Source organism: Castor canadensis, chromosome 12 (genome assembly GCF_047511655.1).
Source record: "Castor canadensis chromosome 12, mCasCan1.hap1v2, whole genome shotgun sequence".
NCBI classification, from domain to species: domain Eukaryota; kingdom Metazoa; phylum Chordata; class Mammalia; order Rodentia; family Castoridae; genus Castor; species Castor canadensis.
Window position 1 is genome coordinate 6227881 of NC_133397.1, and position 72089 is coordinate 6299969.

Consider the following 72089-nt stretch of genomic DNA (forward strand, 5'->3'; position numbering starts at 1 on the left):
AATCAGGAAGTTAGCATATTAAGGTGTAAAATCCTTTACAAGCATACACAAACAGAGGTGCCCTCAGTGCTTTGGCGAGCTCAGGAGCCAAATGCCACCTCAGCCTCTCTGGAGCCCCAAAGGGAACAGCAAAGGAACAGCACACAGCCTGTGAACAGCATTAGCAAACATCAGGTTCGTTTTTTCCCTTTCTATTTGCTTTTTTTTCTCTTTAAGTTTCTCATTTTGGATAGACAAAATGATAAAAGAACATAGAACACAGTCTTGCCTTGGACCCATCAAGAGGGAAGGATTAAGGCAAGGTAAATTAGGGTCAGCAAAGGTGGTGGAGTTTAGTGTGTTTGGACAAGGCCAGGGAGCACGTGGGGGAAGCAGCGTGAGGCATCCCACCTGGAGGAGGAGGCAAGGCTCCAGCCCCCGTGCCATAAGCCTGGCTCCACGAAGTCTAGCCAACATCTGGGATGGATATCAGGAGACACAGGCGGCCTCGCTGGCGCGCCGGCTACCTTTGTACTTTTCGTTGCAAATTGAAAAGCAAAACAGACATCAAGGATATATTTATATAACTGTCTTCAAGTTGCATTTTTACTCCCATCTGCTGCACATGATAAGTTTCAAGTGTTTTCTAATAAAAAAAAAAAAAAAAAAAAAAAAAACCAGAGGGCAGGCAGAGTGGAAGGAAGCATGGGTGTGCGCGAGTGTGCCTGAATGCATGCTCCTTATTTGGTGCGGAGAGGGATCTTGGTCGTGCTTCATTTAAAGCAGAAGTTAAACATGCAGTGTCAGAAGGCGCCATTGTTTGAAGATGTTCTGATATTTTGCACGTCATGTTTATTCAAAAATTTGCATCGGAGCACATTTTAAAAAAAAAGTGACTATCTTTCTTAAGTCCTTCAACCCCTTGCTTTGGTGAAGAAAGTTAGGGAGAGAAAAAAGCACATATTTTTGTTGTTAAGTCTTTGGAGAGAAGAGAAATGTGGAGGCGTGAGATGGCAGAGTGAGATATTTAGGGAAAAAATACAGCACAAGATAGAAATACATCAGGCAGATCCAAGATAATTTAGGTTTGTCTACGTTTAGGTAAGTATGTGAATCCAGATGTGAGACTATCGGTTATTCATGAACAAAGCTGGAACCACCTTCAACCAACTTTACTGAAGAGTCGAACAGCAATCCTGTTAAGCCAGATTGAGACAAGCCTTTGTCTTTTATTTTTCAGTTAATAGGTAAAGAGATGAAAGAACTAAGATACCAGATCTGTAGTTTTTCTTTTACCACTAGGCCATGTTTCAGCCTGAAAAGCAAAAAATGAATTATAGGACAACCACCCAGATGATGTAGGATTTAATAAAACAAGGCAAGCATTAGTTCTACACATCTGAATGCATGAGGGAAAAGTGAGGTCTCCATGGCTCAGTGAGCTGAATAGTTTTCTCTTTGTCACTTTGAGGACAGTCTGTGTCAAATACTATCAGAGGCGAGGCAGAGTATCCAGGTCATCTTTTGATTGCTTGCTCCCAAATCTGTTTTTCTTTTGACAATTTTCTCTTTGTCCAAAGGCTGATGCACAAACGCCATGGAGGTCCACATTCACCTGCTGGGCAGAAAGCCAGCAGAAATAAGCACTTTAGTTATCAAAAGTCAGCTGACTACAGCCCCAGGATGCTGTGGGAAGAGTAAAACCTTGAAACAAGACGGACACGAGGCCAAACCTGGGCTCCACCACTCGCTGTCCTGCAACCTTGGGCAAGTTACGTAAGCTTTGTGAACATCAATTACCTCACCTGGAAAATGAACGAAGTGATAAGTTTCCCGCAAGGTAGTTAGAAGAAGTGACAGGTTAATATTTGTCCCTGCTCATCCCAGTGTGTGCTTTCAGCCTCAGCGCCTTCTTCACAGAAGAATTGCATACAATTGACATATCACCCCCGATAAGTCCATGTGCTATCGTGATCTTACCTGCTATGTGCCTGACACTGGGACAGACGATTCTCATTAGACTGCAGCACATTCTCTTCTGGAAATAGGTGAGGGGTACCTGGGCTTCTGGGGTCCTTCAGGAAACATTCCTCTTCCTCCACATCTTGTCATTTTTACCTTCTTATGGCAGAGACCTGCCAGGGACTGAAGGTGGCACCTAGAGTAATGACAAGAGTTTGCAGGATTAACATGCATCTTATCACCTGGCACAAAGTGCTTTCGTGTGGGGACTGTGCTCTGAAGGTCACATGTCATTCTTTTTCTAAAATAACGCACGCATTAAGTAGGAACCTGTAAGAAAATCCCTTTGAGATAGAGTGTGGAGTTCTATACCCACTGTCCTCATTGTAAAGAGAGAGAAAACACCCAGACCATAAAACACAACTGTCTTGTCATGCTTGTCTTTCTCTTCAATGTAACACCACCAGCATAAAGAAGCCCAGGCCTTCACAGGGTTAATTAGAGCCCTGGTCACTCTGGACCCCAGTTCTTTGCATCTGTCACTCAAAAGCCCAGAAACCAGCACTGGTCAGAGGCACTGGGCAGATGAGAGCACATAGGACGTCACTCAGATCTTTCCGTGGAGACTACGCAGAGCCTCCTGCGGGAGCCTGTTCATTTCCGAGCATCTTCTTTAAGTAGAAGAGAGCTAACTGGTAAAGATGGAGGGCAAACTGGGCGTGGTGGTGCACATCTGTAATCTCATCAGCAGAAAGGCACAGGTGAGAGGATCATGAATTTGATGACAGCCTGGGTGACACAGCGAGGCCCTATCTCAAAAGAAAGAGAGGCAGAGACAGAAAGAGAGAGATGCAGAGAGGGAGAGGCAGAGAGACAGAGATGGAGAGAGACAGAGAGAAAGAGACAGAGAGAGAGAGAGAGAGAGAGAGAGGGAAGAAAGAGAGAGAGAGAGCAAACAGCTTATCCCAGTGCCAGGGATGGAAGCAAATCCTCTGCCCAAACTGCCCTGCTGTGCACAAAGATGCCTCTGCCTCCTCTTCTGTGTGACGGGGCCACGGCAGCACCCAGCTCAGGGACTTGTAAGGATGAAGGGAGATAAAGCATGTGAGGCACTGGCACAGTGCCTGCCCCTGAGGGATGACTCAGAAACCATGAATCGCCATGTGACTATCATGGGTGCCATGCAGTGCCTGCTGCAAGAATGTGGAGGCAGAGGCCAAGGCCCACAGCCAGGAGAGGCTGCCCCAGTGCTTCTCAGCTCGCTTCAGAAGCACACACGGATCAACACCCAGGCTCTCCCACAACCATGATGATGTTCAATGATTCTGGATAACATTTAAGAAGCTAACTTTGTTTTATGAGAACAAAAATGATTAATAAATAGGTGAAACCAGTAATTCTTAGGATTCTGAAATTTAGAAAAAATGATGTCTATAAAAAGTATGTATATATTTTATAGCAAAATTAAAATGTATTAAATATATTTACATGTATACACTGTTAGATAAAATTTATAGGAGACCATTGGTTTGAAGGAACTCCTGCACTAGGCTCAACAGACAGAACCAATTTGGAGTGACTCTCGTGGAGTTCCAGCCACCAAGCCACTGATCTGACCTTCCAAGCATCAAGAGAGAGAGATTGGCCAAATCCTCCAATAGGCCAGTTTAAGCTCCCTGGTAGTACTGTCCCCTCCATTTTCATCTTTGTAAGGAAAGTAAGTTTGCGATATCAGGTCTGCTTTATGTTCTCTATTTCCTCTTCCTGTCTACAAAGCCAACCCCCTCTGCCCTGCTCATCAGAACCAGGACTCCTCCCAGCTTTCAGATAAGCTGTTACCCAGTTCTAGAACTGCAAACAAAATCCAGTTAGTATCTTTAAGTTAGTTGTAATTTTCTCTTTTGGCATATCTCTCTCTCTCTCTCTCTCTCTCTCTCTCTCTCACGCATCTCTCTCTCTCTCTCTTTCTCTCTCTCTCTCTCACACACACACACACACACACACACACACACACACACACACATTTCCCATTATCAGACCTGGGTCTTAGTATATTTTCTGGTGTTTTTTTAGCTGTGGAAGGTTACAGTTACCTCAAACTTTATAACTTAAAAAAATATTTGTCCCCCTATGGTTCAGCAAACACATTAGTGTCTGGCCATGAACTTTGGTTGTTTCTCACTGACAAAATTTCCAGTTTTGCTCAATGTCCAAAAGAACATTGGGAAGAGTTTGGACTCTTAGCTCAACCATGTTTGTCCAAAGAGGTCAGTATCAAGCCTAAAAGACTTTTTGATCCAGAAAAGAGCAGTCATGTCTTCGGTCATTCTGAGATAGTCATGGAAAATTACAACACAGATGTCAGTATTAGATCTCTCTTCTGTTGCCCAATGCTCCACAAAGCTAGAGAACAAAACCAGATGGTGGAAAAGGAAAAGGCTCATGTGATCAATGAAGAAAGAGGCAATGCTGTAGTTGCGTCCTGCCAAAGGCAGCAGTGCCCAGCAGCTGAAGATCTAGCAACTGAAGGAAAGTGCCCAGCACTGGGCTGGACAGCAAGGCCGGAGTCTGCCTGAGCTCTGCCTTCTCCCACTCCTGGACTGTTAGCTTCACCTCCCTCTGCCTCAGTCTCTTCACCTGTAAAGTCAGAACAAAAACAGTTGCTCTTTAGTAGTGTTGCTGGGAAGATTAAATGTTTAGGACAGTGTCTGGCACAAAGTATATTTAATACACTCTGCAAATAATAAAAAGACTGAAAGGAATTGTTTCCATCACTTACAATGTGAAGACGGAAAACATGTAGTAGCATAAAAATGGCTGGGAGGGACTGTGAGGGGAGCTGGGGGAACTACTTAATGGGTATTGGGGGGTTCCTTTGGGGTGTTTTGGAGCTAGGTAGAAGTGGTTTTTGTGTAACACTGTGAGTGTAGTAAATGACATTGAGTTATACAATTTTAAAATGGCCAAAAGCTAGTGTGAAGTTATGTGAATTTTGAATTTTACCTCAATTATTTTCAGAAGAAGGAAGGAAGGTGTTATAGCTATAGGCCAATGGAAAAAAGAGGAATCCCAGCACTCAAGGATGACCCTAAACTGGTCTTCAGTTCCAAGTGTGGCCTGGCCATCACTGGGTGTCCCTCTGCCTGTGACAGCTATTGTTGGCCCAGATCTTGCCAGACCAACTCAAGACTTCTTCGCCGCAACTCCTCCGGGACCCTCAGATTATAAACAATCAATTAGAGAAAAGAGGCTCCCGGACCTGACTCCCCAGCTATAAGGGAAGACTTGTGCACCAAAACAAGTGGCCGTTTGAGGACCCCTTGAAAAGCAAAGCCTTTGGGATAGAATTCCTGAGGGTTCTTTCCTCTAGTGAGGTCCTGTTCCTCTTCATATTCCAATTAAATAATCCTGGAGGGGATGGGCACATTCCAGCTGTTATTAGAAGACAGACAGAAGAGCTGTTACCGGCTCTGGCTCCAAAAAGCAGCAGAAGCAGCCCCTGCCCATCCCTCTCTCCCACCTTCATCCTTTTCTCCAGTCATCAGGGGGTACAGCAGAGGCTCCTGCATCTGGAAGCAAGAGGGGAGCCCACAGGTCTGGGACTACAGCATGCATCCAACAGGCTAGCCTGAGCTTACAAGTGTGTGTTACAGTTCTGAGCCACAGCTGAGCCTTTGAAGCAGCATGTGCTTCCACCTGGTTTCCCAGAATCACTCACCTCAGGGAGCAATGCAGAGCAGGCTCCTGCCCAGGCTCCTCCGGCTAGCCCCAGCCAAGCATGAGAGGCAGACAGACATCCTTAGAACCCTCACCGTCACTAAAGCAGCTTCCTTTGTAAACTTTGTCCAAAATGTCTCCCTCTATTTTGGTACTGTTTTCCAAAATCACTTTTGGTTTTATCATACTCATTCATTCAGTCAGTATTTACCAAGGCGTTCATCACTAGCATGCAGGAGTATGAGGATGAATTAAAAGTGGTCATTGACCAGTTTGGGAGGGGCAGGAGCTGTGTGGGAAGTGAAATATGCATTACAAGGTGACAATTGCCATTCTGGAGCTGCCCAGGCCACAGAGAGAGCTGCCTCCTGAGCCTTAATACTTGAGAGAAAGAAGGGAGAGAGACAGAACAGGAATTTCCTAAAGGGATTTCCAAAATTAAGTGAATTGAAAAAGATGCATTTTAAGAGATTTAAATTATTGTCCCATTGCCAAATCATACTCGCTCTGTACGTGGGTGTGCGTGTGCGTGTACACGGTATTGGGATAGAACCCAGGGCCTTGGACATGCTAAGCTCCATCCCTGGCCGTTGGTCATTTTGAGACAAGGTCTCACTATATAGCTTGAACTCTTTATGTAGCACAGGTTGGCCTCAAACTTACAGTCCTCCTGTTTCTGCCTCCTGACTGCTGGGATTGCAGGAATGAGCCTCCATACTCAGCTTTGTATTCATTTTTGAAGGGAGCTTAAATACTCATGGAAGAAAATTAAGAGTATGAAAGAGAGTAGAAAGAAGAAAGGAGGGGAAAAAATATGAAGAAAATAATTTGTGGGTTTGTTCTAATATATACAGAGGTGTCACCAAGCAGACACAGGACAGAATTGCCTTGTTACAAATTTAAGTAAGGTAAAAAGTGACAGAAAAACTAACTTTTGGAATTCAACCATCTAGTTCCAGTTAAGGGCAAGACACTCAGCTTGTATGTGTGTTTATAAATGGATTTGACTTTAACTCATAATGATCTCCTTCCAAAACACTGTCCTATTTTGATAATGCATAAGGTTTTAGAAAAGCAACAAAGCCACCAGAATGACAAAGAGTCTAACAATGAAGACACTATAAGGTAAATGAGAGGATGGAGATGTTTAGGTTGAGGAGAAGAAAATGCAGAGCTGGCTCAACAGCTGTCCACTAACGTCAAACAGAAACTGCTTAATGAGCACCTAGTGCTCCCCATGAAGACACACGATGGGACTTCTTCTTGAAAGACTAAGCTTTATGTTCACCCAAAGGAAATCAGAAAGAAGTTGGGAGCCACCTCCCAACTAGGAGAAGCACGTTCAACTCTGAACTCTGCAAATTGGACAGTCATTCTAACAGGAAATGGTATAGCCTCAAATCTCATCAGAACTATAAGGTAAGAAGCAAGCTCTATTTTCAGATGATGAGCTGATGTCTATAAGGAGCCAGGATTGTTTCAGATAGGTATGGAGTTAGCCCCATCTAGGACACATGGAAAGACCTCCAAGATATATCACAAAAATTCCTTTAAGGTCTGGAAATCCTTAAAATGCATCAACTAGGTTAAGAGCCTGTCTTGCCTCCATCTCCACATTTCAACTGACCCATAGCTCAATCAGAAATCTCCCTCCTGCCATCCATAGACCTTGCAGATAAAGATTCCAACCTCAGTCAAAATGCCATATGGACTGGACCATGGAAAAAGTTCTTACTTCAGAAGAACAATTGTCTGCTGCAGAACAAAGTAATGCCATTCCTGCGAAATCTATAAACTCAAAACAGGGACGCAGAACTAGAGGTTGCCAATAACTTTAAGTTCATTTATCTATATTTGGCAAAAATTGTGCTGCAGCTGGAGATGAAACGCTGAGCTAGATAACTGCAGAGACGTGAGCTCCAAAACAGCAATTACTAAGCCGCGCTGCCTCATGTAAGAGTTCACTTTTATTTATTATATTTAAAGCAACGCTCTAACTCCATACAGTACAGACAGCATCGTCTACTTGGGCAAGAGCTACTCCTGAGAGTGTCTCCACCTTGTAATTTGTCCACAAAGGTGTTTTAAGGGAGGCAATAGGTCTCTCTTGTGGCTACATTAGCACAGCTTCCATGGAAGACTTGTCACCAAATGCACCTCTCTTTTGTCCATAATTGGAAGAAACTATTTTCATTTTCAACTCAAACTTGGCTTATCACATACTGTGCACAACTCTGATGATGCCTTCTCTCTTTTTTTTTATCAGTGGAGATATTGATAATTATAATTGGCAAGCTGAAGAAGAGGACTATAAATATCTCATCAGCTGCCACCAAGTGGAGAACTGGGGGGAGAAAAAGAGGTGGAAACTATGCCTCTGAAGGGCTGCTGGAGGAAGATGTATCCTCACAGCCATTGTCTCTCCAGCCAACATCTGTTTCTTATAGTGGGTGATGATTTTCATAGAATCACAGAAATTAGATAGAAAAGACCTATTAGGTCATCCAACACAGCTCTCTGCCAGTAAAGGAGGACTCTCCACAAAGAAGACTATCTCTTTGTTCTCTGCAAAGCTGCAACACTCACAAATGGCTTCCCAACTGGAGATGGCTGTAAGTGGACTCCAGAGATAAAGGAGTTGAAGCATTATCAAAAACCTACCTACTAAAAACCTACATAAAAGACAATCGTCTTTTATGTGTTTACAAGACATGGAAGGCAGAATGTCAGTAATTTGCAGAGCCTAGAACAAATTCCACCAGGAACGTTCAAACCCAATTCAGAGGAAATTCAGATTTAAAAAGAAAAAGAGGAATAAAGGGCTGGCCGGGCAGTTATTGAAGTTATTTTGTAATCCAGTTCTAAAATTCTTTCCAAAAGTTGAATTCCCTGGGACTTGATACACTTTTTCGTGTGTGTGACCATCAGTTTTCCTAAATGATGACAGGCTAGTTCATCTTTTGACTAAATTAATTTCTGTTTCTGAAGAAAGTTTGTATCACATGGGTTTATACTGCCTTTGCTCTCTGGATATTTGCCTGACGTTCATATCCTACCCCTTATCTTGGTCCAGTCACACCAGAAGAGACACAGCTGCTTTGTGTAGAGTTGGTGTCTCTCTCTGATTTATGTTCTTTTCTTTGGTGGAGTTTTTAACTTGAGAAAATCTCCAGTGTTTGGCCTATAACTTATGTTTCTTAATCAGTAGGAACCAGACCTTATTTTTCTTCTATCGCTATCCCCTCTTGTGTTAGATGATGACTCACCTAACCACCTTTACAGGTAGCCATGCCAGTCTGCCCCATCACATGTGGCTGGGTAGATGCCAACTCAAAATTTGGTTTAGCTTTGCCTAAAAGCAGTTCTTCTGAATCAAGTGAAGAACACAAGTCATTTGGGGTGCAAATTATCAATCTCACTTCTTCTACTCACTGTCAACATCTTATGGATGATTGAGTCATACGAGGGTCTGAAATATTGTATGACACATATTTGATCTTTCCAAAGGAAAAACCACCATGTCATCTTTTGCTTGAAAATATGATGATAAGCCAAGGATTGTTGGTAATGTTACTTGCTGTTACTAATGTCACCAAAAGATAATATATTTTATGGTGACAGCCAAAGACAGTTAAGTGCTCTTATTCTACTTATATTATTCTATATAATGGTCATAGTTACTCTACAATCAATGGTGTTTGAGCATCCATTATACCCAGAGTGCTGAGCTGGAAGTACGCACAGGAATTTGAGTGTGACACAGACTCTGTCTCTGAGAAGTTCATAGAACGATGAGAGAGACAGAGAAAAGTACCCAGACTATCCGCTGAGTTTAGAAAGCCAAGTTCAAGAGAAGCACAGAGGAAGGAGGACGGAACAGTTAGTCTTACCTTCTAGGAATTTGCTTATCAGCATGGGTTTTCAGTGATGTGTCTTTGGGGAAAAATGTCCTGTAAAATGAAGATAAATGAATATTGATAAAATTATGCTAGCTTCCAATTAGTGATTATATAACTGAAACCAAAAGAGCCGGTTATGGTGTCAGAAATGTGTTCCTATTAGTCTTAAGTCAGGACTTACCTTCAACCAGACACTAGGGTCTGTTCCGTCACATGTCATCTGAGTCACCTTGGCCAAGTCATTCATTCATCCTAATGTATTTTTGTAGTAACCATGTAAGCCAGTCACTTAATATCCATGAGCACCAATTTCTATAAAACATGCATGAACGTATCTATTTTGTTGTGAGGACAAATAACCCAATATGTCTGACCTGTGAAGACCTATTATGCTGAGTGATTATCTACCAAATCTGCAATCTCAACTGGTTTCTTAATTACTTATGCATGACCATGCATTGCTGAAGACATTAAATGTGTGTCTTTCTAAGCCTCTTTTTCCATCATTGTCAGTCATTTTTTCATTCCCTTCACAGTTATTTAGCATGTACCTACTGTGTGCTGACACCGGACAGAGTATTTCCAGTAATAATATGAAGAGTCTCTGCACTGAGTTCTATTTACAAAGAGCTTAATTTTAGCAGAGGTGCTTGTAATTATCTTCTTGATACTTTGGATTGGTTACCTGTCTTATTCTGCTAAATTTCTTATAGAAAATCAGTGAGAATAAGCCATGTGGTCCCTATATGGGCATTGATATAAACATGTTTTCTCTTCTCATCTGTGCAGAAACCTGCTGCCAGTGCCGTGCTAGGAGTAGGCTGGGCTCTTTTAGAGTAGCCTTGACACCATACACCCAACCCATATGGAAGGAGCAATGTGCTTGCTGCTTCTGGAAGACTTAAGGGATTTGCCATCCCAAATCAATGCTGGGACCTGGGAGACCATGCACGGCAGGTCCTACATTTCAGGCTGGTGTTATCTTTTCTCTCTGCAGAAAATGCCCTCAAGAACTGTGGTGCATGCCCTGGCAACGTTTGTGCTTTTCATTTCCAACTTCTTTGGCTTGCAAGTTGTGCTTCCTGCTATTTCCTCATCCTTGATTTCCAGAGTGGAAATCTCAACTCACTTCTTTTTTACTGGGAAATTATTGCAAAGATCTGGTCTCAGTGGATAGTCCCCAGAACTGAACTCTGGATGAGGTTTTAGACATCCCATCTTCCCATCCCAGGGAATGAGACTGGAAACTGAGCCATTTTGTCAGTGACTTTCTTTGCTTACTGTTCTCTTTTCTTTCCATGACATATTTCTCATATTTATGCTATTTTCTAACCAATTTTGAGTTCCTAAAGACAAAAAACCACGTGCAATCAACCTTCTAACATCCTTTTAACCTCAGAAGCTATCACAGATCTGGAAAATGCCCACTCAATGGTTTTGCATTGATCCAGCTGCCCTCCTACTACTTCGTAGGTGCTGGTGAGCTGGGAATAACTCAGCCATCAGAGAACCATATTGACAATCTTGAAATGTCCAGTACCATTTTCAGATCAACAACGAAAACCAGCCATGAACAAATGTATATCTATTTCCCAGCTTGAAATAGATGCAATTCCAGAAGATGTGCATTTCTCTGGTTCTTAACTATAAAGATTTGCCAATCTCTACCTAATGAACCCTCTACTTGGTAATTCTGGATAACCTGCTCAACACCTCAAAGCCTCAGTTCCTTCTTCTCTAAAATGAGATGGGTCAGTGTCCCAGGGTCCTTTCAGATCCAAAATTCTTTTGTTGTATTTGTTTCAATGATCCCTAAAAACATTTGACTGATTGGAGAAGATGAGCTGAAAAGCAAGCTTACAGTTTCTTTCCAGAAAAAGTCCTAAAAATTTATTTTCAGCAAGGGACCATACTAAGTGCTAGGACCTCTAAGAGGAAGCATAATAATACTTTGTCAGCAAGCAACTGGAGCTCCTTCTCTGGATGGTGTCACAAAATCATCTTCCAATTCAGTAAAAGATATGGGCAACAGCAGAGGTGGCTCTTCAGCAATTGCACTACTGCTGTCTGGCGAGCAAAGCCAAGTGTGCGTAATTGCATAAGGAGTTCATTTTGGATGAACGTTGCTGAGATTTAGATGGGTGGGTCTCCCTTCCCTCACCTAATGCTGCTTCCGTCCCCACTCCCAGTACACAAACACCCTCTCCATCACACCAAACCTCGTGATGCTTCCTCTTTGTGGGTCAGGGGTATTATTTGAGCTGTTCACAGTGCCTGGAAGGCTTTTGTCCTCTACTTTCCCTGGGAACTACTGCTGATCCCCCCTACCACCACCTCCACGCCCATCATCCACAGTCTCTCAACTGCCTTCCTCAGCTTTGACTGTGCTGCTCCTTCCCTTTGTGGTGTCCCCACAGCCCAGCCAAAACATCCTTTGCAGCCAGCCACATGTCAATAGTCATTCTTCCAGTGGTGAATCCCCTCCCTCGCCTCTGGGTTTCCCTAGAACAGTGCCCCCCCCCCAGCTCATTACCCAGCCTCTGTGCCAGCCTTAGTACAGACAGCAAGTACACCTGCTGAGAAAGCCTTTGCTCCTCACCAGTGCCACAGCCAAATGTTACCAATCTATCGGTTGCCTTTTCCCCGGTAATCCCATTGTTGAATAAGAAAATCTCCCTGTGCAAAGCCAGTCTCACATTTAGGATACTGACATCACCTTAAGGCGACCCCTCTTACAATACTAGAAGGAAATACGTCAGTGTCTTGACCATGAGCAGCACGTGAAGATATCTGACAGAAGCATGCAGGAGGCCAGGGAGATCTCAGTCACCGTTATGATGATGCCTCTTTATCCATCTCTTCTCCGGGGTGCTTTATAATGGACTGTGTCACGCCTGCCCCTCCCATAGGACTGTCCTCTCCTTGAGGGCAAGAAGGGTGACATCCCAATTGTGTCCCTCCAAAGGCCTTACACCCTGCAGAGAGCACATGTACACTTCAAATATGGAGGTGAACATCACTGACCACCGCTCTATGAGCTCCCTAAGTAATGGCTCACTGTGACCTAATAAGGAAGTGAGTGTGGTAGTCAGTCTTCTCCAGAAACAGAGCATATATTTGTGTGGTTATGTGGAAGAGAATGAGAGGAGAGAGAGAGAGAGAGAGAGAGAGAGAGAGAGAGAGAGAGAGAGAGAGAGAGGAACCTTAAGTAATTGGCTCATGTGGCTATAAACACTGCTCATACAGGTCCTGCAGGGCAGGCCCACAGGCTGGAGACCTAAGGATGTCCTGAAGTTGCAGCTGAAGTCCAAAGGAGTCTGGAGGTAGAATCCCCTCTTCCATGGGGGGCTTGGGCTCTTTCTCTAACACCTTCATTGGTTGGACGAGGTCCACCCACACTGGGGAAGGTTATCTGCTTTATTCACAGTCTACTGATCTAAATGTTCATTTCATCTAAAAAACACCTTCATACCAACATCCAGATTGGTGGGTAACCAAATATCTAGGTAGCTTGGCCTAGTCAAGTTCACGGATAAAATTAACCCTTAAAGAGAAATGCTACTTCTACCTTTGTTTTTTAGAGAAGGAAAAGAAAGTACAGATTTTTTAAGTTAGTGTACCCAAGTCATAATTCAGATTTGAAAGGATCAGTCATCTTAAAAGAACTATGTTCTTAAATCCCCAAGCTATGTCACCTTCCCTTGAATTATTGCCTGGTATTCAATATTTTACCAACTGTAATGGGAAACAGTTGAAAATGGACCACGTCTTGCTGACATTGTCAAATGGAGGCCATTATAAGACAAATGTACATTGGTCCAGAAACGCAATTCCAGGAAGCAGAGCCCAAAAGGACAGTTGTATGCTTAATTTGGTTACATGATACCAACCTGAACATCAACCCTAACCAATTCCCCCCACCCTGCATGGTGATGGGAAGGCACTGCTCTTGTGGGATCCTAGGACATCTGTTTGTTTTGATTTGGGGTGTGTGTGTGTGTGTGTGTGTGCGCACGCGAACATGTATGCGTGTGTCTGCATGTATATTTCTTGAGGAATCTGCTTCTGGCTCTTTGAGGGTGCTGGGATGATTTTCTCTTTCACCATCTGTGCTGCTTCCTACTGCATAGGACTGGACGCTAAGAGCCCCTACACCATTCTCAAAAAAGCGTCAAATTTGCAGTGTGGTTAAGAACACTAATTTCAAATCCTGCTTCCATCACTTCTTAGCTAAATACCTTTGGACAAGTTATTTAATCTCTCCCATCTACACAGGGCCAACTGGGATGCCTCCCGGAGACAGTCACCATGGGAACTCAGAAGGATGATGCATGAAGGAAGTGCAGCCCAGCCCCTACAGCAGAGGTGTGCTCAATGGACGTAAGCCATTATTTTGAATGATGATTAAGGTTTTAACTTTAGGCTTCCTTACCAAAAACAATTTGAACAGGAAAAAATACCTAACCAAAGCTAATCCCCTCATTAAGAGTGTGCACATGCCATGTGCAAACGTCCAAATGTTTGCTCTAGAGACGCTTCCTAGCTTCACCCTCCTGGCTGTCCCATGGACAGATTTTCATGACATGCCTTGCCCCAGGTAAGAGCCCCAAAGTGAAGCCTGCCAGGTTTCTTTCCAAACATTCACCTGAAGTGGTCTATTCTTCCAGGAGGAAAGTGTGGCTCCAGCAAGGGTCACAGCCGTGACATCTGCCAGAGTCGGTTACCATTGCCCTCATCCGGGTACAGGCAATTGGACCTCAATTGCCCCACATTTGCTCCAAGGGGGAAACTTGGTAAGTGAGCTTCCACAGGGCACTCACTTGACTCAGTCCCCTGTATGAAATTAAGTGTTTCTGTCTTCAGGACTCTGACATCACTTGAATGTATGAACACTGGCCTGAAGCTTAATACAATTTCAGCCATCATAATTTTCAACTTGTGCTCTGGCCACAGTTCCTCTGCTTAACACAAAACAGTCCTGGACCAGATGAAAGCAATTTTCCCACACAGCACCTTCATGTTATTTTCTAGTCTCTGACTAAAAGACCGCACCTCTCACCTTGCAACTCTCTTAGAACAAGGAATGCACGGCCCTCTCAGGAAATGATGCACATTCCCCAAATCCCCCATAGGCCAAAGGAGGCCTCCCTATTCCTGCCCCACCCTGCACACACAGGAAGTGTGGAAAGGTATCGAGGGCAGAGATGGTCAATTGGGACATGTTGCTGAGGGATGGACCCCAGCATCCAACCAATTTCATCGAGCACAAACTAAACCTAAGAAAACCCAGTTCTGTGCCTGGCTTATTCTGTGTACCAGACAACCCTGTCAGCACTCATGGGTCCTACATTTCTTCGGGGACGCACCATTAATCACTTTAACTGCTGTGGGGATGCATGCCTCCGAAACAGACAAGACATGGGGCTGGACTCCTTGTGTCAGGTCAGTCGAGGCTGCCCTCGAACCTGAGACTATAATTGAAATCTGAATCTTACTTCTGAGGGAACTTGGTAAAAGGGATCCAGAAATGCTTTGTAAACTGAGCTGAAAGATCTGGGGACTGGCCAGACGTGGGAGAGGCCTGTTGGATTCCTGAAACGGAAGGCCTTGTTAAATGGCTGAGTCTCACAAAACGAGGACAGAGGCCCTGGGAAAAGTCAGACCCCTTGGGCCTGATTTGCTATGATAATGAGTTTTAATTTTATCTCACAAGGCAAGAGAAGTCACTGAAATGAGTTCAAGCAAAAGGGTGAGAAGATCAGACCATACAGAGGAAAAGGGGGAGGCCAGAGAAGATGAGGTTCTGTTCAAGCAAACACATGTCCACCCATGTTCACAGCAGCACTACTTACAACAACTGAACTATGAACAGAACTGAAACACCCATTAAAGGATGGATTTTAAAAAAAGGTGGCACAGCCATGCAGGGGAATATTCCTCAGACGTAAGAAGGAACACACTACCAACACAGTTTTGTTTCTTGAGACAGGGTCTTGGTATGTAAAGGAGGCTGGCCTCAAACTCAGGATCCCCCTGCCTCAGCCTCCTGACTACTGGGATTACAGGTGTGCACCACCACCCATGCCTGGCAGAATGTGACTCTATTTCTACGAAGTGTTCAGAGTAGGCAAATTCATAGAGACAGAAAAGTCAGTGGTTGCCAGGGGCTGAGGAGAAAAAAGAATGGGAAGTGACTGTTTGGCATACAGAGACTGTATGGAAGGATGAAAGCTTCTGAAATGATGAGAGGTTTTTATATAACACAGTGAACTAAATGCATCACTGAACCCTACCTCTTATAATAGCTAAAATGGTAAACTTTATGGTTTGTTTACTTTATCAGAATCATAAAAATGAGCACAATCATAAAATCAGTGAGACAATGACAAGTTGGTGGTGCAGTCACACAGGAGGAGCAGAGTTCAGCCTACCTGAGGGCTGGGCCTGGAGGAGTCTGGACCATTGGGCAGACAACCAGGAGACACAACTTGTAAATGGGGTAAATTCAGGAGTTGGGGTTGCAGCATAGGACAGCAGGAAGCTCTGTGACAAGCTGGCCACAGTGTCCAGACATCAGCAATAGGGAGGGTGGCCTTCCTGCAAGAATAGCACACAGCACAGGCTAAGTGGGAACAGAAGGGGGAGTGCCTCCTGATGGACGGAGCCCAACTGCCTAGACACAGACGATTGCTAGGTCAGACCATGTTTCCTGCATCAGATTTTCTAAAAAGTCAAAGATTTGTAAGTGGGATTTCCCAATGTTCCAAGGTAGCAATTCATTCAAAAGCTCTAAAACATACATAGGCCATATCAAGACATCTTACAGGGTCTGCCACATTTTAGCTTCTAACTTAACACGTTCTAAAATTAAAAATGACATTAAACCAGTCCCCCTGCCTTCAAAAGAAGGTTTACAACTAAAATGTGGAAGATGAGCAATGTATTTTTTAATCAAGATAAGTGGCAAACAAGGTATAGCAATCAATGTCAGATGAGTGGGTAGTTGGTGCTGTGTGAGTGCTGAGGGAGGAGAGAAGATTGAGTTGACAGCGTCAAGGAAGCTTCCCAGAGGGGAGGATGGAATACGGCAGAGAGCAAGCACACGGAGAATCACGCAGAACCTCACACACGTGGTATGCAAGAGGGATGCTGCACTGGGCCAGGTGTTCCAGGATTGACCCTAAGCAACAAAGCAAGAGTGAGTGACTGAACCAGGTCAGGCTAGTCTGTGCAGGATCCTAGAGGCCAATCCCATTGCCTGTTTGTTTTCACCTCACTGCTGGGGGTAGAACACCTGCCCCAGGATTATGGAAAAGGCCACACGAGTGTGTGACACCACACTGGACAGATGGGATTCATAGCGGTTTACTAGTCACATGTGCCATGCAGGTCCACAGGGGCCAGCAGCCACATGGGAGGCAGGCTTTATGGTAGCAATAGGGTGGGGGAGCCCTGCTTCCCAGGAAAAGATGTGGTCTGCAGGCTGGCAGGAGGGAAACCTGTTAGGTAGAGTGGGGTGTTTGGTAAGGTGCAGCTGGACAGGCTTTCAGGACACCCACTAGGTCAGGAGACCTTCCCAAGTCACTGGGGTTCTGTGAGGCTCAAAGCTATCAGGGCAGCACTTGATATTTCAAGCCTTCCAATCGCACTCTCAGAACCAGCTTCTAAACCCAAATGCAATGAGGCCACTCCCTGCCTGAGGTACTTCCACTCCAGCAGGTCTTCAGGGAAGCACCCCTCAGTTCAGGCAGTCGGTTGAACTCTGCCATTCTCCTGGCCAGCACCTTCTGCACTGACTGCCTGAGCCAGTTCAGTCCAGCCCTCGGGAGGCCAGGGATCTGTTTTTCTCTTTTCCCCTACTCCATACCTCTCAGCACACTTGACCTTCAGTTGGTTCCCTTGGAAGGTAGAGCTGTTGTGATTGCAACCTCTTGAAGAACACAGAGCTGCAATGTTTGCAGAATCCATTCACACCTCTCACAGCATTTCTTCTACACAGCAATCCTTCAAGTAGACATTACTAACTCCATCTCACAGAGGAGAAAATTGAGTGCAGAGAGGTTAATTACTTGCTTAAGAGCCAACTGTAAACAAACAGCACACCAAAACTTGGAATACATGCCTTGGCCTGCAAGTCCTGTGTTGTTTCCCCAATCCCAATTCCTTTGTCCTAGAAAGATGATCTCCACATCCCCGCCCCAGTTTCACCCCAGTGATCTGAAAGTTCCATCTCCCTTCAGTCAGAGGGACTGAAACAGTGCTTCAAATATTCCTGAAAAGCCATCTCCTGTCTGATAACAGATCTCCAGCATTTGACCATACCTTCTCTAGGTTCTTAATTGGAAAATGTCACAGACTGTTTCCCAGTTGTTTTCTTTGTCAGATCTCCAAGCTAGAAGTAAATCTTCCTGAGTTCAGGGGTCATAAGCGGTTGTGTGCCTGGGCATGTGTGGATAAGGTATGGGGTGTGCTTATGTGCACTCACGTGCACACCGGCCCCTTGAATCCCCACTATGTGTCCTATAGCAAAGCACATCACAGTCCTGTGAAAAAATGCTGTAGCATGGAAAGAAAATTAATATGAACTCACTTGAATTTCACAAATGACACTTCTTCAAGCCACTAAGGCCCTGGGGAAGAGCCAGCTATCCTAACTCGACAATGATGGGTGCCTGTAAGCAAGTCACCACCTTCAGGGAAAGTTAACAAAACATGGCTCTGCCTTAGACTATGATCCTAATCCATCTCAGAGCACCACTGGGATGTGGTGTACAACTGGAAGTCAATCCACACTCGCCCTCAAGTGTTATGACAACCACTCCTACCCCAGTTCTCATGAAGGTGAGGGGGAGTTAGTTCTACCTGCATCCCCCCTGCCTCCAAATGCAGCCATATTTTGAGGAAAGTTAACCCTGCAACATATGAGTTTTGATTCAGCTTTAATCCATGACACCTACCTTCCTTGTACGTAATCACAGCCCCCAGATCCTAATGAGGTCTACGTTGTTGTGGTAATGAATTATCACAGCACTTAACTCCTTCTTCTGACCCTCTTCAGCTTCCTCTAAATACATATTACTTTGCCACTGTACCTTCACTCCCAGGATCCTGTGAGTTCTCTGGGAATAGCTCCCTGGGTCCCCACAGCAGGACATCTTGGCATAGTGGCCCCTCAGTGCCCATCTCTGTGATGGTGACATTCACAAGCTCAGTGGTGCTTTGTCACTCGAAGCCTTCTCCCTCCTGGGACCACAACAATCCCCAGAGAGCAAGTGCCTTCTGCAAGGCATCCATAGAGCTGAAAATCTTGTGGTTACCATGGTTAATATTTCTGACTTGATTGGCACCACCAGTAATTGAACCACAGTCTCTGGAGTACAAAACGCGCTATTCATTAGCTGCTATTGTGTTGGACCATTGCTTCCAACCACATTCTTTTTCTGCTTACAAAAAAAAGAAAAGAAAGAAAGAAAAAGAAAGGCAGAAAGAAAAGGCAGTCATGAATACAAGGCTATGTTGCCGTACGAGATGCTGCAGTTTTGCTTCGAGGGTGAAATTGTTCTGGACGGATTGTAATGTTTTGCCAGCTCTGGCCCCATCAAGAATGGTGAGATGTAAAGTGAGAAATCTTAATTTTGGTGGCACAGTCACACAGAATCAGAGCTGGAAATCAAAACTAGCCGAGTCCCAGTGTTTGTGTCATGAAGGCAACTGCTCATTTGTTTACCATACTGTCACCATGCTCAGAGCCATCTCCAAATCCAAGTCCCCTCTGCATCTATTTATACCCTCACCCTCCGGAAGATTTTGGGACTCTTTTGTGAGCTTGCAGAAGTTTTCATTTGATGAATTAATACAAAAGTGCATCTATTTGTAAAAAAAAAAAAAAAAACCCTTGGATTTTTATCTGTTTTCTATTTTTAATAATTGCGACAAATGTTTTGTTTGTTTTTAAGCCACACAAGTTTCAGTTTTCTTCATTAGAATTCTGCTTTTCCTCTTCTACCCTTTTCTTTCTCACTTACCTCACTCACAGTTCCTGGAGATATCAGACAGTATGTCTGTGCAAACAATGTTTTAAATAACAAAGAAAATGCAGAAATAAGGACAGGTGGGTTTAGAAGTTTTGTTTTGATTTTATTAACATTCCAGAATTCAATCGTAACACTGTTTTGGCTTGCTCCTTTCTGATTCAGTTGACAGAATTTGGAGTACTTCAAAAGTTCACAGTGGCCATCCTTAGACATCACCGGTGCTCTGGGTCACAGCATGACTGCCAAGAAAACAGCCACATTTGAAGGACTAGAACTCCTTTCCAGCCTCCCTTTCCTCGAAATATTTGAGGGGTCATCGATTCTTTCTTCTCTATATTCTGCCTTAGCCTAGTGGGCATTTATCAATTTACCATTTTGCAACTTCCTACAGAGCATTCCTGCCTCCCCATGCAGACCCTACACCTCAGCCTAGAGGTCAGACCCCCACCCTTCTCAGATCTCCTTCTCTGCTGACTTATATTTGTTTCCTGAAAAAGGTTTTGATATTAAAATTCCCCCCAACTCCAAGAGACGGAGTTGAAAAATTCAAAAATCCAATGACCACACTACCCCAAGTCTGTTTTTGACAGCGTGATGTAAGCACATGCAGGGTTGAGCTCTTTGTGCCACCTGCGCTCTGGTTCCTGGAGGCCCCCACTGCCTATGGCCCATGCCCTGGTGATGGTGCCCAGTCCTGACATTGGTTAGTCCTGCCTCCAGCTCTTTGATAGCCTCCCACATTCTGCCTCCTTCCCAGCCCAGCTACCCCTGACTTCCTTCCTTTCCTGTGACAGACAGTGATCTCCAATTTCATGACCTCACACCCCTGCACCTCTCAAGCTGACACACCGCATTAGATGTTTCTGCTTCTTACCTTCATCTTCCTGCACCTAGTCCTGTGTCGAGCATAATGAAGCCACCTGCACTAATTGTCCAGGGACACCTGCAGGACGGTCCCAGATTCTGAGCAGATGTGCAGAGACGGCTATTGATTTCTAGACCCCTGGCCAGCTAACTCTCCTGTCTCACTCCTGAGTGAAGTTCCAGGAGTACACAGGGCTCCTCCACACCAGGCCCACTCCACATCTCTTCTCCCAACACCTCATGACCTAACTCTACCTTAATTTTGACTTCCAAGCCTCTTTCTTTGGGTATCTCTTTTCTAGAAAGCCTTGTTACCAGGGTCATATTACCAGGTCCATCTCAAATGTCACCTCTGAGAACACCTAAATGGAGCGTGAGCAGTCCACAGGTCCTTGGCCCTCCTGCAGCCCTGCTTCTCCTGGTTGTGCCCCTCTCTCTGTACCAAGGTTACGACACACCATTTTGTTTTCCTCCTAAGAATTTTCCTTATATCATACATCTGACCCTCCTGCTCTTCAGTTTCTCAAGCACTCAATTCAAATCTTCAGGGGGAATCTTGGAACCAACATGAAGCAAGTTTGGCTCAAAACAACATCCCTCAGCCCAACACCACTCCCTTGGATGTAAAAAGTAATATGCATCAAATTGTCAAGCATAGATCTGGAAAAGAGTGGAAAAATCCCCTTCTAACAGGAAACGTGCCTTCATTCAAAAATGACAATGAAGGATTTTGAGCCCAATTAGATATTTTGGATAGGTTAGATTCTGAGATCAGTTTTCCTAAGAGTTTAGCAGTGGAAAAGGCCTGGAAAATGTCACAGTAAAAATTCTTTGAGCTCTTTCTGTGTATTCTCTAACTCAACTGTCCACGTGAGCCCCAAAGTGAGCAAAATCCTCCAGTCAGGTGCTCAAAATATTTCCTTTATCAAGGAAAACAGATGTGTAGCTATTATAATTTAACTAACTTCAGCAGATAATCTTAACTCATTAGACTAGATCTTACCAAAGTCCAGATAAACTTTGATTTAAGAAATTATTTAACTATGTGCTAGCTCCAAAATAATACTCTGTGGTAATTCAGGCTGGGGCTCACTCTAGCATCTGCTGATGCGCCAGAGTTATTTTTCCCCCAGTTGACTGCCTTAAGGAATAGGTCAGCTCCCCTATCCAACCCTCCCTACCTAACCCTCCCTACACAACCCTCCCTACACAACCCTCCCCCACCCAACCCTCCCCTTTCAAGGGGTGTTTCAACCACTATATGCTCACTCTGAGCATTTTCAGTATCTCCTAGTAACTTAAGATTTTATTCAAAGTCAAATTTTAATGTAATGCTCATTTTAAAATTAAAACTATATATAAGTAAAATTTATAATGCATAATAAAATGAATTACTAGCTGGGGATTATTTGATCCACTATTCTTTTAGTACAGTTGTCCCTTTATCTGCAGCTCTGCTTTCTGAAGTTTTACTTACTGGAAGTACAGGACAATAAGATGTTTTGAGAGAGAGAGAGAGAGAGAGAGAGAGAGACCACAGTCACATCACTGTTACTAAAGCACATTCTTATAGCTATAACGTGGTATTGTAACTGTTGCTAATCTCTTACTGAGCTTGATCTATAAATAAAACTTTATCAGGAATGTATGTGTAGGAAATCATGGCAAACGCAGGGCTCCTTACTACCCGTGGTTTTAAGCAATCACTGTGGGTGTGGGAACACACGTTCCCCAGTAGATAAAGAGTGTGACAGAGAGTGTGTCATGGTCAGTTTGCACTGTGAGAAAGGAAAGCAACATTGCCTGGGAGCCAGCAGACTGCAGACACTGAGCAAGGCATTTCTCCTTCCTTACCTCGCCCGAGCCTCACCATCACCCGTGGGGTGGGTGTTCTTCTAAAGGAGCACAGGACTCTTGAGGATCTGGGTATCATGCTTGTACCCAAATCTCTGCCAGCTGTGTTTTGGAGGTCTGCATTGCCCAAATATCCTGTGAGAGGCACGGAAGCCAGTAGACCGCTGAGAAGAGGGAGTGGCTGGTGTTTCCTGTTCAAGGGAATCTCAGAGCGCACACCATAAATTATTCTCTACTCAGTGTTCTTTACTCACACTGAGCCTGAGCCAAGTCTCCAGCCTGGTGCCGTGGCAGAGCCCGGTCTCAGAGCCCACCAGACAGTCACAGAGACAGGGCCCCCAGAATCACCACCACATGGGGCTTGCCCTCACCTGCACGGTGCTCTCCACCTGAGGGATAGACAGTACCAGAAGGCCAAGGACCGTATTTGGTTTTTGGTTGTTTTTTATTTTAATAAACACATACTCAGTTTGCAGAAACCAAATGGTACCTAAGTGACTAACCAACAACCTCTCGAGGGCCTCTATTCTTCACACCTCTTTTTTCACAACTATTCTCTCCATAAATCCTTAGAAAGGATTTTTCCACTTTTCCAGAAAGAATAACTGTACACAATTCTAAATAGACAAAGGCCTCTTCTATCTTGACCCTTTCTCATCTGGAGCCCAAGATGGGACCTCCTGGGATCTGATGGCCCTTACAACTCTTTAGCAGCCCTTGCAGAACCCCCAGGGTGCAGCCAGCCTCACCCCACACTAGTGGCCAGAGACCTTCACCTTTCCTTCTCCTTGGCCAATATTCCCAGTACACAAATAGCTGCATTGCAAGAATAGAGTGACAGTCTCTTCCTTGGCTTGACATACCAAACAACTGGCAAAGATGAATTCTCGAGACAGCTTTTTAAAGGCTGTCTGCAAATGCACCAAGATTAAATGTGTGTCCTTGGCCTGGTGGAGTTGGTGTGTCTTGCAAAGAACAGCCCCAAGGCCAAAAATGTGGCAGCTTGAACTAAGCACCACCAGGAGGTCTAGACAGCAAGTGTCCTAACTTCAGAAGCACAGGCCATCAGAGAAGTCACAAGTGCTTCTTTGTGCTCTATTGTGCACACAAGTGAGTGAGATGTATTTATGAATTCAAGACAGCTTAGTCATTCTTTAAAATCAGCATTAAAAATCCAAAGCAGAAATCTTCACATAGTTTCTCCTTATAAGTTACAAGGTTTCCTGTAATGATGTGAATGAAATAGAATTTACAAAGTGAGAATGGTTCCACTGGGCTCAATTAGAAGACGATGACACTCTGGTTGTCGTTCAATAGCCTTCATACACAGACACAGCCTTCCTCCACTTTTGGGTTTCTGGTTCCAAGAATTCTTGTTGGTAACTACTGCTGTGTCCATTAGACTGCAGGCACGGCTGCTTTCTCTGCCTACATTCACTTCTAGCTATGTTATGGGTGCGATTTTTAAAAAGACCCAGTGAGCTAGGAGAACGGTTTCCTTCCCACACTGTGCTGTGGCAGTAGTACATCTGCTAACTCTTTCCAGCTTTGGGTGGGAGTGGGTGAACACAATGCTTATTGCTGGCCAGATTCTGTGGACTTTTTTTTAGCATAGCAAATTGATCTAACACATATCTTCTGGTCGTTGCCCAATGTTTCTGGAGGTAGAAAGTGCAAAGGGAATTTTCACATGAAAAAAATCACCATTGCAAATATGCAAAAAAAAATTATACAGCCAATAAAATGAGGTTTATTAAATGAGGTGTATTGATTTATACTTAAAATAATGGGAGTCGTTCTTATAACAGTAAAAATACAAAACACCCTGGAAATAGACAAAGTTGAGACTACATCATATAAATAGAACTAGATAATGCTTACATGTGAGACTACGTATGCAATTGTATGTGACTAACCTATCCACTGGTCTACCGCCATACACAAATGGTGACTATGTCTAGGACAGAGATCAGGGTGACTTTCACTTTTAAAAATGTGTTCTCATAGTTTCTGAATTGTTACAAGATCATCTTATTTTTCTAAACAAAAACATTTGTTAAAAATCACACTTCAGATAAAGTATATTTATGGCAGCCATCACCTTGGCAGTGCAGGAACAAACTACTACTGTCTGGTTCTCTAATTCTGAGGATATTTTATCCTTTCTATCATCCCACACAGTTCTCAGCAATGGACTTTCCACGAGGTGTAGGAAAGCCTTTCTACCCCCATAACTTAGGAGCTCAATATGACACTACGAAGTGCAGAGCAAGACCACCACAGAACGTCCTTACTAAATCCTGGGGTAGTGTAAGCAGCCACTACAAATGAATTGATGCTCGGTTTTCTTGTTGCCCCAACAATTGGTGAAAAGCAAAAAGCTGGGTCCAATCAACAAAAAAGCTTACAGGGAGCCACTCCAGAGCTGGCAGTAAGTAAGAGGAAGCCACAGAAGAAGACAGCAGGGACCAGTTGGTGCCAGGACCATCTCACTGCATGGCACCAACACATTTTTGCCTGTGACTTTTTTTTTTCTTTCTCTTTTGCTGGTACTGGGAGGTTGACCTAAGGGCTATGCACTTGCTAAGCAGATGCTCTACCACTTGCGCCATGTCCCCAGCCCTTTTTTACTCTAGTTTTCTTTTTTAATTTTTATTTATTTATTTACTGGCAGTAGCAGAGTCTGTCCTCAGGGCTGCACGCTTGCTAGGCAGGTGCTCTACTGCTTCCCAGATAGCCAGGGTGACAGGTGCCCACCACTGCACTCAGCCATTTGCTGAGCACGAATGGCTTGTGGCATGAATGTCCGACATCCTGGGGCAGCGGGCTAAGCTGCACTGGTTAGCTGCCGCTGGTTCCCAGTCACCCAAATAACATGAAGTAATATCCTTGGCCTGTTTGTGCTGTCGTTGTCTTGTTTTTCGTTCCTGGAGAAGTGGACTATGTTCAACGTGCATGATAGAAAGCATCCCAAATGTGTCCCAGTAGACTCTGATGTAACCCTGCCCATGTCCCCATCTGGGTAGCATAGGCAGAGATCCTGTTCTCTTCTCTCTGCGTCTGCTTTGATTCACCATCAGCTGTAAGTGAGGAAATTAGAGCAGAGAGAAGAAACAATGAACACACTGTAATCTTTACAATACACCAACAGTAATATTGTGACAAACAGTTCAGCAGTGTAATTCAGCCCTCCGAACTCTCAAGAACAGTAGAGAACAAGGTCTGTATTTCCAGAGCTAAGGAACAATGGAGGACACGGGGCCATGAGTTCCATAAATTCTCAACAATTACGCATCAAGTGAACAAAAGACAGAAAAACCAATGAATGTATACACAAGTGAAAGCACACAGTACTTGAGAAAATCCAGGGAATCATTTCTGATACAGTTTTCAACAAAGCTCTATGTACACCTGCTGCAAATTGTTGGTTGTTTTTTAATCAATATCTTTATTTCAAATCGTGAAGCATAAATAAACTCAGCGAACCACAGGATACAGCAGCAATAGTGTCTTATGTCAGGAGAGCCCCTTGAAAAGTCAAAAGAAATTTCCCCAAGTACATTTCATTAAATAGTGGAGTGACACTTTGATTAGGTTGCTGGAAGACTGTGAATTTAAAATGCCAGCACATTGCAGAAACACAACAGCATCTTACTAACTCAGCCACCTTTGACATGCATGCTTTCTTCCCAGGACAGCCTAGCCAGGTGCACACAGCATTGAGAAGGGTAGTTATAATGGTATACAAAAAAAATGGAATAATTGTAGGATTTTTTTGTATTTTAAGTTCTCTGTTAAAGTAGGGAAAATTAGATTGCAAGAGCTAAAACAAGCAATGTAGCATGAATGCTATAAAGCAATGATTTCAAACAAGCTCTGAGCTATATTTTGAATATGAAGTATCATTTGAAGTATTTACATATTAACTCTCCTTATCAAATTACACAAATGTAGGAAAAGATAAATTAGATGCAGTTCTAGAATCAAGCATGACAACAACAGAATGCAACTGCAAAACTCCTCTTTTATATATACATTGGAAAGTACTCTAAATGCATTTGAAATTCAGGTTTTTATTAATTTCATCTAAAACACTATAAAGATGTAGGTGAAGTTTTTTAAAACAAAATGTGTGTATTTAAGGATACCCCAAGTCAAGAAAACAATGGCTTTGTTTAAATTAAAAATGTATTTGAAGACTAAGCTTCCTTCAGCTATGCCATTACAATTCAGCCTGACATTTATATTCATAATATAGAGTTCTAAAAAATACCTTAAACTGTGCTAAATGTGAAGCCATAAATCACAGATAGGTTAACTCCAGCAGCAGCAAGCTAACTTCAAATATCTCCAGTTCCCATCTTGTCATAGACATGGCTCCCAACTGAGGTGGGTATTGATACAGAGGACCCCAGTAAACTCTGGGAAAGAGGACTTTCTCCCCAACCTTATGGCTGTTGTATTCAGTTTTCTCTCTTTTTTAAAAATAAATTATCCTATCCAGCCATGATGGCACATCTGTAGTCCCAACTACTCAGGAGGCTGAAGCAGGAGGATCACTTGAGTTCAGGAGTTCAGGGCCAACCTGGGCAACATAACTAGAACTGCCTCTAAAAAAAAGTATATTATCCTGATTATAAAAATAATTCTTGTTCTTTAGGACCACATTGTATACAATTTTACATTTAGTTAATCTCTAAATTTAACACTAAATTGTACCTTTAGCAGTATCTCATGATATTAAAAGTTCTCTGAGGAAATAAATCATAATGTGTTTGGTTTCTTAATCTTGGAAACTTAACTGGTTACCAACCTTTTGACATAATAATTAAGATTGCTATGAATGATAAATATTATGGCATAGTATTAAACAATTGGACACAATTCAATCTAATTGAATGTAACTGGTTTAAACAGCAAAATTATTTTAATAAATCTAGTTCTATCTTCACCCTCTTTCATCGTCCAAAAACCTAGTAAGAATGGTTTTTGACACCTTCCCTGGAGTCACCCAGCAAGTCACTGGAAAGCACAAAGCATGGGATGGACCCCTGGATTTTACTCAGATTCATTCAAACGCATTAGTTAATGTGTTAAAATCCACCCGTCTCTTGCAGCATCCAACTCAAACTTTTCTTTCTTGTACATGAGAATTTAATAGACATCCTCAGACAGTTTACTGAAAGCCAGGTGCTGACAAGAACATCCTTCTCCCAGTCTGATGGTCTGGCACCACCATCGAAAACAATGACCTATATCAAGCCCACAGATACAGGCTAATTTAATGGCCGCTGTTTAAATTTATAGGGATAGTCATTTATAAGTCATATACCACCAGCACAGATAGACCACTTCATACTCTAATTTTAAAAAGGAAAAAAATAATAGAAAAAAGACTGACATCAACATAGCAGCAGCTCAACGAAGAGGAGTATATTTTCTTGCAAGTCAGCATTTCTCCTGGGCTTAGCTCAGAATTCCAGAATGCTTTGCCTTGGTGGCACCTCCATGTCTGCGTGTGCTTCTGCCATGGAGAGCAGGGAAGAGTGGGCTCAGAGATGCCCTCCAGCAAGAGACTCCACGTAGGACTGACAGGGATCAGTGAGCCCTTCCTCGGTCATTAGCAAAGCCAATCACAAGCCCTCAGGCTCACCAGTGAGGCAGAGCACAATCCTCCTTTGTGTCCAAATGCTGGAGAACCCAACATTGAGAAAAGCATTTGTGCCTACCACACAGATCTAGAACCCTAACAGGGCTCCCCTTAAGTGGGAAGTTGGCCTCCCCATCTCAGCACTATCTCAGCTGTCTGGCTTCTCAAACAGTTCCAACCATGGTTCAAAGACAGGTATCCCAGTGTTGGACTGGCCTTGATAGAATAGATCAAGTCCCAGAAATAAGGGGTTAGTTAGGCTTTATCTTGGTTGCATAGCAATGGATGCAGTGGGAGGTGTTCCCACAGTATAATAGAATTCAAACCCCAGCTCTGCATCACAATGAGCTGGATGGTGTTGGAAGGTGGGCACCTCTGGCAGGCAGAATGGAGTCAAGGTCACTTACACTGTGAAATGTAAGCATCCTTCCTGTCTCAATGGTTCCCGTACACAATATTCTCTAAGGACCACATAGAGCGCCTCAAACAGTGCTAATGAGTAGGGGCCTAACCACAGCGATGACAACTCGTAGATCACACTACTCAAAGTCTGTGATGTACATTACTCTTCAATATTCACATCAGCACCTTGAGGTACGTGCTATTGTTTGCTGCATTTCAGATGAGGAAACCGAGGCAGAAGGAAGTAAAAGAGCTTATCCAACATCCAGTTGCTAGGAAATAGTGGAAACAAAACTCAGACCATGACCCTTGGACTCCAGAAACCCTGCTCCCTTTCACTGTGTGCTTTCACTGTGCCAAGATGCTCTACATATGTTGCAGGTCACTCTCTGCAAACACCGAAGGGTCACTGTTTCCATTAGACAGACAGGTCTTGCCCAAGGCCACTGCTCATCAACACCCAGAAGATCATTTGCACACAGCCAATGGTGTTCTGCTCTGCCAAGCTGCCGCTGTCTTTCCTGACCTCACACCTACAGAGCAAGTTCTTTTTGCCAGTTATACTTCTGCCAATGATGACAATCTGTTTCCTCCCATGCAGCCTCCCCCTCTACTTCATTTCACTCTCCGGCCTGTCCTTGAGAGCCGGCAGCCCCGGGATTAGGATCACGAATGCTTTGACATTGCCTTGACCACCTCTTTGTCTGTGGTGGGCTTTTAGCTCTTCCCAGAGAAGTTCTTCAACTCAGATATTCTCCTCTAGAGAGACTTGATCTCCTGAAAGCCAATTTTCAGACTTCCTGTTACGAACTGGACTCCACTCTAGCTTGCCCTTGACATTTCCTAGCAGGCTTGAAACCAAGCTCAAATGAGTAAAGCCTGCCTTCTCTCAAGTGGGGTCTGCTTCCAGGGAGTTGGAGAGAATCATTTGTCCGTCTTCTCTGTGGGCAGCTGCAACAGTGGCCCAGCCAGAGGGAACTTGTCAGAGTTCCCATGGCAGAGGAAGATGATTGCAAGGACCAAGCCAATAGTACGACTTCGATGCGCCTCACAGTCACCCATTGACTTTCAACCCAAGTCTTACCTAATATGTCTTTTTTTTTTTTTTTGGAAGCTTTTGATGAATATTCAGTATAGCTAGAAGCTAAGCAGTGGAAGTGAATTTCTAACTGTTTGCTTGAGGACTATAATTTAATGGGGCATTATGATTTATTAAATCTGAGGACAGTGGCATCGCATCTTATTAATCAAAAAATAGAAAAGATCTATGCAGCCATTTTTCTCTACTGTCATAGTAGTTTATTGGATGGTTACCTCTAGAGTAGAATGGGTGTTACCATTTTAGCTTCCAGATTCAAATATCCTAAAAATAAGTAAAATCCCAGTACCTTCAAATCCAAAACCCCTAAAATCCAACACCAGCAAACCCAGGCCTAGTTTCTAAATGTTTCCTTTCCAATATCACATCCACCTAGAATTTGAAGTTCTCTAAAAGAAGCTTCTATTTTCATGATCCTATAAACAGTAGGAAGTATGTATTGGGGTTCAAATATGCAGCAACTACACAGGGTTGGATGCTTTACATGTACACACATGTACATGTATGTATACACATGGTGTGTGTTCTAATCAGAACAGTTCCTACAATGAAAGTATCTCTCTCTCTTTTTCCCTCTCTCTCTTTCTCTCCCCCCCTCTTTATCTGTCTCCCCCATTCTCTCTCAGGCAGTAGTGGGATTTGAACTCAGAGCCTGTGCTTGATAGACAAGTGCTCTATCATTTGAGCCAAGGTTCCAGCCCTTTTTGCTTTGATTAATTTTGAGATAGGGTTTCACTTTTATGTCAGGGATGGCCTGGACCCCAATAGTCTCATATCTGGGATGGTGAACTTGCACCACAGTGTGCAGCTTTTTATTGGTTCAGATGGGATCTCTTGAACTTTTGGCTGGGGCTGGCCTTGAACCACAATCCTCCTAATCTCAGCCTCCCCAAAAGCTAGAATCACAGGTGTGAGCCACTGTGCCCAGCTATCATCTCGATTTTTAATCATGAGAAAACTAAAGTTCAGATAGAGACCCAAGGTCATCTGGTTGACCGTGTGGAAAGCAGGCTTCACACTGAAGCTCCTGTGAGGTTCCTCCATGGTAGACAAAAGGGCAACTGTCTCCCAAGATGCTGGAAATATCCACTCCCGTTGGCGACTTCTGCCAACAACATTGATTAATAACCAAAATGGTGAACCTCTAGAAAAGAACAGTAAACCAGGCAAGGGAGCCGGCTGTCTCCTCCCACTAAGGCCGGTTGGGGGGGGTGTGGTTCTTCTGTGTTCTCCATTGCAAAGCAAGAGTTCTAAGGTTTCTACAGGGAACAACTGACAAGAAGGACATTTTTAGTCAACATAACCATCTGTGAATGTTTACAGAATCATTTACCCTTAAAACAGAACTTCTGAGATTTTTTTTTTTTAATTCAAAATGCAGTTTTGAATTCTGGATATTCTAAATTCATCCACTTCTTCTGTTACAGACTTAGCAGGAGTCCCTGGTGAGCTGATTGCAGAGCATTCTGGGAAAAATACTCTTGTCTTTCTCCCAGGGGGCTTTGTCCCCACTCCCTCCATGTCCTTGCCCCATGGGCCTCAGCCTGGCAAAAGTGCAGGCCACACATCTGGAAGGAAGGGGAGCATGTTTTGGGTGATGCTGAACTCCAAATGGTCACCACCTGAGTATGGACCGTTCATCTCTGCTCGCCATTCCCACTGCCCACAGTCCTGGGCAGGGCTTCCCATCCCCCCACCGGCTCTACAAACAGGTGTGAGACAGCTGCAGACCCAGATTCTGCACCGTGAGTGAGAGGGAGCTCCCTACCTTCCTCAAGTGCCCCCAGCCTCTGCAGCAGGTGGCCCTGACGACGCCATCTATGCATCCTCCACGTAACTTGGGAAAGGCCTGGACTCTGTGACACAGAACTTGCCACAAAAGCAGCTGCTGTCCCGTCTCGTCTGCTGCAGGGACTGCCTTCCTGAGCTCATTCTAGAAGCCTAAGTAGCAAGCAGAAAGAGAAGGAAAAGGGACCAGCACAACTCCCAAAGGGAAATGACTGTGGACACGAAAAGGAAGAAGCATCAGTTTGACCTAAGTCCACCTGACCTAGGGCATACCTGCCCAACACCTGTGTGGCACTTGTTCAGTCCTCATGTTCTGTGTTCCCCATCTGTGGCACGACAGCTGGACAGAGGACTCTCAGATCCCATCCAGCTCTGCCACTGCCGTCTTTGAAATCCCAAGACAATGGCTTTGGAAGGACGCGGTGCCAGTGTGTGTCGTCACCTCATCTGTCAGCAATGAGAGGCTGGAAGGGTGTGAAGCCGAGGTGTCCTTGAAGCATGTCCAGGGCAGTGACACGTGGCCGGGAGGTCAAGCGAAGCTTTCGTCTAGACACAGTCTCAATTGTAGGTAAAATTTGGTATGTGGAAAAGGTAACCTTTCCAATCAATAGGGAATAATTCTTCAACGAGTAAATGACATCAGACCAGTTATTTGGCAAATGGAAGAAGAAATTGGGGTCTTTAACTTCCTTTGTATTTCAAAATGTTTGCAACAATCACAGATAAAAAGCAAAACAAAAATGCACTAGAAGAAAATACGAGTGGTAGGTTACAAGGTTAGGAGAAACCTTCCAAAATACCTGAATAGTAGAAAAAACACATACAGGGAAAATTATATATTCAATTCCAAATACAACTTTCTGACTTCTTTCTTTTGTCTGTACTGAGGTTTGAATCCAGGACCTGGCACTTGCTAGGTAGGTGTTCCATCACTTAAGCCATACCTCCAAACTTTTTTCACTTTAATTAGGTTTTAGATAAGGTCTTCCCTTTTTGCCTGGAGCTGGGCTACAACAGAAATCCTTGTACCTATGCCTCCTGCACAGCTGGGATTACAGATGTGTCATACCACACCCTGCCTGTTGGCTGAGATGAGGTATCACTAACTTTTTTGCCTGGGCTGGTCTCAAACTGCAATCCTCCCAATCTTCACCTCCAAAGTAATTGGGGAACAGGTATGAGATACCATCCCTAATGTTTTGGGGGAGTTTTTTTTGAGAGAGGGTCTCAGTATGTAGTTCAGGCTGGCCTGGAATCCACTAGGTAGCCCAGACTGGCTTCAAATTTGTGATTCTGCTTCAGTCTCTCAAGTGCTGGGATTTTAGTCCTGTACCAGATGCTTAGGCTCAGCTGAATACCATTTTTATATAAGTATTTTATATAAGTTTTATATTATATGCTTTATATAATTATGCATGTAAGTATTTTTATACAACAGTAAATTAGCAAACATTTCTTGGTGGCAGTACTAGGTTTTGAACTCAGGGCTTCATACTTCCTAGGTAGATACTCTACCTCTTGAGACAGAAATTCAGCCCTTTTTCCTCTGGTTATTTTGAAGCTAGGGTCTCGCTTTCTGCCCAAGCCATCCTGGAACAAGAGCCCCCTATTTTACGCTTCCCACAGTTGCTAGAACAGCAGGTACACACCACCACATCCAGCTTTTTTCCATTGAGTTAGGGTCTCACAAACCTTCTTGTCCAGGCTGGCCTGGAACTGCAATTCTCCCAATTTCAGCCTCCCACATAACTCAGAATGACAGGGGCATGCCGCAGCACCCAGCTATTGGTTGAGGTGGGGGTTCATGAACATTTTTCGTCTTGAGCCACAACCCACCTGACGTCAGCCTCCCAAGGAGCTAGGATTATAGGTGTAAGACACGAGCCCAGCTACAACAGCAAACATTTAAGACAAAAGGCAAGCTAGAAAAATGTGTTCCGGAGTCTGCTACATTAACACGGAGTTGCCACTCACACTACACAAAGACCTAAGTGTCCACATCGGACAGTTTCAGGACCTGTTCACCACATTCTCTGTGAAGTTTGTGAAGGCCTGAAGACAGGAGGGGAAAAAAAGAAAAGTATTTCTCAAAGGTCAATGCACTTGGACCACATTTAGTGAGAAAGATGAGGCTGTGCTCAGGCAAGGCCCAAGAGGACTGCAGCAAGGTGATGGAGCCCACATGCTATCATGAAAATCCACGGCAATGGGGGAAGGGCTGAAGGACAGAGACAGAGAGGCCACGGAGAAGGGGCTGGGTACAGGGAGAACACAGGGTACAGTTAGAAGGCTCAAGTCAGGGAGATTTCCATGCTGGACCAGACAAGAGGATTTCATGCAGAGGAAAGCCAACCCATGGGTCTGCGAGGGTGGGTGCCAATGCCCAGCTGCAGCCCCTGCATGCTCTTCCCAGCCCGTGGTACCCCAGGCAGGAGTTGGAGGTACTCTAGGAGCTCAGATGAGATGTCTCCAGGTAGGTGGGGATGAAGAGGAAACCTTGCCTCTGTAAAAGGTGAGGCAAGACATGGGGGAAGGCAAGAAGGGAGATGCAGAACATGGGCAAGAAGTGACTAGGAGAAGTGTAAAACCTCCACCCCCTAATATTCCCAAAAGATATTGTAAGGGACCAGTAAAAGGGATGAGAGTGAATTCAACCCTTAAGCAAAACTTAAAGGACAAGATGGCTCTTAGCGAACTGGAAGACTTATCGATACTGAAGGCAGATAGACACCTAGTTTTCACAGAACAAAATTGAAATGCACTAATAATGAAAGTGAAGATATTCTTAGCCAATTTTATCACCAAAATCCAGGTATGTTTTGAGAAGAGTAGAAAGACCTTATAATACATGGGGCATTAAGTAAAAACTTCTAGAACATAAGACCTTAGTTGTGAAGCTAACTAACCTCAAACCAATGTCTATCCATATTCACTTTAATAACACTTAAAAACAAGCCTCAAGGGACTTCTGCCCTGGGGAAGGTAAAGTAGATGTGAGTTTTGCTGTTTCTCCATTGAATGCAGCTAAAATGTAGGACAGTATGTATTAAACAAACGTAAGGGGACACTGACAGGAGAAGAGAAGGAGGTAGACCAGCTAGGGACCTGCGGAACAAGGGACCTTTGGGGTTTCATTTTGTTCTGTGACTTCTACTCTTAGACCTGAAGAAGCTGATAATGAAGAAGTGCCATAAGAGCCAACAAAAAGAGCCCCAGGGGAACCTGCCCTCCCCAGCCAGAGGTCCAGGAAGACAGAAAATCTTTAGACACTACCTGTCCTATTCCAGACAGACTCCATGGAGGAAATTAATGCCCCAACCAACCCTAGCCTCATCCCAGAAAGGCCAAATGTGGAGGCCACAGCTCCATGCCTGCCAGGCTGTGATCAGACACACTCAGACCTTCACCTGCTGGGCAGTAATGAGCCTGAACTCCTCATGCCAACAGAGACAATAAGAAGTGACTGGACTTCCACTCCACCCCACAATGAGGAAGTGACTCCTCTTCCCACAGGGTCACAGCAAAGGAAGGCTAGAAGACAGTCAGGAATTGTAGCGATACTCGGTGATCCAGAGGCCACCAGGAGCCGGGTGTGAGTAGTGAGACCGTCCACCCCTCCATCCTGGGTGCCAGTAGAGAGTGGCAGGTCCGCCCACACTCGCGTTAGTGGGACCCCCCACACTCCTATGGGGGCTGAGTAGAGGTCTTACCTTCTGTCCCCAGCTGATAGGAATGAGAACGTATCACCCTCCCCTTTCCTGGAGGAGCATAATAGAGGACTCCAGATAAAATAGAACATTTAAGTGAGACCCACGTCTTACAATATTCAAACTGTCCAGATGTCCTCCCAACATGACTTATACAGAGAAATAGGAAGATCTCAAACTGAGGAAAATGCCACTAGATTCCAACACCAAGATGACAGAGAAGCTGGAATTATGTGACAAAGATTTCAGTCATCATAAAATGCTTCAGAAACAGTTGTGAGCATGCATGAAGCAAACTGGAAAACAGAACTCCTCTGCAAACAAACAGAAGACATCAAAGGCAGCCAATGGAATGTTTGAATTAGAAAATGCAGTAACCAAGCTTTTGAACCTGGAAGGATGGGCTCAACTGCAGAAGGCAGGGAAGAGGGAAAACTTGAAAATCACACAATAAAAACTACCCAATCTGAAAATTGAAGAAATAGCCTGAAAAATGAGAGCAGATCCTCAGGGAGTTAAGGGACCACAATATAAGATCTAATTCTCCCATCATCAAGACCCCAAATGTAAAGAAAGTGTGGACTTAGAGAGGACTTGAAATGATGACCAAAACTTCTCAAATTTGGCAAAAGAAACAAGATTTTAATAAACTGAGAAAACCCTGAACAGGATAAAATGCAAAAGCAATCCAAACAAAGACACACAGTGGTTTAACATCCAAAAACCACAAAAAAATTGAAACTAGCAAGATATAAACAATATCTTATGTAGAGGAGAAAAATAATTTGGATGACAGTGACCACCGTTAAAAAAAAACAAGGCCAAAAGGAAGTGGCACAGTATTTCTTAACCTCTGGAAAAAAGTGTTAAACTCAGAATTCTATACCCAACATTCAGGATATTCTAGATAGAGGAAAAAATGAAAAGAACTTTTCATAGAGCAGTTAATCTAAAAAGGATGCATGAAGGGAGTTCTCAGAACCAAAAAGAAATGGTGAAAGAATGAATCTTGGAAAATCAAGGTGGAAGGAAGGAAGGAAGGGAGAGAGGGAGGGAGGGAAGATGGGAGGGATGGAGGGAAAGAGGGTGGAGAGGAGGACAGAAGGAGAGGATGAAGGACGGAAGGAATGGAAATATGGGCAAATATTACATATTATATATGTTTTCCTCCTCTTGTTGAATTTTCTAATTCAAATTAACAATTGAAGCAAAAAATTATAATATTTAATGTCATTTTAAATTTATGTGACAGAAATATTAAGACAATTATATTATTAATGGGGAAAGGCAATGGTAGGCAAAGAGGGTTGGTTAGATTTTCTTCACTCAAACTGTTTAAATGTTGATAGCATACACACACACACATTTAGCCCCTCCACCACCACCAGAAAGAAATATCAGCAAGGTTATAGATGAAATCCACAAAACACCAATTAACAGAATCTAACTGACATTTTTTAAACACCCACACTCATCACTTCCCACCCCCAAAAAGCAGCATTTACATTTTTTCAAATATCTAAAGAACATAAAACAAGATAGACTGTATCATGACCCATAAAAAACCCCATAAACTTTGTAAAGTGAAATCACACGTTGTGTATTCTCTGCCCACAATAGAATCAAATCAGAAACCAATACAAAACAACATGAGGAAAGTGTGGATACATTGAGAAAGTAAACAGCATACTTCTACATAATCTGTGGGTCAAAGAGGAAGTTTCAAAGGAAATCATAAAAACATATTGAACCAAATGAAAGTGATACAACAAAAAATTTAAGTACATAGCTAAAGCAATGCTTAGAGGGGAATTATAGCATTAAATGTTCACTTTAGAAAAGAAAAATGTAATAATTCAGTAAATCTAAGATCTCACCTCAACCCAGAAGAGTAAAATATATCCAAAGCTAGAAAAAGGAAGGAATTACTAAATATAAGACCAGAATTCAGTGAAATTCAAAATAAAAATTCAACAGAGAAAAATCAAAGAAACTACAGAGTTGGTTCTTTGAAAAACTCAATAAAAGTGATAATCCCTAGGAAGACTGACAAAAAAAGAGAGGTCATAAATTACCAATTTCAGGAATAAATGATACCCTGTCACTACAGCCCATACAGATTTCAAAAGAATAATAAGCAAATACCACCAGCAATATTCTACGAATAGATTTGACAACTTAGATGAAATGCAACAAGTTCTTTAAAAGTACAACCTACCCAAAATTAAATGCAAAATTTGTATGCCACTATCATAAGGACATTTGAAGAATGAGCTAAGACATCCAGAGGAACAAGTGAACACAGAGAGGAAGGGAAAGCATCTCTTGCTGCATCACTGTCAATTTTCTGCTTGTGATATCACACTGTGGTTTTGCAGCATGTTACTGCTGACAGAAACGGGTAGAAAACACATGAAATTCCTTTGCACTATTTCTTCCAATTTCATGTGAAGCTACAATTTCAGAATTTTAAAGCAGCTTAATTAAGAAGCGATATGGAAATAAAACTTAAGGAACATTTTGAGATAAATTTAAGTGAAAAAATTTAAAAACATAATACAAAAAAACACTTGTTGGTCCTGCCTGGGGTTGGCACCACTGGGAGGAGGAGGAGGTGGGGAAAGGGTGAAGGAGGGTGAATAGGTGCAAATACTGTGTCACATGTGTGTAAATGGAAAGATGAGACCTGTTGAAACTATTCCAGGAATTAGTGAAGCAGGGGATAAAGGAGAATGGTGGAGGGGCGTGAATTCAAGTATGATATATTTAGTATATTATAAGAGCTTTTGTAAATGCTACAATGTACCTCCACCCAGCACAATAAAAAAAGTAAGTGAACAGCAAAAAGAACAAAAGAAGAAGAAGAACTAGAATTCCCTGTTTTCCCTGGCACAGGCTTCAGGAAATACATATTCAATAAAATTGGTATCTATAAATCCCAATAAAAAACTTGCTTTATATACAAGTTTAGTATATATTACACTCATAAAAGTGTACAAAGAAATCTGTATGAGTTTATATTGCTAAATCTCTAAACAAAATATAGCATATAGTTTAAGTTTTTAGAAACTTCAAACTGATACCAACTGGTATCAACTAATTTAATGGCATAGAAACACAAAACTCCATCTCTATTAAATACACCAAACCAAAATTCAGTGAACAATAACAAGCTATTCACATATCCATATCCAAGAGAAATTTACCATAATGCAAAAAAAAGCATAGATATTTTCCACAACCAGAAGTAAAATAAATAAATAATAGAAAGAGAGGTACACATACATAGTAGATGGGAACCAGATAAGATACAAATAAGTACTATAACTTTATTCATGTATTCAAAAAATATCTGAAAGTATGGCCACAGCGAGGAAGGAAATGAAAGACATATTTTTAATAGACAAGAGTGAAACTCACAGAATTACAAAAATAAATGAAAGATCAGTGCACTGATTAAGAGCAGATTAGACAGTGCATAAAAACAGAGAGTGGACTGAAAGAAGTGAGTGGAAAGTAAGGTGAGCAACAGAGAAAAAAGATTGAAATGACAGAGAGGTCACCAGTGGTCTGTGGGACAAGGTCAAGGGTCCTAGCATTTGTGTACATGGGACAGTAGAGGGACACAAATGAAAAAGGACAGAAAATGTTTACAGAAATAAAGGCAGCATTTTTAAACTAGATTTTGTTGTTAATACTATAAGTCTGCCAGGCACCAGTGTCTCATGCCTGCAATCCCAGCTACTCAGGAAGCAGAGATCCAGAGGACCACAGTTTGAAGCCAGCCAGAGCAAATAGTTCACAAGACCCTATCTCAAAAACTACCCATTGCAAAACAGGACTGGGGGAGTGGCCCAAATGGAAAGAGCTCCTGCTTAGCAAGTATGAGGCCCTGATGCAAATTCCAGTGCTGCCAAAAAAAAAAAAAAAACAAATTATAAATCAGAAGATGCTGAAAGTTTAACCCAAGCACACAAGCAGAAGTCATGTGAAGAAAGCATGCAGTCACAAATTTTTGGAAACAAGTAATAAGAGAAAAAAAAGTTTTAAAAAATAGCCTGACAAAGAAGTAAAATAGAGAAAAAGAAACAAATGTATCAAGTACAACAGACATCTCACTGAGACTATGTGAGACAGAGGACAATGGAAAGACACATTCAAAATACTGGAATCAATATCCAGTATACAAGTGTTTCAAAACTGAGTGTAAAATAAAAAGACTTTTGAAAAACATCTGTGGCAATTTCCTGCCATTGTTTGCAGATAAATTCTATCAAAAATAAAAGGATGTCCTTTCAAATAAGAAGAAAAATGTGGACATACAAAACAGAATAAAGAATTCTGAAAATGGGAAAAAGCTATTGAGGCATAAACATATATTTTATAATTCTTAACATCTAGAAAATATAATTGTTTAAAGCAATATTAATAGTAATGTATACTGAGGTTTGTGGCATATGAAGAAGTAAAAATATAGACATAATGTTCCAAAAAATAGATGGAGATTATGGATTGTATCTGGTACTGGTACAATATTATTTGAAAGTGTAACATACGAAAAATTAATATTTCATTTTTGAGCAACCACTCACAAACTATTAATCCAATTATGAAGATAAAATAAAATCATAAAAATTCAATCTATGGAAGACATAAATCATGCAAAAGGATTACAAAGAATAGGTGGGAAATAGGTAACCAGTACTAAGACAGTAATGTTAAACTTGAATGTATCCATTAGCACAATAAATGCAGATAGAAAAAAACTTCCCAAGTCAGAAATCACTAGATTGGGTTGAAGGAAAAAATAAGAGTCAACTATACTCAACCTACAATAAATCTAAATTAAATATAAAACCAAAAATAAAGGTAAAAGGATAAGCAAAGGCATATATTACAAACACTAGTCAAAAGTAACTAGAATGATTATGTTAACATCAAAGTAAGCTTTCAAAACAAAAAATATTAGCAGAGATAGATGGGGGCTGATCATTATAATAAAAACCCTACAAAAATCTTAAATGTGTGTGCACACAATAAAAATTCTTCAATGTTTCAGAAGCCAAAACTATAGAACAAGAATAAGAAATAGATCCATCCATGATTATAATTGAGATTCTAAAACACCTTTCCAGCAACTCATAAAGCAATTACAAGAAAACCAATGAACATGCAGAAGACTGAAGAGAAACACCAAACTGCATTCAAAAGAGTATGTCACAGGTTCTTGTGATACACGTGGGACATTCAAAAGACAGATTCTCCTATGAGCTGTAAAACATCTCAACAAATGGAAGGAAATTAAAATCACAGAGTAACTTCTCTGACCACAGTTCAACTGAACTAGAATCCAATAACAGAAAGATTCCTGGAAAATCCCAAAATATTTGGAAATTTACATTATACACATATAAATAATACATGGATCAAAGAAGAAATTGATAAAAAATAGAAAAAATTTTTAAACTGAATGAAAGTTAAAGTAAACATATAAAAATTTTCGGACTGTAGTGTTCAGCTTGAGCAGTGTTTGTTTAAAGATCTGGAATGAAAGGATGAGTTACGCCTGAGTAAACAAAGAGTCACCAGTTTTGATGGAGGGCAATGATCTTAACAAACAGATGGCATGAGCACATTAAGCCAACAGCATCGTGAAGGTAGAGGGGCGATCTTGGGAGCAAGAGGCATTTAGGGACAAATACCTATGTCTGGAATTTGAGGACTATTCCATTTGATGAGGTAAGGATGGGTAAATGGGAGGCACAGGAAAGAGAGTTAATAAAATTGAGAGGATATAAAATTCTTTGCTTCAGACATAGAGCCAAGTGTGGTGTAATTCACTCCAAAGACTGTTGGTCACAGAATATTATGGTGTTGTTCCTAATTTGACTCAAATTGAAATTTCCCATCGTACCAGGGGGAGAGCTATGTAAATTTTTAAATGAATTTCAAGTCAAAAGGACCTCGTTGTGAATTCCAGTCTCCCTACATCATACTAGATCACACGAAGCAGGTACCTTCCCTGACCTCTTCCCTCCAGCTGTCAAACAGGGATAATGACCTCCCTCCTCTGAGCTCCGTTGTGCACATGGTCTTGTGCCAAACAACACGTAAGTGCTTGAGGAGGTTTCTTACAGGAAGGTGTTAAGTAAGCTGTCAGTCCCGTCTTTATGTCCCAGTTCCATGCAATCACACTGCCTGGTGTGACAGACCACAAGAGACAGCAAGCCAGATCAGGAGCCTGACCGCGCAGGACGTCTTGTCTTCTGACAAGGGCCCAGATGGTCTGTGAAGAGTTCTTATCTGATTGAATGTCTAAGAAGTAGTGGTTCTTCTGGCTGACAACCTTGCAAAGCTACACTGTATGACTACCCAAATTTGGGATGTTAATTAAGGATTTATATTTGAATTTGTTTCATTATATATCTTACAAGACCAATGTCAATGATAGATACTTGTATTAAAATGATCTGTACTTTAGATAAGAAATTATATCTCCAACTGTAAAACAAACCTACTCATGTTTACTTATTTTAAATTTTATACCATGATGCATATGTTCTTTTTTTCACGGTTTATCAATAATGATTACATTTAAATTTGTTTTTTCCCTTTTCTTCCAAATTTACTCTTGCTCACAACTTGTTACTTTTCATTTTTGAACTATATCCTTTAAGTAACATTGCAATCCTTTATATATTACTGCCATGCTAATCTTGGAAATACAAACTGGTCATCTAAGTAACCTGAACTTTGTTACCTCTTAGAGAACACAGCTGCAAAGCAGTCAGAGACTTTGTCGCAGGCACTTAGAGCTTCCTAAGTTAAGGCTGGCTCAGTTCGCTAACATCTGTTGTAATTCAGCACCACTTCCTAAACGTCCATGATGTACTAGACTTATAGAGAAATCGCAAAAGTCAGACAATGCTGGAGATGAGTGGAAACTAAAGATTGCCTATTTCCAACCTCCAAATTTTGTAAATGAGAAAATTTCACCTATAAAATAACCAATAGATGAAGGAAGGTTTTTAAATTATCAGTCCTGTTATTTCATCAGATAAAAAAATTTTTTTGAGGTACTGGGGTTTTCTTCTAAATGTTTTCTGCAAAAGAACTTTTAGATCCAAGATGAGCTAGGTATTTTCTTTTTATAAAGGGAAAGAAAATTATTCAGTGAGCATTGTCTAGTCAAGGATGCCCTTGGACACTGTTAGTTAAAGGATGGCTCTGATTGAAATTTCTGTCTTCAGTTCTTCTGGACCATCCAGAAGGAATGGACTAGGGCTACAAACCCTAATCCATGTGAGGGCTGGTGTGTGGTTCCTACTTTATCACAGTAAATCCCTCTCCTCCTAGGATCCTATGTTCAGGACAGGTGATTCTTCTTGAACTTTGGGATATCCTTACACATTTGAATGCATGTTCCTTTAAGGGTCCCAGGTTTGAGAGAAAAAAGTCCTGTTTTATGGTCCATCTTAGGTGAGCCCAGGTCTTGTTCCATTCTCAGTGCCCCATGGCATGAAAGCCACAGTTCAGGAATACAAGGTTCAACAAACACACTCAGAGATGGCTCCAAGCGCAGAACTTGGCCTGCCTATGTTTTTTGCTGATCTGTTTTCCTAGTCAGAAAAATAGCTTAGCATCTCACCAATTCATCTGCGCGCTTAAGAAGCAGGCTTTTGGACATACTTTCAGTGGGGATATTTGGATGTTTTTAAAAGGAGGGTCAGTCTAAGTTCCTAGCCCACCACTTTATCAGGAGTCTGAAATTCAGTATTTTCATAATTTATATCTAAATATTCTGTCACTTCAGGTGCTCCTGCTTTTGCCTTGTTTTGTTACTTCCAGATTGTAAGGGATTTGTTTTCCATTGAATTACTCTGCCAGTTCTCATTCAACTACAGTACAGAAAACCACAGTCCAGGGCCTTCACCTTAGATAGCAGAGTGTATGTCTGCCTTGCAGAGCCAGCCAATGGCTGCCTTGTCCAGGGTGAAGCCCCTTGCTGTCTATTTCCTGGGCCATCTGTGCAGTCCTTTTTCATCTCAAGGTAACAAAAGAGCTGCCCCCCTCCACCAGGTGTCGTATCTCCTTTCTAAGCAGGAAGCAAAATGAACCAAGTACAGAATGCAACAGAAGGTAGCACTATGTCAGGAAAGCAAGGCTTTTCCTGAACCTTCCACTTGGATCTCATTGGATGGAAATTTGTCACGTGATGACCAGGGACATTGCCACCAAATAAAATAGGGGTTTTACAACAAAAGAGGAAAAGGTAGGGAGAACGGATGTGTGGCACCATCAGTAGCAACGTATGTCACCCTGCTCGCTTCTAATTTTGAGTCTCTGAACAACTTCTACTTTCAGAACCTTGTTTACTTTGTGGCCTAACATCTGATAAATAAATATAAATTCACTTTGTATTTGTTATGATTATTTAGCTTTCCATATTTTTACTTGGTTATAAATGTGATATAGCATGAGCTAAGAAAGGCAAATTAAAGTTTATTTGTACCTGGGTATAGTGGTGCATACCTGTAATCCCAGGTCTCAGGAGGCAGAGGCAGGAGGCTCAAGAATTGGAGGCCAGTCTGGGCTACAGAGTTTACTTGTTTCTTCTGTTGCATTTGTATCTGTATGATTCTTTCACAGTTGGTACATTAACACTGTGTTAGCTCTTTACTGTGATTGTAACTGTTATCGTCATACAGTGCTTATCTTTATTTAGCAGTTTTGTTTTTGTTAAGCTTGCTTGCTGTTAACTTTGCAATTCTGCATCATTTTTGTTTGCATTTCCTTGACACACGACCATCCCTTCTATCCTTCTATTCATTATCCTCCTGATGTGTGTGTGTGCTTGGATGTATTTCTCAAATGTGTCATCTTTTCTCCCCATCCAAGCTCAGTGTTCTTTAATTTATTGTCATTGTATTTTATAATGCTCACATTCTGTCCTCTAATTCACGCTGCCTAGTCTCTCTACTGCACATTCCCTTGCAGTGAGTGCAATGCCCCGACCTGTCTTTCCCTTTCGTTCTGTCTTCCATTCTCCCACTCTCTCTAGCTTCCCTCCCCCTCTCCCTCCCTCCTCTCCCCTCCTTCGTCTCACTTCTCTCCTTCTCTGGTTCTCCTCTTTCTCCTTCATCTTAAGTCAGCCCCAGTAGCCTGCAGTTTTTCCTCTCACAGTTTGAGTTTGGTGCTGGTTTGGTTGGCTGGTTTTGTATTTCTGCTTTTCTAGAAGGACTTGCAGAGCACTCACTCTGAGTTCCCAAAGGCTTGAGAGGACCTGTCTGTTTTTTCTGTATTTGGGTGGCAGTCAGGCTGTATATAGACATTTTGAGCTGTGTTTCTATGCCCTAAGAGCTTTGTAAAACTCTTCTTTCATACTTGAGTGTTACAAAAAGACCAGAGGATGCCTTGCTTTCTCTCTGTTTTGTTTTGTTGTTTTGTCTTTCCTGTATGCCACAGGATTATCTCCACAAATTTACAGGTTAATTTTCTTCTGATTTTGTTTATTCTGGGACATGGTACATACTTTCAATCTGTGGTTTCCAATCTTTTTCTTAAATGTCAGAATTTGAAAATATAAGTTAAAATTTTGACAACTTCTTCCCTAGCCCTTGGTGACTTGTTCTCTTTGACCTCACTTTGCTCTTCCCTCAAACTTATCTTTCATGTCCCAGAGTTGTCCTTTCCGACACATTTACTCTGGCTTCTTGTAACGAAGATCCCATTCTGTGATGATTTTTATTTTCTTACACTTATTTTCTTTGTGTCCTTATAGCTCTTCTCTGAGGCCCTTTATTTCTCCTCTACATTTTTACCTGAGAAAGATCACATTTGCATTACTATCTTGAATCCATGGAGAGCCATTCACCTATATCTTAAGCTTGGTGACACCATTTTTTCCTGTATATGTATTTAGGTGCCTTTTCGTGTCCTAAAGTTCCATTTGCATTTGGAGTACATTTGCATAGGTTCCTGGCCTATGGGTGACCTCGTTTTTGAGTGGATCAGCTGGATGGCAGGATCGGGTTAGAGAGGGGTAAGTGACTTAAACCTGTGTGGCCAAGTCATGTCCATTCCCTCTAAGCACCTCTCACCCACTTTCTCACTTGGAGGCATGACCCTTTGGTGGCCCACACGCCATGAGTTTTATATAAGGCGACATCTGCAGCCATCAAAACCAGCAGCTGCTTTTCCCTCCTGCTGGTCCACATTGGTCACCAGCTTCTTCAAAAGACACAAACTCTGTACAGTTCCTTGCTCACTCCCTTCTCACTTCATGACCAGATGAAAGGCAAAAACCTAAGGCCACTAAACTACCTGAATCTTGTAGCATCCTCCATCTGTGTGGAGAGGTCATCCTTCTTCTGCCTCTTCCCTAGTTACACCTGTAATGTGACTTTTCCTCCTGAGGCAAAAGCAGTCAAATGGGTAAGAATCTATTTCCAGAGAGCAGAACTCAGCTGTGGTGCCAGCACAGCCTCCTTTCAAGGTCAAGCTGCCTGTCCTCGGCCAGTCTCGCCTTTCCCAGGGGAGAACACGACACAAAGCTGAGAGCACAGAGCTCGGAAAAAAGCAACCAGATTGAGGCTGGAAAACAAAAGCAAGGCCCAGGAATAGCATCCCATCAAAAGTAAGTCCTTGTGCAATTTCTCTATCATAAGAAAACACACAGCCGCTGAAAGAAATCGGGGGCAATTTGTGAACTGAAGTGACGGTTCACAGCTTTAAATGTCCCTGAAATGCACGCTCTCCTGAAGCAAAACCCATTATTTTTGCAGGAGACAGGCAAAAATAAAGGTTTTGCTCAATGCCAGGAAGCCTTTCCTAACAAGAAACGGGCTGTAAATGACGCAGGCCTGCTGAGGCCAAGGGTAGCTTAGTGAGACAGTCAGAAATAAATCCCTTGTCTTCCCAGAGTGGGATCCATACCATAGGATTCTTCAGAGGACAGTCGCCCGGCTTTCCTCTGTCACCAGATAGCTCTACACGTTATAGTGCATAACTTTAACTGAAATAAATTCAGTTCTCATATTCCCTTTCAGCACAGAACACCAAGCCACAGAACATGGCCAAAGACAAAAATCACCTCTACGTTATCTCTAAAAATCTCCCAGAAGGCATAATTGTAAACAAAGAAAAGACTGAACATTTTAAGATGACTGTAGATAGCCAAAATTCCAACTGTTTGGCTGGCTCCCTGAATTTTCTGTGCAAAAAAAAAAAAAAATCAAGTTTTAAAATCAGAACTACTGTTTATGGATGCAAAAAAAAAAAAAAAAAAAAGAACTCTTTCTAAAATGTACCTCATGTCATTAAATTAATTTGCTATGCACCTCGGGCAATTATATTAGTGGCGAAGCTGTTCTTCCAGCCCTGGTCCCCTCATAGACACTATAATTAGAGGAAACCCACATCCCAACAGACAAAACCTCTGCAGACTGGAAGGCCGGGCCCATTACCGTCAGCCTGAGCACCTCTGACTCTCTGTGTGCCGGGGATGAGGCAAATGTGCTCTCTGCAAATTAACACAGCCAGAAAGGAAATGTCCCACAGGGTGAATCAATACCCAGAGCAGGATAATGGGATTCCTGTCCAGCAGCTGTGTCCTGCCCCTCCCCTCTGCACCTGTCAGCAAGAGCAGGCGGGGCTGGTCAAGGGGCAACTACCTCCCAGCTCCCCTCTCAGCCTTAATCACTAGCTCCGGCCGGCATCCAGGCACCCCATGCTGCCAAATAGTGTCCTTTTCTCCTCAGATGCAGACAGACAATGACTTCTCCTCTAATAGCTGGCACAGACCTGGTTAATCCTTCTTGTTTCACTTCTGTTTTGCCCTGTGCACAGTCTGTAAGAAGGGATCGACTCGAAGGTAGAAATTAGGTTATTCAAGTTAATTTCATGACGTACTCTACTCGGAGGCTGGGAACGCATCTACACTGGCCTGAGTCACTTAGAAGAAATCACAGGATGGAAGAGGTACTCCTGATCGCGTCAGCTGGTTGGACGATCAATATGTCCCCTTGGGAGCTTTCTAAAACCCAGTTGCTAAAAAGAAGACTGATTGATTTCACAGGGCTCCTTTCCCTCCTTCCCACATCTCCTCCCTCCTCCCTTCCTTCTTTCCTTCCTCAGTGGAAGTGAGGCCATTGAGAGAAAAACTGGACATCTGAGATATTTAGCATCCCAGAAAGCAGCAAGAATTGCTTTTGCAAAGTGCTTCTGTTCATAGGGAGAGTCACAAATGTGTGTGTTCAAGTCTGTGGAGGACCCAAAACTGGAGTCTGGGGCCAAGCTGGACCATTGCTTGCCCTACAGGTAAAGATGCTTTAGGGTATCTGAAGGAGCCAGGAATCCTATCTTTCTGAAAGTCCTAAGGTTAAATTGAAAAGTTTAAGTCTATTTCCATACTTGGGCAATAAAATCTAGCCTAAAGCTATCTCCATGCGTACCAAAGTGCAACTTGAGTATTTAAACAAATTACAACTTGACCTTCAGAGTGTGTCCTCATAAAAGAGAGCTGAGTCCCAGACAACTACAGCAAATTGAGCTTCAGTCAATCACAGGTTCCCAGTGGTCACAGCATGCCCTTGAAAGGTAAATGCTAACTGCAGCCAGTCAGGTTGTTTCTGTATGTCACTTCCTTTTCCTTAAGTGTAACCTTACGTGTAATGGGGTAGAATATTGGGAACTGTCTTTGGCCTTAAAAGCTGCCCATTGTAGGACCATTTTTCTTGTTTCAAGTAAACTTTGTTAAATTTGATCTGAGATTGTTCTTTAACAATAATAAACTGATTTTCTTACCTAGTGTTGTGGTTTCAATATGAAATGTCCCCTACAGCTCATGTTCTCAATGCTTTGTTTCCAGCACGTGATGGTACTGTTTTGGGAGGTCGTGGAAACCTTGGGAGGTGGGGCATAGCTAGAAGAAGTAGACCACTGGGGGAGTACCTTTGAAGGTTACACTGAGTCCCCAGTCTCAGCTTCTTTCTCTGCTTCCTATATGAAGTAAGATGAAGAAGATCCCACCACCATGATTTTCTGCTCAAACTCATGGAGACCGTGGACTGAATCTCTAAAACCACGAGCTAAAATAAACACCTCTTTCCTTAAATTGTTACTCTCAGGCATTTTGTTATAGCCAGGAGCAAACTAACTAATACATGCAGATATAGCCTATCCAGAAGAATCATGAAGATTCTTCTCCTCTAAATTGGCAGTCTTCATTCTTGTCTTTTTCCATCCACTTGATTTTCTCTTAACATTGAATGCATGTGAATTTTCAATACAGCCACATCCTATTTTTAGGACAAACCAATTGGCTTAAGCAGGAGGAAATCAGAAAATTTTCAGACTATATAATTATTAAGTCATTTCCTCCCTCCAGTACCCACTCCTTCAAGCGCTCACAGTATGTATTGAGCACTTACTTAGTGTCAGATCCACCATGCAAAAGATCTCTCACCTCAGTTGGGGGAATCAACTGGGGAAGGAAAAGGGAGGTATTTTCACTAAATCTGGTGATTTCTGAAGAACTTTGGAGAGCAGAGGCCAAAACTCCTTAAAATTACTGACAGATAATGTGAATAAATTCCAGATCCTACCCCAATTTGCAGTGAAAGGTTCTACTTCCGGAGCATCTAGAATGAAAAAGTCATGCACATTCATTCCAGACAGTACAAATAAGAAAAGAGCTACCTTGCCTATTATCACCATCCAGAAGTTTCAGTTTTGGACTACATGAAACTGGTGATATCCATGGTATGTCAGCCATTTTCACATATAAAATTGCAATTTCATATGACTCACCTCATAGATAAGTTTATTAAAATGGCATGACAATATGCATATTTGTATCCAGATTTTTTTCATTTAACCATATTGCATAAACTCCCCTGACATTAAACATTTTAACAGATTAAAATTAAACTAAACAAAAATAAGTTTTCATGGTTTACATTTCCCATTATATAAATGTAAAATAACTTCTTAATTATAACAATCCACTTAAAGAAAACTTTTAACTTTTCTAATTTTCACATTGTTGTGAAGAAACCTACCTCTCACGCTTCCTTCGGTTGCCTTTGATGCTTTGAAGTCAAACATGAAGGATGTGCTGTGCAGACGCAGACGTGACCACTCAGCATTTTGTAAATGAATCTTGATTCTTGAATAACTTCTATAAATCACAGACTACAGTGTGTGTACACGTGACCTTGATCTCTCACAAAATTAGTTCTTTTAATCAACAGCTTCTGCTTGCCTAAATATTTACCTTTAGCCATCACTAAGATACATGCTGACTCTGTTTGTTGGCATATTTTTCCTGATTTAATAATGTCCTTTCACTTGGGGACACTAATCTTCAACAGCCTCAGTACTGACCCCTGACAGTACCATTAAGCTAACCAGTGCTCCCCAGTTACCTGAATTGGACGATACCCTCCTGAATAAGACAAGGAAGAAAAGAAAAAGATGAGGGTCACACATAGCCACAACACTCACTTAGAAAGCATTTCTGAGATCATTCAATGGACGATCTGAGATAGAGGACATACTTCTTTTTCATTAAGGCGACCGCCTGGGCAGCTTCCCAAGAGGAGTTCTGCAAACTGAAGCCTGTCAGCTTTCCCCAGGAACTTCCAGGGAGATGACTCACTAGTTCCCCATGTGCCTTGCTGTATTCCACTGCGCACATGGCGGAAAGCAAGTTAGAAAGCTCCCACAAATGTCACACCAGCTCTCAATCAGCTCTACCCATTTCAAAAACAGTGGAAACGGGAATTCTGATGGTAGAGTCCATGTACTTGCAATGCTAGGTTTTTAACTGATTAAAAACGAAATCTAACACGCCTTCCACTCCAAGTGGAAATTTCCACTCTAAGAAACTAAAAATGAAGATTTTAAAAAATGTTTTATCTTAGATAATTTTCTAGTTTCAAATTTGACCTTAAAGAGTTTATTTGTTGAGTTAAATTCAACCTACACGTCCTATACGTGGAAGAATTTTAGCCAAGTAGCCTGAAATGTCTGCAGGTGTCATCTGTGATTTCTCACCCTCTGAAAGTCACACTCGATTTTTCCGTGCTGCAGTCAACACACATTTCCTTTAGAAAGGTTTTCATTTTCTCGAGTGATGTGTCTGTGTCTCATCTGGAAGTGGGAGTAAGAAGTCAGCTGTTTGTAAATAGAAGGCCTTAGCTGAGAGAGAATGGCAATGCTTTCCTCATTGATAATAACTTGCACTTGAAATTTCAGAGAGCTTTGTAAACTTGCCAGTATTATTTCCCTCATTCTTATGGGGAAGAACCTGGGCATGGTGCACTGAGGTAGGAGCAGGAAGTCCTGAGTCTCTTTTGTACGCCACTGGACCATGTACCCTTTAAGTGATGCTATGTAGAGAACTGACACCGTCAGGCAACCTGCTGTCAGAACAGCACAAGCAGAAAGCCCTCGGGAGTACACACAGCTATTCCTGGTCCTGGGGAAAGTCTTCGTTGTGCATGAGATGAGTGATCACATATTCACAGCTGGAGTTTAAACAGATCCAAAGGTGAAGCGTTGTCACCTTTTGCCCTCATTCCAACCAGGGGATCCAGAAGTGAGCCTCCTCCTCAAGTCGAGCTGCTCTGCTTCTCTTTCCACCTTCTGCTCAGTGCTCAGTCCTAATCAGATGTAATTTATGTTGATACTAAAATTGTCTTCTGAGAGAGAAAACTGTATCTTCAAGATGAACAATCCTGATAGGAAACGCGCGCTGCTGAGAGTCAACTTGTACCTCCCCCTTCACATGCTGGTGAGTTTTGTGTAGGAACAAAACGCAGCACTGTCCTCAGAGGTGATGTTTCAATCCATTAGTTAGCACTGAATTTGGCATTCATTGTTCATTTCTAGGACTTGCAGCGATCGTACAAGTAAACACACAGTCCCCAGGCACATCCTAGAAAATCAACACATGCTGACTCCATACGCTGTCTTCCATCCAGTGAGCAAGTGCAACGCAAAGTCAGTTTGCTCTCTAAGACAGTTTGATCTCTAGGAACAAATTCAGTCTGCTTTTTGTTTTATTTCAACTCAGGGCTTGGCACTTGCTGGGCAGGTGCTCCACACTTCAGCATGCCCCCTTAGTCTCTTTTTTTCTTTAGTTATTTTTCAGATAAGATCTCCTGTTTTATTGCCGTGGCTGACCTCCTCCTACACTTCCCTAATACCTGGGTTGACAGCTACATACCACCCCACCCACTTTTGCATTGGTTGAAACAAGATCTTGTGAACTTTCTGCCCAGGCCTTGGCCTTGAAGCTCCATCCTCTGGATCTCTGCTTCCCAAGTAGCTAGGATTGCACCCACTGCCTCTCTGCCTTTTGGTTTTCAAATGGAGACTTATTCACTACCTCCTACTTCCCCCATCTCCCAATCCCTGCCACACCCACTCATTCACGGATTTTCCACAGACTGCTGCCATGGCACAGCAGAGTTGAGAAATGGAGACACAGAGTATGGAACCCACAAAAGCTTAGAATTTAAGCTCTGGGCTTTTGCAGAAAAATTTTGACAACCTCGGTTTAATACACAGAATAGGTTAGCTAGGGAACATCCTAGAACATTACCAGGAGAGACTAAAGTCACTGCTTCACAGGAAACTGTGGAGAGGTGACCTGAGCGAAAATGCCCTTCCGCTTCTGGTGTCACCCATGGTTTATGCACCCACACCTGTGACCATCAGAGAACATGAGATGAGAGAAGAAAAGGAAAAGGAAAGAAAATGATGTGAGTGTGAATCCTAAAATAGCCGCCAATTAAGGGGAAAAGAGAGGGCGTCGAGCCCCTCGAAAGAATGGTGAGAGTGGGGCTCTGTCCACAGACCTCCCCTCCCCATCAGGGCTCTACCTATCAGATCCCAGCCTTAGCTCAGCCTCTGGCTGCTCAGTCGACATTGTTAAATGCTTCTGAAGTCAAGGAAGACGAGGACTGAAAAGTGTCCTAATTTGGAAGACAGTGGCTCCTTTGATAAGAGCAGGTACAGGGAGGTGGCCATGCAGAAAGCCAAAGTGAGCGGACGGTGAGCGAGAAAACAATCAGCTTAGGGATTGTAAAGGTTTCTGGGAGAAAGGAAATGAGTCCCAGGGTTCTATTTTGAGGAGGAAGTCTGTTAAAAGATTTCGTTTTGTTTTAGTCTGTTTTGTTTTGTTGTAATTATGGTGTGTATCTGTATGGCGTTTACAGGCTGACATGAAGAACTGGGATGAAAGCAAGAGGTAGAAATCAGAAACCATGACACGGACCTGTAAGTGAAGGAAGAACTGAGAGAAGGGAGGGAAGAGGTCAAAGCTAAGGGAAGGCGAGGCCTTGGACAGGAAATGGACCATGATGATGCGGACTCTGGACGCTGGGCTTGTCATGATCCATACATCAGGCTAATGGAGTGAAAAGGTGGCCCCCAGTGTGGCCAGGGACTTAGGCAGTTGAAAGGGCCAATGTAAGCTGACCTCTGATGGCAGTCAAGTTTCTGGGCACTGACCACCATTGCAGAGACACCTCAGCCCCTGTCTGTCCTCTAACATCTGTGCCTGGGGACAATGTCAAGGAACTCAGGGGCTCCTGAGTGCTTTAAAGAAGTCCTGTACATAGATGCAAAAAATCACATTTGCTTTTGAAGGTGACTTTAGCGCTTGAGCTAGTGTTTTCATTCCCGGATTTATACAAGATGCAGGAAAACATCGTACTTCCTGAAAGGTGGTCAGGCTAGAGACAGAACAAGTGTGCTGTCAGAGGAGAAGCAGGTTTGCTGTTGACACCAACCCACTGTTTACAATCGAGCTCCTTCAGGAAGCCTTCAATGATTTGTTCAGAAAACAAAATCAAGAAATTACTTTGTCAAAATGTGCAAATTTAACCTCCAGGGATTTGGAGAGGGGGGCAGCAAGAACAGTTCTGTAATTACAAGTCGCACAGAGGTACTTCATTCTTGGCAGTGATGGGGATGTGCAAATTGAAAAGTATGTGGTGACAGTTGGTGGCAGAAATCCTAGAGACAATGAAGCCTGCCAGGTACCCATCCGTGCATGACAAGATTGTTGCAAGTGCACCGATGACTCCCAGTTTTCCCCCTACAATGGAGCATTGGTTCCATAATAGGTGATTTTTGAGATTTTATAGTTAGACCTGGCATCACACATGGTCCCAGGTGACATCAGAACCTTTCCTCTGATCCCTTTTCGCCCGTCAAAGATCCAGAGGGAAAATAAAAGTAAACATTTGGGAAGTTAAAACATGAACTAATTAAGCTCTTCTAGTTTTTGAAATCAACAATGAGAGGTAAAGCAAAAAAACAGCATGGCATTTTCAGCATTATATTTAGCCATAAACATTGACTCTGAGCTGATTTCCAGGAAGGGAAAGGCCGTGCGTGGCGTTCCATATATGACTTCTTCCTTTCTGTAGTCACCAATTGTTAGGCATGCATTTTAGAGATTCATTTTCTTGGGCTGCTACAACAAAGCAACATAAGTTAAGTGACTTAATCAACAGAAACATGTCATCTCTCATGGTTCCATCAGCTAAAATTCAGATCCAGGTTTGGACAGGGCTGGTTCATTCTGAGACTACAAGGGCAGATCTGTTCCAAGCCTCTCTCCAGCCTTGAGTGGTTTGCTGTCCATCTTTTGTGGTCCCTTGGCTTGCAGAAGCATCTCCCCAATCTCTCCCTCCACGTTCCCATGGCGTCCTGTGTGCTACCTGTCTCTGCATTCAAGTCTCTCTTTTGTAAGGATACCAGTCATACTGGATTGGGGACCACCCTAGTAACCTCACCCTAACTCGATGACCTCTGTGATGACCCTGTCTCCAAGTAAGGTCATATTCTAAGATATCAAATTTTAGGGTTTTAAGACTACAACACATTTGTTCCAATTTCCTTTTTACTTATTTACTTATTCTGGGGTTGGCGACACACTCCAACCCATAACCCCATAACTGGCACTCACTTTGAACTTGGCACCAGCCTAGGTACCAGGTGAACTGTGGTGAACAAAAGGGGGACTGTCCTTGTCCTCACAAAGTTCAGAATCAGGGGAAAGGCACCGTCCTTTAGCAGGCACTTAACAAGTAATTGCAGTTACAACAAGTGCTGTGGGAGAAAAACAGCATGTTCTATTTCAGAAGGGGTCAGAGTGGACCCCAGCTGGGGTGAGGATGGGAAACCAGGCTGAGCAATTGGGTGTCTGAGAGAGGGCGAGGAGGCCTGTGGGCGAGGGGGTGGATCTTGGCAAAGGGAAGGACTGGAAGCCAATTGCAACATACGTCTCTGTGACAGAGTTGGAGTCGTGAAAAACGAAGGGAGCTCGCATTTCTCACTGACTGCTCTCTTATCTCCCACAGTCCTGTTCCCTGGTTACTCACACCCACTCTCTTCCTCCCCTCTTTTTGTAACATTTAAAAGTGTTGAATTTTGTGTTTTCTTGTTTTTCAGGAATGCATTCGTGAACTGTCCAAGGCCTGCTCCTTGAATGATGAGTTCTTCATTCATTACCTGGTTTCTAGTCACCACCTCATAAGAAGCCCACCTTTGTGTTGAGCTGGGGTCCTTCTTCACCACGTTCCAGAATCTTCCGTGGCACAGTCACTGACAGGTTCTGGATTCAGGATGTGCTGGTCAGATTCTATCTGTGTTGTAAGTAAATTTCTCAGAGTCTCAATTTCCTCAACCATAAGCCAGGAACGGGACGAGTGCAATGCCTCGTGCGCTGTACTGCAAATTCACTGTACAGATCAGTGAGTTCACACATGGAAAGCACTTGGGAGAGTTCCTGGCATGTGTTAAACTCCAATAAGCACTGGCTGTAATACCTCCTTGGGTAGGCACTGCCGCTCTACATCTCTTCCACTTGATTTTCAATCTTTTAAGGACTCTTACCCAGTGCCTAACAAAGTACATTGAATATAGAATATGCACGACAAACACTCACTGAGTGGATGGATGGATGGATGGATGGATGGATGGATGGATGGTGGTGTTATGTCCCCACAGGCTCATGTGTTGAAGGCTTGGTCCCCAGCTATGTAGTGCTCTTTTGGGGAGGGGCTGAAATCCTTAGGAGGTGGGGTTGAGCTGGAGGAAGTAGGTCAGTGGGGGCGTGTTCTTGAAGGGTATTTGACCCTGGCCCCTTCCACCTCTCTCTCTGCTTTCTGGATACCATGAGGTAAGACACTTCTGCTATAGGCTCCGGCCACCATGATTCTCACCTCAGGCCCCAAGCAATGAAGCTAGCTGACTGTGGACTAAAACCCTGAAACCCTGAGCTAAGACTAATTCCAACTCCCTTTAAGTTGTCTAAGTCAGGTATTTAAGTGTGTCTAAGTCAGTCACATTCATGTAAAACTGACCAAAAAGATGGTGTATTCAAATAGTATCTCAAAGACCACAGATACTACTCTTGCCACAAGTAAATGGCTTAGAAGAAAAGAGTAAGGTCCTTTCTAACTTTAAGAATTTGTTCTTTAAAGAAGTACATTATTCACATTCTATCATTATGGACTGAAAATCATCCAACCCACAAATTGATAAGCCAAGGTTACTGAAAAATCATCACGCTTACATAGATGATTGACAGATAGATGGATGTATAGATGATATTGATTGACAGATAGATGGATGTATAGATGATTGACTGATTGACAGGTAGAATGGTGGAATCCATTCTTGTATATCATGACAATAAAATGCCAGGGGACATTCTGAAAAGCCCCTTGTGAGGAGGCCCCTGAAGCAGGCACAGGGGCTCTTGGTCCATTTGACTTAAGTCTTCTTATGTCCACCACATCTAGTTTTTGTGAACAGGAAAGGTCCACAGAAGGAGACAGTGGCTCGTCACCATGCACAGAACGCCCACTTTTGAGCCATCTCATAAATCCACATCCTAATTGTGGGAGGTCGATTTTATCATCACACTGCAGGGGAGCAGAAGGATGCAAAAGCTGGTTCCAAGCCAAGTTCTGTTTCAGAGCCTTTCTTTCAAATTACCATTCTGGCTCTCCCCCCCACCCCCGAACTGTGCTTTCTCATCTCTACTTCATATTTGGCTCACAAAGGTATGCAGCAGATTTATTTTGATATCAAGCAAAAGAAGCACCTCCGCTTCCCCCAAACCTACAGTAGCTATTGAGGAAGACAGGAAATGTAAACCCAGCACAGTACTCAGAGTTCTCTCGTGGCTCAGATATGTCACTACAGAAGTAGGGAAAGGAAGGCTAAGGCTCAGACTCTGGTGGGTAGAGAGCAGCTCGCACTGGAGGTCAGGGTGTTTAGGCGACAATGACAACTCACATAGCGACTGCCCCCAGCTGCTTCCGGAGTAGGGAGTGGTACTGGGGATACCAGGTGTTCTCCTAGACAACCCCAAACCAAACTTACCACACACCTTCTCATTCTGCCACCTGAGAGTCAGCAGGGGTCACTGGCAGGACCATGACTGCAGGCTTGGTGACCTTGGTTCATTCATGAGCAAATACTGAAAACAAAGACCAACCACTCTGTTCCAGTAGAGGCAGTGAGAGGAACAGGACTGAGCCTTGATGTTACTTCCAAATATCTGAGTGTGATTATTGTAAAAATCACAAAATCTTCTCTGATCACAACACATCAGAAGATAGACATCGTGCTGCAAAAATCATGTTCAAATGTTACGTGCCAGAATCCTGCCCAGGAGTTCAGGCAGTATTTTGGTTATCAATATCCATTGAAAAGTCATTAACAACTCAAGTAGGTCATTTCTAACTCACGTTTTTCCCATGGTAGCTGATGACGCCATTGCAAGTTGCATCAAAAACACCCCAACTGTAGGGAGAGTTCTCTGATATTTTAGACAATATCTCAAAACAAAAAGACATGAAGGACCACTGGGAAATGATAGAAGTCATTGCTACATCTGTGCTGACCCAGAAAACACACCTGGCAACAAGATGCCGTGCCTGTAGTGGGCCAACAGTGAACAAGCCTTGGTGCACTTGCTCTGAAGACCCATATCACAGAGATGATGAATAACTCATTTTATTTCTAAATTTTCTCACTCAGATTTAATGGAATCAATTTAAGATGTTGCAAATAAGCACTGCTCCGTGGATGGATGCCATGCTCTGTGTAATAGTGTGAGTTTTCCTGAGAGCCCTGAGGTCTGAGTTTTGGAGATTTCTCCTAGGTGAATTCAGTTGATTTTAAATTGGTTCCCTCCTCCTGGCCTTGCTCTCCTGCACCCCCTGCTAGTGGTGACAGTGTATTCTATACACAGCAACAGACAGTGTTTTTGAATCTAAATCAGTTCACAGTTACTCAGCTTCTGTCTCCTTCAAGTAAAAGCTAAAAGTCTTTAAATGGCCTACAAGGTCTTACATGGTGTAATCACTTAGCATCACTCTACCTTAGTTCCTACTGCTTTGCCCTCACACCTGTGCATCACCCAGCCTGGAACTGAACCTCCTCCTCCAACCTCCCTCTGAGAAGAGCAGTAACACTTGCCACCCATGGCCATTCCCCAACCACACTTTCTTTTCCTTCAGAGTTGACAAAATGACCCTGTATTCGACTTTTGTAAAGATGGAGTGGACATTCCTAAGTACAAATAAACACCCTGAAGATTGAATATAAAACAAACAAGAAAACTCTAGAAAGTGGACACAGGAAGGAGGATTATCTCCAATCCTCAGAGCACAAGGAACAGCACGATGTGAGCTCTCTGGACTCTTGTCACTTCTTTATATCCCAGGCTTCGAGATGAAGACCCTGGCAACCTAGAAATGGCAAAGAATACAGACAAAAAAAGCCTGCTCTGTAATCAAAGGGTCAGAAAATGGACAACATGGCAACACAGAAAACATGTAGACCCGAACCAATCCACTCTAGCAAACACAACAGAATGGTGGCCTCACATTACCCATGACCACAAAGGCAGAGGAAGAAGCTAGATTCCACCCTGAATCCTACAATGAGACAGCCCCAAGGACCTGCACGTTTTTAAAAAAAGAGCTATAAAACTTCTCTAAACAGAAGATAATCATAAAAGAAGACATACTGGAACTCAATGAAGGAAGGAAGAACAACAGATATTAAGAAAGAAAATAGGAATAAATACATTCCCTGTCCTCTTGAGTTTCCTAATCTATAATTGACACTTAAACCAAAAGTATCATGCTACCTGATACACCCATTAAAAAATATGTAGAAAAAATATTTTAGACAGTTACATTGTTAATGGGGAAGGATAAAATGTAAGATTTCTACACGTCATTCAAACTTGTCAGAATACTGCAACAAGTCATGAAAATACAGCACAATACCTGAGCAGCAAGTGAAGCATCTGTAAAAGAGATACACTCAAAAATAGTGTAAGTAGCGGGTGCAGGTGGCTCACGCCTGTAATCCTAGCTACTCAGGAGGCAGAGATCAGGAGGATCTCAGTTCAAAGCCAGCCCAGGTAAACAGTTCACGATACACTATCTCAAAAAAACCCATCAACAAAAAAGGGCTGGTGGAGTGGCTGAAGGTTCAAAGTCCAGTACTGCCAAAAAAAAAAATAATAATACTATAAGTAAATCAAAATAGAAGTATAAAAATGTCATTACCTACAGAAAAAGAAGGACACCAAAAATAAAATAGTAGACCTCAGTCCTAAAGCAACAATGACTACATTAAATGTAAAAGCTCAGAGCCTTTGCTCCCAGTCCTGCATGGGGAGCAGGAAATGTCTCTCTTTCTTTCCCCCACTTCTCTCTACTTTATCCTGTTTTTAAAATAAAGCCTTGCTAAAACTTCAAAACATATGTAAAAGCTCTACACCAGTTAAAGGTAGAGACTGGCAAATAAATGATACCTGGACAATGGGGTTCCTCTGCTGGCCGGGGGTAGCTGCTCCTGGAGGTGGTCCTCGAGTGTAATGCTCTGGGGATGTCCAAACATTAAGGAATGAGAAAGATGTACCAGGCAGGCATTAATTTAAAAACAAGCAGGAGTGGTCATATTAATATTTGTCAAAGTAGACGTCAGAGCTAGGACTACTAGAAACATTATCTTGTGACAAAATGATTAATTCACCAAATTATATCAGGCTTATAAATGTGTGTGCATCAAACAACAAGCTGCAAGATATGTGAAGAAAAAATGACGAAACTGGAAGGATAAATTGACAAGTGACAATTATAACTGAGGCCTTTAACGCCCTTCTCTTGAAAAATGATAAAACCAGAAGAAAATCATTAAGGATGTAGAAGAATTAAAACACCATCAATCAAAGGCTCTGACAGAGATTTACATAACACTGTGGCCAAAAACAGAAAACACATACTTTTCAAGAATTCTCAGAGCCTGATACACCATTGGCCATATCCTAGAAACAAACCTCAACAAACTTCAATTTACGTTGTACATAAAGGATCGTCTTGCCACAGTAGAATCAAAACAGAAACTAATAACAGAAAGACAGCCCAACACATGGAAACCAAAGAATGCCCTTCTAAATGAGGCACCAACTGAAGAGGAAGTGTGAAGGAAATTAAAACAAAAACAAATGAAAAACAAGCTGAATAAAGATGAAAATGCAGTATAGCAAAACACATGGGAAATAACTGAATTGATACTGAAGGGAAATATACATGACGAAATAAAAATTCTCACATAAATAATCTGTGCTTTCACCTCAAGGATTTAGAAAGGGGAGAGAACAAATAAACTTAAAAAGAAAAGGAGAAGGAAAGAAATACTAAAGGTAAAAGCAGAAATTCATGATAATGAAAACAGAAAACCATCGAGAAAAATCAATGAAATGAAAACTAGTTCTTTGAAAAGTTGGGTAAAATGGACCAAGCCCCTGTAGCAAGAAAGAAGACAGACTCTCTAATGAATGACACAGGACCACCACCACCACAGGCAGTCATGAGCAACTGATTAAATGGACATAGAGTTTCTCAAAAAGCACAAAATACTGTAATTTACCCCAAAACAAACACAAGATTTGAATGGCACTCTTACTTTTAAGGAAATTAACATATAATTTTTGAACTCCCAAACTTGGAATCACAGCTTAGATAGTTTCACCAGGGAATTTTACCAAATTCTTAAAGAATAACTGACATCAATTATACACAATCTCTTCCAGAAAATAAAGAAAACGGAAGACACCCCAGCTGGTTTTAGGAAGCTGACATCAAAATCACACAAAGGTAGTAGAAATAAAAGGAAATTATGGATAAATTTTTCCCATGAATGTAGGTATAAAAACACAAAATATTAACAAAAAAATCATCAATATATAAGGAAAATTATGTATGGTAACCAGGTAGAGTTTATTCCAAATATTCACAACTGTTTCAACATTTAAAAATCAATCAGTCTAATCTTCCATATTAACAATATAAAAAATATCCAAAGATCATATCAACTAACACAGAAAAATTATTTGCTAAAATTAAACAGGCATGCATAGTAAAATCTCTCAGAAAAATAGGACTAGAAGGAGACTTCTTCCACTTGATAAAGAACATCTATGAAAAACCTGAAGTTAATATAAATACAGGCGAAAGACCAAATGCTTTCTTCCTAAAACTTGGGACATGGTAAGAATGCCCACTTTCACAGCACTGGAAATCGTAGCTAATGCAATAAGACAAGAATAGACATACAGATCAAAAAAGAACACATAAAACTGTCCCTATTCACAGACAGCATGACTTTCTGCAGAGAAAATCCCAAAGAATCTCCCTCAACAAAAAAAATTTTACAAAATAGGAAAGCTCAGCAATTTTGCAAGATGACATAAATATTCAAAAGTCAAATGTGTTTCTATACAGTCTGAGAAATTAAAAATACACTGAAGTTAAAAACACTATCATATTTACAGCTGCTTAAAAATAGCAAATACCTAGATGTAGACATAGCAAAACACACAGAAGGCTCATTGCTGAAAACTACAAAATTTTGATGAAGAAATCAAAGAAGATAGAAACAAGCGAAGACACACCCCATGTTCATGGATTAGAAAACTCGGATAGTAAGAAGTCAATTCTTCCCAAATTGATACGCATGTTAGTGCAGTCGTTATCAAATCACAGAAATGTCTTTCGTAGACACAGAGACGATTACTCTAAAATTCATATGGAAAGCAAGAAGCTGTAACGACTAAAACAATTTTGAAAGAAGTATGAAGTGAGCAGAATGAGTCCCCACCATTTTGAGAAACCCTACATCTACAGTAATCAAGACGGTGACATTAGAGGAGGGGTGGACATGCAGATCAATGGGACATGGTGACAAACCCCGAAATAAGCACATACAGATTCACCCACCTTGCATTTGACGAGGGCGAGAGCAAGTCACAGACAGCCAGTGCTGCCAACAAATGGCTCTGGAATAACCAGACATCCACAGGCAAAAGTTCGAAGATATCTACAAAAATCTCCTCCAATTAATGTTCAAGTCACAATATAACATAAATGCACAGAAATCAAAATTACATTCACTCAAAAAAGGGTTGCAGCATCAAATCTAAATTTTGAGCTAGGTAATTTACCAGAAAAAAATGAGAGGAAAATCTGGAAAATCTTGGGCTCAGCAGCAGTTTCTTAGACTTGACACACAAGCAAGTTCTCTAAAAGGAAAACTTGGTAAAGATGGATGCCATCAAAACCAAAGCCTCTTATTTATTACTTATTTACTGGCAGTACTGGGTTTGCTTGTTTAGACAAACGCTCTATCACTTGCACCTCGTTTTGCTTTATTTTTAGATAGAGTCTCACTTTTGCTTGGCACCAGTCTTGGCCTCCCACATAGCTGGAATTATAGGTGCACACTACCACACCAGACCTGTTGATTGAGACAGGGTCTTGATTTTTGCACAGGCTGGCCTGGAAACACGATCCTCAGAGCTCCACCTCCCAGTAGCTGGGATTCCAGGCATGAGCCACTGTGCCCAGCCTTAAAAACCTTTTGATCTAGCAAACACCTTAATTTGATTGGGAAGTAGAGAAAGGACGAGATATCTCTCCATCCAAGTCCAGCGAGGACAAAAGTGTGAGATCTTATCTAAAAAACAAACTAAAGCAAAAAGGGCTGGGTTGTAGCTCCATGGTAGAGCGTCTGCCTAGCAAACACAAGGACCTGAGTTCAAACCCCTGTACTGTCAAAAACCAATAAATTCATAAAATAAAAAGACAAACTATAGACTGGGGAAATACTTGAAACCCACCATTTATCCAACAAAAGACTATTCTCTAACATACATAAACAACTTCAAAACTCAACATTAACAAATTCCAATTAGAATTACACAAAAGAGATGAATTACATGCAGAGATGTTTTCCTGGAAAGGACAGACAGATGGCAAACAAACGCATAAGAAGATGGCTGGCATCCTTATTCAAAATAAAATCACAATGGTGTAGAATTATTTAGAATCATTTTAAACACAGTGACAACAGCGAGTACTGCAGGGGAGGTGAGGACCTGGCCCACTCACTGACTGCTGGTGGAATGAAAATGTACAATTCAGCAGGTTTTTAAAAACTACACTTGTGCCAGGTGTGGTGGTGCCCACCTGTAATCCCAGCACTGTGGAGGCTGAGGCAGAAGGACAGGGATTCCCGGTCAGCTGTGCTACATAGCAAAACCCTGGCAGACAAACAAACAAACTAAACTAAACTTGCTACTACCATAAATCTAGCAATTATAATCCTAGGCATTAAACACAGAAAAAGTGAAAATTATCTTCAAAAAGCCAATGTTCACAGCAGCTTCATTCATAATAGCAAAAATCTAAACACAGCCCAGCAGTCAGTCATTCAATGGGTAAATGTTTAAACAAACAGTGATTCATACAAGTCATGGAATACTACTCAGCAATAAAAAGGAGCAAACTTCTGATCCACATCACAACCTGGCCAACTCTCCAGAGAGACAGGTGGAGTAGAAGAGGCCAAGCCCCAAGGGTCACATGCTTTCTAATTCCACTTACACAACACCTCACAGGCAATCCTCCTAAGACAGGACTGTGGTGCAGAATTACAGAAAAGGACTGGAAATCAGTGTTTCAGGGACAGAGGAGGAATGAGAAGGGAAGGGAAATAAGTACAGCTGTGAAAGGGACACAAGGGGACACTTGTGATGTGGACATTGTCAATCTTAATATTAAACTGTGGTTTGTGTCACCATCCAACAAACCTGGTCAAGGGTCCATGTGACCTTTCTGTATCGCTGCTTACAGCTGCACACTGGAAATAAAAGATTTGGTAAAAAATAGTATGCATGGCTTATAATAAATAAGATTCAAAAATTGCATATTTATGCTCACCTTCTGTCTCCCCACCCCACTGCCACAACACAAGTGACGAGAGACCAGATGTTGTAGGTCTTGGTCGCTTTTACTTCTCCTACACCGGACGGCGCCTGGTGGACAGCGGACCCTCAAATCTCGGTCAAGGCCGGGACTTGCATCCGTAGGGTGACTCTGCAGAACAGTGTCCTATAAAAGTGCTTTGTCCCCAACAGTCTGCAGGTGCCATGCCTGGCTCTGTTCATCAGTTCCTCAGGAAGCGGGGGACGACATGGGCGAGAGCTTGCCACCGCCGTCCTGTCTTGGGAAGATTGCCTGTGAGGACCTCCATCACACCTGCACCCCACATGAAAGCCACGACAGCTGGCACCGCGGGGCACCCAGAGTGCGGCCAGCATCTGCGCACTGAGCTACCGTCCCTTCACAGTCGTAGGACTTGGAAATCCTGCCATCAGAAGTGCGGGGCAGCCGTTAACTCACTGAGTGACTGGAGAAGTGTCCAGATGCTGCAGTCTGACCCCTGAGCCCGTGAGCCCCTCAGCAGGGCTTGTCACGGGTGGGACCTGCGTGTGTCCACAGAGCCTTTCATGAAGGGGGCTGGAAGCCCTCCCTCCATCCCTCCCTCCTTTGCCTCTTTCCCCAACCCTCTGGGTAGGAGCTATTAACTCACAGACAATTGTTAATCCCCAGCGTTTAGAGACAAAAAAAAACCCAATCTTGTAAATCACCAGAAAATCACTAAAAGTCGAAGATCAGAAAAATAAAGAGTTATAAATTCTCCCCACTCTGTTTTTGTAAATAAAATGTTTTCAAGTTGCCATGCCACTGAAAGTTTTCCGATTCCATAGAACTTTGTATGTTCTGATATTTGATATGAATGGCTTATCAGGCCTGGGGACCAACTGATGCTATTAAATCATTTTATTATGACAGGAGTGTTTACAAATGCTTTATCGTTTGAAGCCGCTCACATGCACTTGCAAAGCGGTGAGTCCTAAGGAGGCCCTGGGTTTTCCAAAAAAGAGGGGTAGGAATGGGAGAAGATGGGAAAAAATAAACTGAAAATGTACAGAAAGAACTTCGTAGAGTGAAGAGAGGTTACAGAAGGATCTGGAAAGGAAATATAGAGTCTCCCTGAGGGAAAGGGCACAGGCGGCAAAAGAGGAAAAAGAGGCAAAAAGAATTTTGAAACAACCAACTTGGTTTTTCTGTTGTTGAGAGAGATTGAAGAGGAAGAATGGAGATGGTGGCAAAGTTGTTGAGGTTTTGTCACAGAACATGCAGTGGAAACACACTCTGGGTTTCCCCAAAAAATCCTTGATAAAATTCGCGCCTTCAAGAGTTGCCTAGAGGTCCAGCAATGGTGGTTCACACCTGTAATCCTAGCTACTTGGGAAACTGAGATTGGGAGGATTGCAGTTCAAGTTCAGCCCCGGTAAATAGTTCCCAAGACTCCACCCCCAAAATAACCAGAGCAAAATGACTGGAGGCACAGCTCAAATGGTAAGAGTGCCTGCTTTCCAAATGCAAAGCCCTGAATTCAAACTCCAGTCCCATAAAAAACAAACAAAAAAAAGAGTTGCCTAGAAAATGTAGAAGCTTGCTAAAGAGATTTCTAACTGTACGGCAGGTGTGTCTGTTAGTTAAAAGATTCAGTAGAAGAGTTTTCAAAATTTGTACATACCTGAAAAAAAATAGTTCTTTGTAGAAACATGAGGTGAAATCTAATCTCTATGGGAGCGTCTTCTGCAGTTCATCTTCTTTAACATTTTTCTAGAGCATTTCCAGTAAAGATCACTTTGAACTCCTGGACTAAAATTGACTTCTATCAAGAGTGAATCACTATCTGCTGTGAAGTCACTTGGCTTTATGCAAAAGTCCCTATCACTGCCACTACAGTCAGATTTGTTTTGATCTAATTTTCTGTCTCATTATAGTTTTGTAAGCTAAAACAATTTTGGTGTGTTTTTAAGAACAATGGACCTGGTTTTACATCACTAACCCTGGGAAGGAGAGGAATAGTAACCAACTTTTTATCATCTTCTGTTTGTGTGTGACTAGCTAAAGAATCTCATTAAAATCTTACTTGCAGGAAAAAAAAAAAAAGAGTGAATCACTAGAAGAAGATCATGGAACCCACTGAGCCCTTCAGTGGGGACCTCACAGTTGCCTTCTGAACCTGGACCTCAGAATTCTCACCAGGCTACAGCAATCCCACTCCTGTCCAAGAAGATAAAAGCTGGAGGCTCTGCCACCAACCTGCAATGCCACACACGTGCAATGTCAACCACCTGCAATGCCACATGACATCAGCAGAGCCAAATTCAAGGAACAGGCTGTTGGCATCGCACCACAGACTCAAAATGCACTAGCTCACTTGAACCTCTCAGCACACCATCCTAATACACCTCGCCATCCTCCCCACTGGTAGAGTGAAACTTGAAATCACATCTAAGTCATTCTTTTCCCTGTTAGCCCACTCTGCTTCCTGGATGACTTGGAAAAAGGAACTGAATCACCCAGCAAGTCACAGTGTCAGTCCCCAGCTGCCTGGAACATGAGTACTTTTCGGGAAAAATGAAAACATCTTTGGGTCTTTTGACACCAGGTCATTTCCATCTGGCTTAAATTTGAACACCTGAATCCATCTTTCTGCAAACACCTCCTCCACCAACAGTAACTAACATCCTAGTCGTTACGGCAATTGCTGATGTTGGTTGGATATTAACTAGTTCATGCTCTTCCCAAAATATATACATTTGAGCATTAAGCTGCAGGTACTCAATATTCACTTCTTTACAATTATTTCTCTAGGGTGGGGGCGGGGAATGTGCTGGTGGGACACAGGGAGGAAAAATGCTATAGAAACCATTTCGTTTTCCAACAGACATTCACAGACATTGGGTACCAGCCATCTTTCCCCTGACGATCACTCTATCACTGAAAATACTTGCACCCACAGTTAGTTCAACTATTTTGGTCCCATAAGCCAGTTACCCTCACTGAAAGGAGGCCCCTAAGTTCTTTCCCAAAGCATGACCTACTGGTACCCATTAGCCAGAAGTGAATATTCTCGTGGAGATTTCATGTCCTAGATTTTCCCAATAAATTCTGACCTCGGAGGCCCCAATTCTTCTTTGAACATGCACTGGACTATTTTCACTCTCTTCCACCTACAACTGGTGAGAGTCTGGTCCCCATTCCTAGTGTGAGGCCACCTAACCAGACGACAGGGCTGCTGGCATCTCCCCCACCACTTCCACCTGATTATCTTCTCAACCCAGGAACAGCGTCATAGAAACACGTGAGTCCAGGGACGTAGACAGTCTCTGCAAGGTGTAAATTAGCCTACAAATGTAACTCCATTATTATAATCAGGAAGACGCCCTCAGTCCTCTACACCCCATCCTGTACTCTACACCCTCAGAAATTCTCAGTCAGCTCCCCAGTGTCACCGTGTATCTGAGCTGTTGATGGAGACATGTTGGATTTTGTTTTTTGACATTCCAAAAGACTTATATGAAATTAGTATCTTCCCTAGTTATTTGAATATCACAAACAATTCAATTTTGATATTATAGAAGACCATATATCTTACTGTCCAGACTACTACAATTGCGAGAATAAAAGGTAATGCTACAGCTATAGTCGGAATTTAACATCCCTGGAAGGCCCAAGTGTTAAAAGCTTGGTGCCAAGCCTGACACTATTGGGAGGGGGTGGAACCTTTAGGAGGTAGAGCCTAATGGGAGGAAGTTAGGTCACTGGAGTGTGCTCTTGAAGGGAATATTGGAACCCTGAACCCTTCCTGTCTCCTTGTTTCCCAGCTGGGCTGGGTAAACAGCTTCCCCTGCCATATACTCCTACTGTGATGTACTGCACCACCTCAGCCTCAAAGCCATGGGGCTGAAAGCAACCTCAGACTGAACCAATGAGCCAAAACAAACCTTTTCTTTTGTTAAGTTGATTGTCTCGGGCATTTTATCACAGCAATGCAGAGTTGATTGACTATTCAAGGACTTGATGCAAGAATAGAGCTGGCCAAACTAACCAGGATGTGTGGTCACATTGACTATAAGCCTCTTGTTTACAGAAACTCTATTTCAATGTATTCATTATTTTATAATAAAGAGATAAGAGATGATAAATTCTGTGACTTGTTTCATTCTCTTTATTTGGCATTCATTATGCAGGTGTTTCTAAATGAGAGAAAATTCTTCTCTGGTCATTCTCCTGTTTTTATCTCTTTGATCAATTTGTCCAATGTGAGTTAGCTCCTGCAGAAATCACACCACTTTCTATTGCACTTTGCCAATACTTCTTTAATTGTCTTTTTTTTTTCCATCTAGAAACATTATGCCAGAGGTGTTCTTGGAATTGTGTCATTTCTATTGGGCTGATATCTTTTATTAAAAAATCCAGAGTTGTTATTTTGAGATCTAATTATATGGCATTGAATATGCTCATTGTTCATTTGTTTTAAGGAAAGCATCCTCAAACTCGGGCTCCTTGGTTAAGACACACCTGCTTGGAAACATGAGGTTCCAGCCAAAAGTGTTTAGGGGAGGAGAGAGAGAAGTCTGCAGAGCACAGGAGCAGCAAGGGAGCAGGAGGTCCCCAGCCCAGGAGTGCTCATGGACCCTACCTGGGTGTTAGGCTTTTTACATAGTAAAGGGAATTGTGCTGTAGAAATCAGTTAAAAGAAAAGTACTTGGTGACAGTAAGGTGGGGAGAATTTTGTTAAGAAATCCAAATGGAGATGAAATTTGGGGAAGAGTAATGCAGCTCTTGGAGATAACGGAGACAATAATTTCACCCACAAAGACCATCAAATGAAACAACCAAAGTGTTTCAGTCTTGTACCTCACTGCTCGCTTCACCAAAAAGAAACGTCACAAACATATGAAACATTGCAGATCATGCAAACAGACAAACAGCGTGCCTGTCCCTGGAGAGGGAAACTGCTTGTGCTCAGTTATATCCAAACTAAAGCTTCCATCAACATAGGTTCAGATTTTAGTCCTCTCAACAGAACATGTAGCACAGAAAGTGAATCTTTAAACCAGAAAAAGAAATGTTAGCAAAAAAATGACAACAGAGGAAGGACTTATGCTCTCATACTGAATCCAAAAGGCAGGACTCAAGATTAAATAGATAATATCATCTTAGCCAGAGTAAAAATGATTCACACACAATCACAAACACACTTCTTGGTAAGATCCCTCCTCAGAAGACTCGAAATGAATTAGCTAGAATGCTCGTCATAATTACTGCTTCCTTAACGGTAATTTAAATTACTTTCCTTGGATACTCGCTACTTTTCAGAGCATTCCGCACTTCTTCCATATGCATACATCACCTTTAAAATAACTTCTAATTAGCATAAATTAGTTGCACAAAAGGGTTTCATTGTGATACTTCCACACATGTGTACTATACATCTCTATCAAATTCACCCCTCTCCCTCTCTTCCTTCTTTCCCTCCCCCTCATTTCCCTCCCCTCTTCTTGGTTTTCTTTTTTTGTTTTTGTTTTGTGGTTCTGGGATTTGAACTCAGGGCCTCATGCTTGCTAGGCAGGCACTCTACCACTTGAGCCACTTCACCAGCCCCACCCTCCCCTCTTCTTAAAACAATTTCAACAGGTTTCATAGTTCTATTTTCATATTTGGGTATAAAATACATTGACGATATTCACCCTTTCACCCTTCTCCCTCTCACTGATACCCATCTCCAAACAGGACCTGTCTTTCCTTCCTGTCACTTATTTTAAAAGACTAGACTCCTCACACCAAAGAGAACATACAATATTTGTCTTTCTCAGTCTGGCTTATCTCACTTAACATGATGCTCTCTAGTTCCATCCATGCTCCTATAAATGGGGTAACTTAACTCTTCTTTATGGCTGAATAATACTCCATCATGTATATATACATTTTCTTTATCCATTCATCAGTTGATGGACACCTAGGCCAATTCCATATTTTGTCCATTGTGAATTCTGCTGCTATAAACATGAGTGTGAGGATATCTTGACTGTATGTAGACTTACATTCCTTCAGATATTTGCCCAGGACTGGTAAGCAGAACCATAAGGTAGAGCTATCTTTAGTTTTTAAAGGAACCTCCATACTGATTTCCATAGTGGCTGCACTAAGTTACATTGCCACAGAGTGTACGGGAGCTCCTTCCGCTTCATCCTCATCCTTAGCAGCATTTGAAGGCCAATCCAACTGGGGCGAGATGGAACCTCAATGATATTCTGATTTGCATTTCCTTTATGGCTAAAGATGTTGAAACATTCCTTATGCATTTATTAGCTGTTTTGTACTTCTGCTTTAGAAAAAGGATTTAATTAATTTGCCCATTTATTAGTTGGATTATTTTTTCTTTTGATGTTTAATTTTTTCAGCTCTTTATATATTCTGTATAATAATCCTTTATCCAATGAATAACTGGCAAAGATTCTCCCCCAATCTGAAGATTTTCTTTTGATTCTGGCAGTTGTTTCCTTTGCTATGTAAATGCTTCTTAATCCCATTCACAATAGCATCCAAAAAATACATACCTAGGAATAAACCTAACTAAGGAAATGAAAGGTCTCTACTATGAAGGCTATAAAATACTGAATAAAGACATTGAAGAAGACACTAGAAAGACCTCCCATGGTCCACGGATTGGCAGAATTCATGTGAAAATTGCTATGCCACTGAAAGCAATACATAGATCCCCATCAAAATTCCAATGACATTCTTCACAGAAATAGAAAAATCAATCCCATGATTCATTTGGAAACATAAAAGGCCCACAATAGCCAAAGCAATTCTGAACAAAAAGAACAATGCTGGAGATATTATAATATCTGACTTCAAATTATACTACAGAACCATAGTAACAAAGACAGCATGGTATCGGCATAAAAACTAATAGGTTGGATAGAAGAGCCAGAAATCAACCTGCAGAGCTCCAGCCCTCTGACAACCGACAGGGATGTCAGCAACCTACATTGGAGAAAAGACAATCTCTTCAACAAATGGTGCTGGGAAAACTGACTAACCAAACATAGAAGACTGAAACCAGACCCCTATCTCTCAACTTATAGAAAAAATCAATTCCAAACAGATCAAAGGTCTTTATTGTAAGACCTTAAACTTAGAAATTGCTGGAGGAAAACATAGGGAAACCCTTGAAGAGACAGGTACCGGAAAAGCTTTTGTGAATAGAGCACCAATTCCTCAGAAAGTAAGAACAAGAAAAATGGGATTGAATCAAATTAAAATACTTTTGCTACAAAAAAAAACAGAAAAGAAATAGGGAAAAAAATAACAGCAGCCAAAATACTAATAGCTTACTTGAAAGCTTTTAAAGCAACTTTAAGTAGCAGTATCTGCTGCTTGCTTCTGTCCACCTCCATCTTCCTTCCCCCCAAATAAGATCTTTGATGTCCTTAAACTTATGGGAACTTCACACACAGCAGCCTAAAGTCATTTCTCTATAAACTGGACAAACTGTAACAGATTCACAAAGGGAGGATAGGTGGTTCTGGCTACACATCTGACTGAGCCAGGTGGCTTGAGGGACAGTGCTCCAGCCTCTCTGCAGACAAAAGCTATGTGCTCCCTGCTTGAGAACTCATCTTGTTCCAAGGCCTTCCATTCTTTTGGCAATATTCTGGAGGATATGCTGTCATGGCCACATGACCCAGTGGGTCCTACACATGTCCCTGTGAGCAAGGAATGTTAAGGCATACCCACCCCAGTCACAGGGACCATGCACCCTTTCCATAAGCCACACCGAATCTTCACACTAAAAATCAATATGCTGTCGATCAGCCACTGCCATTCTCTGCGCGGTCTGTGCCTGTAGAAGGACATAGAAACTGCCTGAATTGGCAGTTTACCCAAGTCCGGGAGACACTCATCCAGTTACAGCACCCCGTGCTGAGTTCTCATTGTCCAGGGAACAGCTGAGCCTCTTAAAGTTCCAGGAAGCAGTTCGTGGAGGTTTCTCTCACCAGGACCTGCCCCCTCTTCTGTTTTAATGATAGACAAGGGAAGAAGAGAGGCAGAGGGACAATGAGCTCCTTTGTCACAGGAGAGAATAGCCACAACAATGTCCCTTTGCAAACCTCCCTAGTCCCCAGGCGTTAATGATCTCATTAGTATGTGCAGGTGGGTAACCTCCAACTCCCAAGATGCTGATGTGTGGAGGGCTGGGGGACAGCACATTTACTGAAAGGACGCCCTAGTCCCCGGTCCTTAATCTTCTGACTCTTGTCAGAGTCAGAGCTAAGGAAAAGCAGCACATCCACCGGTGCTGTCTTTTCCTTCTCCGGGCTTGGTTATGCCCAGGTAAGGAATCCACGCAAATGCTATCAGTGAACGGTGTTCTCAGAAGATTTTGGTCCTTGCGTTCCAAATGGAAGACTCCAAGCAGAGCATGCCAATGGGATAAGGTAGAATAGCTTTTTTGAGGGAAGGGGAGGCACCTGTTCGCCAGGTGAAGAAAGGGAAGAAGGAGGACCGGGGTCTCTTGGTAGGTTGTTTTTATACCACCTTGAACTTGGAGGTACGGAAACACTTCATCAGCACCTGGCTCCTCTCACCTGTGGGCTAGGTAGGGGGAGGAGCCCCTGAGCCAAGAGGGGGAGCAGTTGCAGACTATCACTAACCTAGCCTGCCTCATCATCGCTCCCAAAGTGTGATGGGTGCTCTCAGCACTGATGGCTTCCTTTAGCTAAATTTGAAATAGTCAGGCTGAATGGCGGACAAGTCGTAATCCCCATATTTCTGAGACAACTAGCCATGAGATCGCTCCATGGTC

At 42.4% G+C, this 72089-nt stretch overlaps 2 long non-coding RNA genes across 2 annotated transcripts in view; both read right to left on the reverse strand.

The window, feature by feature from the left end:
- Positions 1-1329: 1329 nt before the first annotated feature.
- LOC141414755 (uncharacterized) lies at positions 1330-22572 on the reverse strand. The gene is made up of 4 exons (XR_012439590.1): positions 22310-22572; positions 9549-9608; positions 1960-2137; positions 1330-1597 (listed from the first exon to the last, which is right to left on the reverse strand). It is a non-coding gene; the product is annotated as an uncharacterized lncRNA (long non-coding RNA).
- Positions 22573-63774: 41202 nt separating this feature from the next.
- Positions 63775-72089, reverse strand: part of LOC141415000 (uncharacterized) — a 15061-nt gene continuing 6746 nt past the window's right edge. Inside the window, exon 3 of the long non-coding RNA XR_012440018.1 lies at positions 63775-63831. This is a non-coding gene — a long non-coding RNA (uncharacterized lncRNA). The remainder of the gene's footprint in view (positions 63832-72089) is intronic.